General features: G+C 38.9%; 2 protein-coding genes across 3 annotated transcripts; one reads left to right on the top strand and one right to left on the bottom strand.

Annotated features, from left to right (window-relative positions):
* Window positions 1-16,736: 16,736 nt before the first annotated feature.
* Window positions 16,737-36,294, bottom strand: TGDS (TDP-glucose 4,6-dehydratase). Its single transcript, XM_081084558.1, has 12 exons — window positions 36,189-36,294; window positions 33,680-33,746; window positions 32,357-32,425; window positions 30,551-30,641; window positions 28,259-28,401; window positions 26,762-26,860; window positions 25,724-25,783; window positions 23,075-23,118; window positions 22,230-22,395; window positions 20,417-20,475; window positions 19,464-19,561; window positions 16,737-18,124 (listed from the first exon to the last, which is right to left on the bottom strand). The coding sequence occupies exons 1-12, from the start codon at window positions 36,272-36,274 to the stop codon at window positions 18,039-18,041; spliced, it is 1,068 nt and encodes a 355-aa protein (XP_080940684.1). The 5' UTR covers window positions 36,275-36,294; the 3' UTR covers window positions 16,737-18,038.
* A 3,005-nt stretch (window positions 36,295-39,299) lies between these two features.
* On the top strand, window positions 39,300-69,864 carry GPR180 (G protein-coupled receptor 180). Of its 2 annotated transcripts, XM_081115135.1 has the most exons (9): window positions 39,308-39,510; window positions 43,497-43,655; window positions 51,568-51,768; window positions 58,011-58,191; window positions 58,334-58,383; window positions 61,630-61,787; window positions 65,067-65,258; window positions 67,146-67,223; window positions 68,259-69,864. In XM_081115135.1, exons 1-9 carry the CDS (start codon window positions 39,366-39,368, stop codon window positions 68,415-68,417), a joined length of 1,323 nt encoding a protein of 440 aa, XP_080971261.1. In that variant the 5' UTR covers window positions 39,308-39,365; the 3' UTR covers window positions 68,418-69,864. The 2 variants fall into 2 exon arrangements, with proteins under 2 accessions (XP_080971262.1, XP_080971261.1); XM_081115136.1 differs by lacking the exon at window positions 51,568-51,768 and having other exon boundaries at window positions 39,300-39,510.
* Window positions 69,865-72,089: the final 2,225 nt, after the last annotated feature.

The following is a 72,089-nucleotide window of genomic DNA, read 5'->3' as shown; positions in this document are numbered from 1 at the left end:
TCAGGGTGGGGGTCCCCACTGGGGTGCCTGGCCAGTCTGGGTGAGGCGCTGAGGGCTGTTTTCAGGCTGGGACTGAAGCTCCCAACTTCTCCTTTTTTTCTTTTTTTTCTTTTTTTATTCTGGGCCAGCTTTAGCTCTGGCTCCAGCTCTGAGGCCTCTGCTGCTGCTGAAAGAAGGTATCTGGTTTGTTTCGGTTCTATAATCGAAACACTGTATAACTCTAGCTCTGAGATCCCGGGCTCGCTGAAAGCAGGTTTCTGGGTTTTTGTTTAGCTTCTATATTCGTTACAATGTTTCTTAAACTGCAGGCTCAGAGGCTGGCAAAGCAGGCATGGAACGTTGGTTTCCTCCATCACTGAAGCAAGCAAGCCTCATGTTAGTTTCAAGCTGCCTGGCTCCCAGCCGCCATCTTGGCTGGCAGTTAATTTGCATATCTCGCTGATTAGCCAATGGGAAGGGTAGCAGTTGTACGCCAATTACCATGTTTCTCTTTTATTAGATAGGATTGTTTTTTGGTTAAGATGCTATAAGCTCAAGTTCTAATCATCCCTTAGAGTTACTCATCACTGAATAGTACTCCCAAGTGCAAACATGCGGCACATAATAAACTTGTTGTTTTTCTCTTGTCAGTCTAATTTACAAGGCCCTAGCCAAAAATCTCAGAGAGTAGTGGGGAAAAGTTTTCTTCTGCCCTTACATACCAAAGTTGGCTAAACACAGACAAATCTATTCAATAGCAATTCTCTAGATTACCCAATTTGTCCAACTGCTTTTTTTAAATCACAAATCTAGATAAAATATTTTATCATAATTTGTCTCTTTAACTAACAGAAATTTCTCACGCCTTCATCTAAACCCATTTCTTGTGGCATTTTTCCTAAAAATTATATAATCTTGAGAAACAATAATTTGAAGACAGTAATCAAATTACCCTTAGCTTTCTTTTATCTTAGCAAGTTTACTTCATATCTTTTTTGTTATTTTGTAAATAATTCTCCTCTTCCTTAATCATGTTTTTGTTCTTTGTTAACCCTTTCCTCTTAAGTTGAGTTAATTAAAACTGAACAAAGTGCTCTAACATGGATTTCACTAACAACATATAAAAGAACTGCTACTTTATTTTTATGGCTAATGCTCCATTTTAGTACATCTCAGAATTATGCTGACTTTTTACAACAGCATAATTTATGCAGCATTTTTAAATTTATATTCATCTATGCCTCCTACCTCAAAGGTTTATTAACAGGTTTGATGGGGAAAGTACTCATTAAACTGCCTGGCACACAGACAACACTCCATACATGGTGACTCTGGTTAGTCTTGATACCTTATACTAGAGTCAATGAGGTATGGAGGGGAAAGGGTTGATCAAAGTGCACTGTAAAACATATTTAGCTAGTGAATAGTCAAATATTTGTGCACCCTGCTTTAAAACAACTCATTATATGCAAATTGGAATTTATGGAACTGGTATGTGACTCAGAGGTCTGTTATGAAAACTCCCTTGCCTTTGCCCCACTGCCCTCTTTGCTTCCCTGCGTGTCTGCTCGCCCTCTCCCAAACATTACATCCAGCAGCTGGACTACAAACAATCCTTCACGATTTTCAGTTAGATATGTGAACTACATTTAAACAAGGTAATCCACGTATGAAGGATGATTGAGCAGGATCCATATATTTCTGGAAATCTAAGGTAAATCCAAACAGGAGTTGTACTAGTATTTCTGACCAAGGCACAACATCAGATAAATCAAAGATATCAATAATACAAATAATATAACATGAAACTAAGCAACTATAAAGCACTATGCATTTAAAAGAGTAGAAGTATGATCCAAGACTAATAAAATGGGCATTAATGTGTGTACACATTGATTACACAAGAGGCCCCAATGAGTTATTAAATGCTCATCTAGTTTTATTGTATATAACAATTATAACAGCTTCACTATATCATAAACCTGGCCTAAAATGAAAATAGTATCCAGAATAATTAAGAAGTAAGCCTTCATTTAGAAACATGCTTGCCAATCACCTTAGAAATTTGTCAGATGAGCCAGATGTCCCAGGTTTCTTTCTAAAATCATGTGGGGTTAATGCATTGGCCCCACAGGGTAATCAGCCCTCAGATTGTCTGAAATGACTCTCATTTCCAGCATCTACACCATTCTCCTCCCATTTAAACACATGGATAGCTGATTGTTCCTGCTTAGTCTTTCCCTACTCAAGAAATCTCCCTCTGAAGGCCCAATCAAGACCTACTTCCCCTAAGTGCCCATCAGCAGATGAGTGTATTAAAAAACTGTGGTACATCTACACAATGGAATACTATGCCACTATTAAAAACAAGGAACTTTTACCATTTGCAACAGCATGGATGGAGCTGGAGAGCATTATGCTAAGCGAAATAAGCCAGTCGGAGAAAGATAAATATCACGTGATCTCACTCATATGTGGGATATAATGATCAACATAATTTGATGAACAAGAATAGTTCGATCTAGAGCAGCGGTTCTCAACCTGTGGGTCGCGACCCCTTTGGGGGTAGAACGACCCTTTCACAGGGGTCGCCTAAGACCATCAGAAAACACATATATAATTACATATTGTTTTTGTGATTAATCACTATGCTTTAATTACGTTCAATTTGTAAAATGAATTGGGGGTCACCACAATATGAGGAACTGTATTAAAGGGTCACAGCATTAGGAAGGTTGAGAACCACTGGTCTAGAGACAAATGGTAGGGGAGGGGGGGTTAGAGAGCAACTGAAGGACTTATATGCATACATATTAGCATAACCAATGGACACAGACACTGGGGCAGTGGGGGCTTGCCCGGGCTGGGAAGGGATGGGGGAGGAGGTCAATTGGGGGGAAAAGGAGACATCTGTAAAACTTTAGACAATAAAAAAAAGACCTACTTCCCCATAGAGCCTTTTCAGATTAACCAGCAAAAGCTTTTACTTTCCTCCAATTACCTCCACTTTTATGCACACATCTTAACCAAACATCCCAACACATACTGTATTCATGTATAGTGACATTTAGGAGGTGATAGATGTTATCTGACATATTTAGTCCTTGCAAACCTACAAGGTCTGTTACACGTTATGTACTTCATAAGGTAGGTATGAAGATCAAATAATACCTGACACATAGTGGGAGGTCAATTAGTTAATGTCCAATTGATGAATGAATTAACAACGTGAGAGCACATAGTATTTCATAAATATGAGTTTCCTTCTCCTCTCAGCAAAAGATACACAAGACCAAATGTATAAATCCAACAGGTGACTCTTTCATCTGTAGGCCAGCAACTCAGCACCCCACTAAACTGTATATCCCATTTTGTAGTGACGCCAATAGATTAAAATTTCTTCCTCCTGTAATTCAGATCTACATCCCTGAACCTTCAACCCCGGAGTCCTGGCTCAGCTAAAGGAGCCACACAACCTATATAATAAAATCCTAACTGACTGTTATGGCAGAATGACCAGAACGACTGGTGGCTATGATGCATACTGACCTCCAGCGGGCAGACGTTCAACACAGAATCTTCCCCCTGGTGGTCAGTGCGCTCCCACAGGGGGAGCGCCACTCAGCCAGAAGCCAGGCTCGAGGGATGCAGGGGCAGTTGCAGCGGCAGTTGCGGAGCAGCAAGCAGGCGGGTGGTAAGGAGCAAGGGGTCCCAGACTGCAAGAGGGTGCAGGTGGTGCTGAGGGATGTCCCCCCTCTCCCACCCCACCCCCCACTCACACCCGCCCCCAACCCCCAGTGCATGAATTTCGTGCACCTGGCCTCTATTATAGAATTAGATGCCTGGGGCCTCTTCCTAATTTAGCCTCATGGATAGCTAGGAAAGGGGATGCCCCTGCACATTCCACCCCCAACACACACTCTCACTGTGAAAGCAAAAATTCTTTAAGAAAAAATAATTTCGAGCGAATGTCAAAGTTTTATTTCAGACTTGCAGAACAAAAGACAGCAAACAGGAAAAGTGCGTTCACAAAAAGTCTTGGTAAAGGCTCTTTTAGGAATAGAAAGGAATAGCTAGATAAATGGATGTCAAACTCTAGTTTCTTCAGAGCCTCACTTGGAGGGTGTGTTAAAACAGTGTTGGGAACAAGAGTTTCTGATTGTTAGGTCTGAGGCGGGGCCCAAAATATGCATTTCTAACTAGTTCCCAGGTGAAAGTGAGATGCTGGACCAGCGACCACACTTTGAGAACCCCTGGTCTAGAGTCCAAATAAAAGTGTTTAGCTGCAAGGCTGATTCCTTTTACAGGGCCGTGAAGCTGCCTGCCTCTATCCATTGGGCCATGCGAGCTACCCTGCCTGCGCCTCTAACCAGAAATACCGAGCCGCCCCGCTTCCATTCACGGGCAAGGCCAGGTGCGAGCCATTTGACTCAGCAGTTGGGTTCTGCTTTTCAATTGGGATGCTTTGGGGGATGAACTTTGGGATGAAGGTGTCTCGTCCTCCGAGACAGAACCACTGCTTTCTCGCCGGACTCCCTGCACTGCGCCCGAGACAAGGACGGCGCCTGAGCAGCCGAGCCCTCTGCCCGCCTCCCCCGGCTCCCACCGCGCACGCGCAGCAGCGCAACCCACAGCAGCCGAGCCTTTGTCCCCGGCTCCCACCGCGCATGCGCAGCAGCGCCTCCCACAGCAGCCGAGCCTCTGTCCTCGGCTCCCACCGCGCATGCGCAGCAGCGCCTCCCGCTCGCCTCAGAGATGGCGGCCCCGAGTGGCTGCTGCTCTAGGAGTGACTGGGGACGGACGTTTTCACTCCTCCCTCAGCCTCCCAGTCCCAGTTTTTACCAGCGCTGGCATTAATGTGTCAGGTTACTCCTCGGAGAGGATCCTACGAATTTTGAGTCCCTTCGCCTAAAAAAGAAAAGCGAAGGTGGTCCTGCCGAAACCCGGGATCGAACCAGGGACCTTTAGATCTTCAGTCTAACGCTCTCCCAACTGAGCTATTTCGGCTCCTCTCACGCTTGTCTTGCAGCGAGATATTACTGAATTCTTCGCGTCTTCCCGCTGGGTCTCTTAGATAATTGCAGCGTTTCTCTTTTGTCTCATTAAATGGTTACATCAGAATTCTTTTGTCTTACTTTTTACAAGCCACGATTAGCTGCCCTGTATACGTAACGTACTTTCTTCAACGTGACCCGAATTTCTGACTTAATTTTCAGCGGGGATCGTGGACGGGCCCGCGTGCTGTTGCCGGCTCCGGCGGTCGGTGGGCCCCGGCGCCCGCCCCGGGAAGAGCGGGGTCGGGGGCGGCGGCGGCGGCCGCGCAGCGGGGAGGCCACCCCCTGGGGCTCCTCGGAGCTGGGCTGCTCCCCAGGACCCGGCAGGGCGGTCCCCCCAGCCAACCCCGGCCCTCCCCTCCAACCCGCCCCTGGGATCGGGGCGTGGACGAGGCCGCGGAGGCAGGATTGGGCCCGAGCCGCCCCTTCACCGCGCGCGCTGTGTGCGAGGGGCCAGGCTCTGCAGGCGCCCTGAAGCCTGGCGTGCTCTTTAGGGCGATTGTCCATTGGCGGTCCTCTTCCTCCGCCCGTACGTCATGTTTCGGAGACATCCTCTACGTGCCGGGCAGACATTCTGCAAGGCCTAGACATCCTATTTTCTCTTCTCCACTTAAACTGCAATTCGCTGGAGGCGGGGGTGATTATCGCAGCGCACTTTCAGCCCGCTGCTCAGAGCATTGCATTACAGCGGGCGTCACAGCCAGCACTGAGGGATGGATGCATGCCTGCATTCCCATGCGGGGGGGGGGGGGGGGGGGGGATATTGGGACTTGTTTGCAAACGCTAAGGTGCAGAGTCGCTTTCTGAGCTCCTTCCTTGTGTCAAATCCAAATAACAGAAGAGGTTGGGATTTAAAAGAAGGTATTGGCTAAGGCGGGGAAGGAGCCCGGAGAACTTGGGGACGGATAGGGATCTGTGAAGGCTTTGGTGGGCTTAGAGTGAAAGAAGGAGAAATTTGAAGCATCTGCCTTGTGCGGGTCATACATAAAGAAAGAGATAAAAAAAAGACTTTTACAGGCTTTCTTGTGCGACATGAATGTAGCTACCTTTCACATTCTCTTCAAAACACTGTAAGACAGACTTGAACCTGGGTGACTAGGCAAGTGCCGGGACGTTTGGAAGGGATTGGAGGTGTGTGTGGGGACGGGGGCGGGGTTGGGGCGGGGGAGGGGGAGGTCCAGGGTCTGAGGGGAAACGGAGGAAAAAGGATCGGAGAGGTAAGAAAAGGAAGAACACAACCAATAAACTTCATATTTTACAATTTAATGTGGTAGCATCCTTTGGCCAACGACAAGATAATAGAAACTAGGTTGTAATAGTGATCACTTGTCGAGTAAAGGTGGATTTCAGAATATAAGAGTTGTGATGTATGTCATGGATTAACCCGGTGGCCACACCACTGGTTTGCCCTGAACAGTCCTTGTTCCCCTCTGTTGTCTCTGAACCGTGGTATGTACTCTTGAGCTGGAAAATAACCATGTGACCACCCAGTTTACGAACTGTGAAAAAGAGACACAGCTTGTTCTACATAGTGAACTCTACTAGTGTCACCATTAGTGAAAAGGTTTTTTATCATCAGCACAGTCTCTGTTGCTGTTTTATAAAGGAGATTTTTCCCGGGCTGGGTGTCATAATTCCCAAATTGCGCAGCCAGGTGCCATGGGATACTGCAGCGCTGCATTTTAGTAGGTACATTTTTGAGGGAAACGCGGTGATATTGGACATCTGTGGGACACTGCACAACCTACTAGGTAGCTCATAGTTTCAGCCATAGATAACGCTACATTTCTTTCAGGGACATTATCTCTTCGAGAAGCTAGGTTTTCAGCCGTTGTGATAAAAAAGCAATTGCCCGTGAAAATAAATGTGTGAAGGAACTAAGAGTGGCGGTGTCTAGTCTGCTTCCACGGCTGGAGAAATTGTGCACGACCTACAGGGTGCACACATCCCATTGGTAAATCATGATGAGTGTTTATAAATAAAAGAAAAATAGAATTTTTCTTTCCATTTATGTGTATAATTTTTTCCAAACAGTTACAAACTTGTTGGACATAAATGCTTGAGTTGTTTGAGCCTGAGAACTGTTTGTGCCCTGGCCAATGTGGCTCAGTAGGTTGGAGGTTGCGGGTTCGATCCCCGGTCAAGGCATATACCGATGGATGTGGATGTATCTCCCTTCCCCTCTTTCTAAAATCAATAAGCATGCCATGGAGTAAGGATTTTAAAATTTTTTAAATAAATATTAAATGAACTGTTTGGTATTTCTTTTGGCCTGAGGCATTGGAAAAGATTATTAGACACTAAGCATTAGGAACAGAGAAAGTTTGAAAACCTCTAGCTTAGTGCCTTGGTGTTGATAGTAAGAATGAAAATTATTACTGAGCTTAGGAGAAAATCTGGTTTTGCTCAGCAAGACTGCAGAGGCAAGAAGAGCCATCAGAACCTCCACAGAGACCATGTGCCAAGAGCTCCAGGAAAGTGAAAACCTGCACATACGTCACAGTAAGAGACAGATGAGAAAGAAGTTGGCATTCGAATGAGAAGGACGTTGAAGAAGAAGACTCCATGTTGAAAAGCAGTTTGACATAGGCCGCAAATTAGCCCATGGATTTCAGCCAACTCCAGTCTAATTACCTAGGATGACTATGAAAACTAATTATGAGAAGACCTGAGACTAAAACCACTACAGAGCACATGTTGTATATAGTTATAGCATCTAATACATTTTTGAGTTGCTGTCAACTGTAATTTGTCCTTAACTTTGCCTCCAGGACCCCACAGCACAAAAATAGCACTTACTTTTATTTGCCTCTGATTTTAATCAGTATTTCTCAAGTGTTTTAAAAAATTATGGGAATATATAAAAAGCATAGGAGCCACTTTGAAGGGAATCCCAGTGGTCAAATTTAGGACAATCTGAGCAACAAAATAAATAAGGCAAGTAATAGATTATTTACCTATTGAATAAGACAAATATCTATGAGCACAATACCACTGAGAATTCTGGCTTATGGGTGAATGACTTGCACCTACTGATAAATATGAAGGGTGTGGTGACATTGGAAGTCATCATTTTCCAAGCATTATAGTAAAGATTGGTTCAGTCAAGAATCATCAATGGATGCAAAGTCTGAGGGGAAAGTTATATGATGAGCAGGATCATTGCATGGTCTCACAGTGTTTCTCCACATGTTGCTTAATAGTTGCATGGGGAAATAGAACCTATACAGTGGAGAAACTGGACAATGCCTTGATCTGGTCATCAAGATCAACAACAGCAATGAAGGACATTCAGGTATCATGTGCCACCTCATGTGACTACCTGGAAAGGACACAACTTTGTCACTTATGTAACAGTCCAGCCAGGGATGCATAACCTGAATTTAAGCTGGAGGCAGCACAAACAATCCAAAATAAGGTCATTTTGGTAAATGACTGGCTTGTATTACTAACACTGTTAAATTCATAAAAGCAAAGAGCTGAGAAAAGCAAAGAAGTGTTTCATATCGAAAGAGGCTAAAAAGACATAATCACTGAATGCAATATGTGATCCTGGACTGGTTCCCATTGCGGGGAGGGGTACCTGCCTTAAAGAATATGACTGGGGCAATTGGAGAAATTGGAATATGAGCTGTAGATTACATAAAAGTTTCATGTCAGTGTTAAATTTCCTAAAACTGGAAACCATCGTTCGGTAAGAAAATATTCTTGTTTTTAGGAAATACATACTGAAGTGTTCAGGAACAGAGAGATATCATATCTGCCATTTACTCTTAAGTGGTTCAGAAAAAGAAAATAGTATGCTTATAAATACACACACAGAAAAAGAAAAGAAGGGAATATGAAAAAGTAAAGGGAGGGAAATCTTACAAGTTGCTAAATCTGGATAAAAGAAAGATGGAACTTCTTTGTACCATTTTGTAATTTTTATAAAAATTGGAAAGTCAGAATTTTTAAAAAAACTTAACTTCTGGAGCCAGACAATTTCAGTTTAAATCAAAGTAATGCTAGAGACAGAGAAGAACTTAGGGCTTATTTAGTCTGACCCACAACTTGCACATACCAGGAAACTGAGGCCCAGAGATGCTATAAACAACTTGATTACGGTTATTGTCTCGCTTGAGATTGGCTTGGGCTGCCATAGCAAACCACCACAAACATTTGGGGGAGAGAAAGACAGTGATTAAGGAACAGAAATTTGTTTTCTCACAGTTTGGAGTCTGGGAAGTCCAAGATCGAGGTGCCTGCCAATTAGGTTCCTTGTGAGAGATCTTTTCCTGACTTGCAAGTGGCTATCTTCTCACTGTGTGCTCACAGGGACCTTTCCCTGATGCATGTGCATGGAGAGAGAGATTCCAACCCTATCCTTATGAGCTCCTTAATCTTAATTACCCGCTAAAGGCCCTGTCTCCAAATACAATCACTTTGGGGGTTAGGGCTTTGACATATGAATTTGGGGGAGGAGGTGTCACAATTCCATCCATAGTAGTTTCACAATTAGTTTAGTGCAGAACTGACTGCTGACCTATAGAACATATTCTTTAGTTTGCACCAAATGCTCCTAATATGTTTTTTTTTTTTTAAAGAAAGACCTTATTTCAATTAAAAATTGGCTTGAGAGTCTAAATCCTCAACTGGAATCTGGTATTGAGGGCTCAGCTTTTATATGGGCATGTCTACACATTTGAAATTCTCTGTGTACAAAAAATAATACCTTTGCTTGATGGCTATAAAGTGATTTCTTCAAAGTTATATATTAATGTTGTAACTTCGGGGGAGAAGTATAAAAAAGTTAATAGATTGCAAAATCATCAGTGTACTGAATTGATCCAAAAGAAGTTCATTTATTTAAAGCCATTAAACCACAAGTCAATAAAGACCTTATTGTTTTTTGTTTTTGTTGAATCACATACGTCGATATAAAGCCTCTAGGTATACCTACCAGGCCAGAAACAATTAAGTAAATTATACTCAAGAACAACCTACCGAGTTTTTCATATGTCCTAATCCCATCCTCCCACATCCATCAAGCAAATGCCTAACTAATCATGTGGACCCTGCACAATGGCCTAAAGGCCCAAAAACTTGGATTCCAGAGCTTGAGTTTCAGCGGCTTGCACACTCTTTAAATACTTGTCAACTTAATTGCTTGTCTCTCTTTTTTAATGAAGTGGGCCAGCCTCCCAACTGCATCCCTGCCCAACTCCCTACCCTACCCCTGTCTAGCAATGAAAGGATAAGGCCTGATTATTCACCCAAAGAAATAAGACAAAATAAATGTAATGCAGGAGCTTCCTAAACCCTTGATAATTTTTTTAAATGCCAGAAACAAAAAATAATTAGTCTCTTTTTTTCCCCCAGTGAAGATGCGCAAGGTAGTGTTAAATGACCAGAGGCTCAGAAAAGGAGGCCAGGACAGAGAGGCAGGCGCCTGTGCTATTTGGCCCTGCGTCCCCTCCAACCTCCCGGGAACCTCATATTCTTGACTGTCACTGCTTTCATCCACTTCTCTAGTCCTGTTCTCTTATACCCTTACCACACCTCCATGTCTCACCATTGGCCAATTCCTGATCCACGTCACACTTACCCAGGAGTCTTCACAGCAGTCAGCTCTTCTCTACCATTCTTCCCTGTCTTCCTAGCACACACCGGGCAGAGATTTTTTGGAGGACGTTAGTAAATGGGTGGGAAGGGGTGAGAGAAAAGCGTAGAGCTTTGCTGCTTCCTGTGGTCAGGAAATGACCACCAGCTTTCTTATGTATGAGAATGGCATTATAATTATGTAGGAGAATACTATGGATTTTAGGCTATCTATGCTAAAGTGTTTGGTGTTGAAGTGTCATGGTGGCTACAGTTTACACTTTAAAATGTCTCAAACATAAACACACACACTCACACTCATATAAATACAATTAATGCAGCAAAATGTTAACAACTGTTCAATCTAGGTGGAGAAACGTATCTTTTAATTTTTTATAATGACATTTGAGAAAAGATAAATATGAGCCTTATGTTACAGATCCAAGGAATTTCTGAACTGTAATGCTATTTTTCACTACATAGTGAAAAATTTTGTTTCTTATTGATGGGTTTTTAGGTGTCAGAATGTGAGAAGGAATATATTTTGTGAGAATAGAGAGGTTCTTCACCAAATCTACAATCAGTCCAAATAGCCCATTTGTCCATCTGTTGCTGAAGTTTGTCCTGTATGTACCAGGACCATATTTTTGGAATCACCAAATCAGGACATGAGGGCTGACAAAGGATTTTTTCCCTTCTGTTCTTACTCACATGAAAGCCTTACAAAGGTATAACATCAAAATATGCATAAGTATGATTTTTTGCTTAATATATCATGAAGCACCTTTACTGAAAAATAACACAATTAAATGAAATGATACTGTTTCAAGGTATGGGACACAATTTCCATACCTTGTAGTCAACTCCAATGTGACTTACAGAAAAATCTTTCTTTAACTTTACAAGGTCAACTTAATCTATCATGACATATGTTTGGGATAAAAATGTCTTCCTTTGTCTTTTATTCTTAACTTTTCATTTCCTTCTTGAATCAAGCTTTCAGTTTTGACCTTCATAATTACTAAGGAAAATCAGATTGCAGTAATTAGAATATTGCAGAAACACCATATAAAGCTTTGGCTTGATTAGTCCATTAACTTAAGCAACCACACTTTTAACTCCTAAGAATTTTAAACTGATTTAATGTTAGCTGTGTGGTACACTATTTTTTTTAATGATAGCTGAAATATTTGCAGAGTAAGTCAGAGGTAGCATACTTCTTTAGAATGTTATGAGGGCAAAAGGAAAGCCTGCAGAGTAGATGAATCTTAGGGAAATGAATGTTTTCTAAATATTAACACATGGAATTTGCACTTGAAATGTAACATCCAAATAAGCTATAATGTACATTTTACTATGGAGGCTTTTTCTGAGCAAAGAAAAATTGCCTTGTATTTTTACCTAAGTTTATTCGATTAAAAAATGTGAAGGGCAGAACAGCAGAACCATTCATCAAAGTTTTTAAATTTGCTAGAAATAGAAAGATGTTTCTCAAGGGCTTATTTGGCCTAGTTTATGTAATATTTCCCATCTCTGTAATTTTTATGCAGCATTTTAACCTGAAAATGTGCTCTCCCTCCTCTCTTACCCGTTTCGCTGTTTCTCACCACTATCTTCATTAAGTGTTCCAAGTCAAGTCAGTATTAAGGGATTAAGCAAAGAACAGAACTGCTATTAGAAAAGACTTTTTATTGCAAGATTTTCCAGCAGTTTAAAGCCAAGAGAGGGAAACTGTGAATTAAAATTGCTTTTTTGCTTCTCAAAACTGACCTAATTAAGTCATAATGATAAAAGGGGGCTTCCTACTTTCTGGGCTTTTTTTTTTATTGAATTACATTGGTTAATAAAATTCTATAGATTTCAGGTGTACAATTCTATAATACATGATCTGTATATTGTATTGTGTTCACCACCCCATTTCTCATTCCATCACCATTAAACCCCCTTCCCCCACTTTACTCTCTCCTGCCTTCTCCCCACCCCCCATCTCCTTTCCCAATGTAGGATAGAAAGATTACATTGGTAAAACAGGGTATTTTCCACCCTTAGGTAAAGCTTGTCTAAGAGTGTGTCAATTAAAGCATGGTGAGTTTAGCTATAAACACAATATTAGAAACACTGACTATTAAAGCTAAGCAAAGATCAAAGAACAATTATTCCAAGAAGTTTCCACAAAGAAGCACCAAAGTGAGGATTAAAGATCAGTCCTTCTAAACAATAAAACATAAGTGAAATCAGTAGCAAGCATAAGACTTGTGAAACTGGTTTACCTCTTTCTTAAAAGTGTGAGGTTCAAGGAAGAAAGTATGTTTTATGTGGTCAGTGGTGTGTGAAGAAGTGTGGGGTTCTGCCTGGGGTGGGGTGGAAAAGCAGATGTGTTTGTGTGGAAAGAAGGGCAGAGAGAAACTGAGAGACAAAAAGACAGTGACAAATAATCTGCTCCTTTAAAACCCCACAAGCGAATAGAGATGCTGAGTGTCTGGGTCCTGGGGTACAGAGATGATGACACTCCCAGGAGCAACAAGTCTAGTGGGGCACACAAACCTATAAACAGATGAATCTCCGAGTAAAATCTGATGGTAATATAGAGGGCAGAATGTCAACAGCTGCAGGTGAGGCCAACTTTGGTGAGTAGGTGACATTTGGGTTGGGTTTTGAAGATTGACCAGGAGTTATTCAGACAAAGAAGAGGAAGGTGCCTTTCTGAACGGACAGATATCTGTGCAGAGGAACAGGGCCTTCAGAGGGCATGGAAGAGCCCAGCACCCTGAGGAGGCCAGGGTGTCCATGTGTGAAGGCAGCTGAGGATGGAGCTGGAAGGAAGCGGCGAGCCTGGGTATGGTAACTCTTTAGAATAGAGTTTGAAGCATTCGGCAAAAGGGAACCAAAAGTATTTTCTATGTCAGGGAGTGGTTTGACTTATAGAAATACAAGTCTGGGTGGGCTAGAAAAGGTCAATGGGGGAAAAGGGGGGCATATGTAATACTTTCCACAATAAAAGATTAAAAATTAAAAAATAAATACAGGTCTGGGGAAGTATAAAGGAAAGGTCTGAGTGGAGAGGGTCTGGGGGCAGGAAAACCAGCTGGAGGGTGTCACAGTTAAGTACTAAGGCAGTGGCAGTGACACCAGAATTCAGAGACGGTTAAGGAGGAATTGCAGGATTTATAATTAAACATGGGCAGGGAAAGAAAGAAGAGTCAAGGATGGCCTCAAAGCTACTGGCTTTGGAAAGGGTGAAAAGCTGCTCTGAGTGTAGAATACAGGAACAAAATGTAGGTGCTAGGAAAATGAAAGGTGAGCATCATGGTCGTCAGGAGGATGAGGATTGAGGATATCCAGAGAAAGCACGTGAGTGAGGAGGTTGAGAAAGGAATGCTGGGAACATCATCGCATGGGGCAATGATTCTTAACAAGGGAGGCGGCACCGAGGAAAGGAAAGAAGGTCCCCTGAACTGGCTCTCGGGCTGGCTCTGCTTGGCTGCTTTTTAAGCTGGGGACAAGGTGGGTTTTGGTGACAGGGCATACTTTTTAGGAAAGGCAGGCTTGCGGAATTTTCCTTTTCCATCTGCATTGCCTGGTAACTATGTTTGCACCTTTACTGTGGAGATAAGGTGGCAGATGGTTCATTACTGCCACCCTAGAAAGGTGTTCCTGTCAAACCTTGATCCATGGCTTTAACACTGGCAGTTAGAAGGAGATAAAATCAGCTATCTCTGTGTTTCTGAGTAGAGAGTGGAGGGGTGGTGACACTGAGGTCAGCCTATCTGGCATTCCTTCTGGCCATGTGGTCTTAACTTGGCTTTCTGGTCACCTGGTGTTTTCTATTTTTGCCTCAAATTACTATGCTATCTCATAACCACTGCTTTTTATTACCTAGATGCTCTCCTCTCCTACACTCCAATAAATGGACTCTAGAAATTTTGCCTGTGTTGCCAAAAGGAACAGATGTTTTTGTCTTTACCTTAACTAAACTTCAGCCGGCCACCTACTTGTTACTGAATGTCTATCCCTTTGGCTTCTATGGTATTATTTCCTCCTGTTATCTGCTGCTCCTCTATTTTTTTTAAAACCATTCCTTCTTAATCTCTCTGCCTTCTCTGCCTAAAACTTATACGTTGGTGTTTCTCATGGTTTGTTTGTGAATCATGACACCCAGCATCAACATGTGTGACCTCCTTGGGAAGATTTTAATCCATTCTCAGGGTTTTCATAGCCATTTAATACCTAAATACAGTTGTTCGTATGGGAAAAGACTTGCAAGTTTATGATTATAATAGCTTTAACTCAAAAGAATGTCACAACTGTGAACCTACTTTGGCCCACACGGTTTGGATCTGTAGATCTCGAGACCTGCCCACCAATTTGAGCTTCAGAGTAATGTCTGATTATTTATTAGATGTCTCCCACAGATCTCTAAAGATCTGCTAAATGTAATTGACCATACTCCACTCTTAACAGTGCAACACTTAAAAATCTTAAAGTACCACACAAGTGAACTTTCACCTCCCACATATAATCAGTCAAGTTTCTAAACCTAAAGTGTTTTCACATCTGTTCTCCATACTACCCCATTCTTACAGTGCTGGGCGTTAGGCCTTATCATTGCTAGTCTGATTTACTGCAGTGGCTTCATAATTTGAATCTCTGTAGGAGCTCAATATTGCTTTCCGTAAACTCATCTTCCATGCCGCTACCAGAATAAGCTATTAAAAATGTAATTCTGCCTGACCAGTGTGGCTCAGTGGTTGAGCATCGACCTGTGAACCAGGAGGTCACGGTTCGATTCCCAGTCAAGGCACATGCCTGGGTTGTGAGCTTGATCCCCAGTGGGGGACATGCAAGAGGCAGCCAATCAATGATTCTCTCTCATCATTGATGTTTCTATCCCTCTTTCCCTGTTCCTTCCTCTCTCTGAAATCAGTATGTTTTTAAAAAAGAAATGTAATTCTATCAATAAGAATGGCAATAGATCTCATAACATGTAAAAACACTCATGATATATTCTAAGTTAAAACAAGGCAGACTCTAAAACAGTATGTCCATTATAATTCCATATTTGGTTTTTAGAAATATATATATATATATATATGTATATATATATATATATATAATTTTTTTTTTCAATAAATGAAATGAAGACCATCCATCTAAACAATTAACAGGGGTTATCTTCCAGTGGTAGATCATGGGTGATTTTCTTTTTTTACTTATTTAGTTTTCCAAGCTTTCTGCACTGAACAGATATTCTTTTTGAAATCAGGAAATCGATAAATCCCACAAATCTAACAATTTCAATTTCTACCGTAAAATGTTGAGTTAGCTCCCTGCTGGCAGAATAAAGCCCAAGGATGTTTTCGCGGCAGACAAGGCCCTCCATGAGCTGGCCACCACATTCCTCTCTCGCCTAATTTCCCCACAGAGCAATGGCTCTCAAAATACAGGGTGCATCACAATCAGTAGGCCCTACCCACAGAGTTTCTGATTCCAATCAAGTCTGAGATGGGGCCCAGGAATTTGCTATTCTAACAACTGATTCCAATGCAGTTGGTTTGGGAACACATATTTTTAAATTATTGTGATAAAATATACATAACAAAAATTATATCTTAACTATTTTTAAGTGTATAATTCAATAGCATTAACAATTTACAACGTTGTACAATTACCATCATTATCACTTTCAGAACTTTTTCATCTTCCCAAATAAACTCTGCACCCATTAAACAATAACTCCCTCTTCCCCTCTCCACCCAGCCCCCAGCCCCTGGTTAACCTCTACTCTACCTTCTATGTCTGTGAATTTGCCTACTCTATATACCTCATATAAGTGGAATCATTTGTCAGCATCTGCTGGTGTCAGTGTTCCAGACTTTGGGTTAATAGGTGTACAGCAGTATCTCATTGTTATGTTAATTTGCATTTCCCTTGTGACATGAAATGGAGCATTAATTTTTTTAACACTTCGTTGCATTAAAAACAAACAAACTGATTTTTCATGCTATGTTCCTAATGTCTGTCAAGGTCATCTTCTGAGATGAGACGAACAATAAAGTGAGTCTATTAAAATTGAAAACAAAATTATACACAAAAATGTATGTAAGAACAAATGACAGAACAAATGATACAGCAAGTGTTTTTATTTTGTCATCTACCCTCAATGACCGACTCCACCACAATTGCTCAGTTGGTCCCATTTCTGCCTGTAACTTCCTAGCCTCCCTGAACTTTCATCTCAACCTCCCTTACACCTGGCTCCCGATCTCCATTTTCCACAGGCTACCTCCAAGAAGCATTTCTTCCCCACACAACCAAGACCTGTGGAGCATCATTTCAGTTCCTCTCACTCACTAGTCCTTCTGCCCGACCTGATTCATACTATTCCCAATTCTTGCTCAACCTAACTATTTTTACATATCTCAGAATTTTGAAGTTACAAGTGTTCAACTTCAGTTTGTGTTTGATTTCTGTTTGGCAAATCCTCTTACTAATGTTGGATGTGCTTACTCTTTCCCCAATCTCCACATTCTCAAGGTCCTCACTCCATTTCTCTCCCCCTCCCTCACCACCTCTGGGCGAATGACCTTGCTTTCTACTTCACAGAGAAAACAACCTCAATCATGCACTGAAGCCAGAAAGCTGGGCTTACTCTTGGACTCTTTTCTCTTTCTCAACACAATGTCCAATCAGTTACATTTTCAAATAATCTTAAAGGAATTAAAAATACATAATTAAGTATTTAAAAATTCTTCTACAGGAAAATAAAAACATTCATTAGTTAAAAAAAAACATGTTCTATATTAAATACATTAAAATATAGATCATTTTATAAATTAAATCATTTTAAACATGATAAAATTTCTGATACAAGGTTACTTATACATAGTTCAATGACCAACTTTGAAAATATAAAAACTATGTCCTTCTTTTAAAAAAGATTTAACTTCATGTTACAAAATTATCAAAAGTTAAAAAGTGCTTCCATTTTGTTCCATTTTTAAAGCAATCATACCTTAAAAAAAAGATGAGTTAGGGCCTAAGTCTCATCCTGCTTGCCTAAAAATGAAAACTTCAGAGAATTTCTAGGCAGGACAAGGCTGGGAGGCTGGCTGAGTTCAGTGCCAGCAAAGCTGTCACTGCCCCTGTTCTCAGAACCAGGCAATGCCTCCTTCTGCCCACTCCTATGAAGGAGCCCTTCTATGCCTACTGGTTCCTAATTCAGAAAAGTTTCCTGGAAGAATTTCGATACTTAAATCCTATGCCAATCCTGAAACTCTTCTAAAGATTGAGGAATTTGGCATTTGGATTGTATACAAAAAGTCATGAAATAAAAAAGAAAAAGAAAAAAGACACTTCATTTGGTCACTTGATTTCTTATCTTGTCGAGGTAGGATAATTTTCTTCTTTTTCCAAAAACTGTCCTGACTACACAAACGGTGGCTGTGCTGGGAAGGGTTCTAATGCCTTGCCCGCATTCTTCCAGTTGTCGAAATTTTCTTTGTACCACTCAACTGATAGGGGAAAAAGAAAGACAAAAATCAAAATGAAAAAACTAAACATCAGTTAACCCAAATCTACTGAGTTCTGCTAAGTAAGAAAAGTCTTGCCCAATAGCTTATGAGGACTGCCTAGTGACAATTTGATTTTGAACTGATATTAATCAGAAGATATTTCATCAACGAATATTCAGATTTAAGAATCAACTATTTTTTTCTTTTTAACTTCAAAAGTGCTTCAATGTTTACTTTGCTGGTGTAAGAGTTTAAGACATTCTGATTTTAAGAAATTCAGGGGAGATGAGATAAATCATTTGCATTAGTTTTAGAGTTACAGAAAATAGGTGTAGTATTTTATTCATAGAAATGTAGTAATAATGCATTACAGGCATAGTGAAATGATATGAGTTTCCTTCTATTACTATGCAAAATTATTTTATGTTGCTATACTATCAGTAAAGTTTTTTAATTTAAATTAAAAAGATAAATTAGCTTTGAATTTGCTTTTTAAAATTTAATACAAGTATTTTGTATTTTAAACTCTGAATCAAGAATTTATGTTTGGACATATATTTTCTCATTAGTACATTTCTAAATATATATACACACAGACTTTGTATATACCTATTTTAATAGATATTTCTATACATATTCAACTTGCTTCCTATTTGTTTCAATATAAAAAGACTCAAGACACTTGCCCTTTGACTCACTGGATAGAGCATCGGCCTGAAGACCTAAGGGTCCCAGGTTCGATTCCAGTCAAGAGCAAATGCCCAGGTAGTGGGCTCGTTCCCCAGTAGGGGGCATGCAGGAGGCAGCCGATCAATGATCTCATCACTGATATTTCTATCTCTCTCTCTCCCTCTCCCTTCCTCTCTGAAATCAATAAAAACATATTTATTAAAAAAAAACCTTAAGACACTTGAAGACTGTAAGTATCTATATTTCATCAAATCTAAAATGACACTTATCTTAAGATAGACCATTATTTTACATACCACTAAGAAAGAAAAATGTTGCAATGATAATTTTAAGATGCTAATGACTGTAAAAACACATAACTTTTAAGGACGTGAAAAACGTAAAAAATTGTGTACCTGAGAAACAATGAAATTAAGTAGCCGATAAATACTAAAAAGATATAGGAAGACTGATCAGAAGTTAGTCTATGAAATTCAAGATGCTTAGGAAATATAGTACTATTGCTAGAAATATATTAAATGTAACAATTTGAAAAGTAAAAATGATTCATTGCAATATTCTACTGAATTTGTAGTGTTCTAAAAAGAAACCACTTTTTCTTTAAATTTTTCTCAACCTTCATCCTTCAAATGACCAATTCATAACATACTTGTTTTCTTTATTCCTTCTTTCCAAGGCACTTTAGGTCTCCATCCTAAGCCATGTATTTTTTCTGATTTCATTGGATATCTCATGTCATTGATGGGTCTTGGAAAACAAAACAGATTTAAAATGACACTGTGGAAATATATTTACAAATCTGAATACTAAGAGAAATAATGGGTATCCATGCATCTTCACCATAATTCACATTTTTTTTTCTTAAAAATTTTCTCCGTAATGACATGACCATAGAGAATTTATAAAATAAAGTGTATATATTTTTAAAATCATCTATAATCCCAGATGCCTAACACTCACTGTGGCTTATCTTCTCATTTCAGCACAATCTAAGTATGAATGCGGTGGGTCATACCTAAATGTTTGATGAATAAATAAATGCATATAAACTTATTAGGACTCTTGTGTTTCATATCCTGGGCTGGGTACTTTATATTATAACTGAACCTTAAAATACTTTTTAAAAAGCAAGATAAGTCCTAGCTTGTTTGGCTCAGTGGGTAGAGCATCGGTCTGTGGATTGAAGGGTACTGGGTTCGATTCTGGTCAAGGGCACATGCTCAGGTTGCGGGTTTGATCCCCAGTAGGGGGTGTGCAGGAGGCAGCCAGTCAATGATTCTCTCTCATTATTGATGTTTCTATCTCCCTCTCCCTTCCTTTCTGAAATCAATAAAAATATTTTTTTTAAAAAGCAAGGTAATATTTTCTCTATTTCACACTTAAGGAAACCTCAGTCTTGGAAAAGGTCAGTAACTTTCTTTAAATCACACAGTTAGTAATAATGCTACACTTTATACTTATGACATTTATAATTAGAAAAAAAATATTTTAGTAGAAAACTCAAAATGGACAAACTAGTGTCTGGTTAAGTCCACATATTTTATAATTTTATGAGTACCTAAGATGCCAAGTCTTTCCCCAACGTTTTAACTTGTTACTCACCTATCATTAACATAATCAACCCAGTTTTCCATTTCAGACTCTGAATTGGTCTCTTTGATCTGTCAAAACGGAAAGGGCTTTTAAGTCAAATTATAAAATGAGACCAGAGAATAAGAATGGTTTTCAACAGAGGATTCAAAAGACAAGGAAAACAACTTCCTGAAAGCGGGAGAGACAACTAAGATGAACAGCATTTTAGTAACTTTCTGTACTTTATAACCCAATCTCTACCTGCAGCTCAGAAAGAATACATATTGTATACTATTGCAGAAAATAAAGTTTTTTGGCTTTTGGTTATTACTCATTGTAATATTGTCTTTATAAGAAATATATGTTTGGTAGTCAACCCTGTTCCTGTCACGGAACTCCTGAAATACTTGGAATTTCCTAAATAATAAGAGATAAAGGTGTCTTTTGCTATTTATAATAAGCCCTTTTCATTGCATCAGAGTTGATGTTAGTAACTGATCTTGGGGAAGCGCCTAAGGATGGGGGCTGGCTGCCAGGAGGACCAACCAGGTGATTAGAGGGATGGAACTCAGCCCCCTCTCCCCACACACCTGGGAGAGGAAGGGGAAGAAGTGCTTGAGGTTGAATTAATCACCAATGTGTTAATCAATCATGCCCACTTAATGAAACCTCCATTAAAACACACACACACACACACACACACACACACACACACACACACAAAGACAGGGTTTGGAGTTTCTAGCCTGCCAACACATGGAGGTGCTAGGAGAGGGGCATGCCCAGAGAGAGCATGGATACTCCAGGCCCCTTCCCTCACACCTTGCCCTATGTGTCTCCTCCACTGGCTGTTCCTGAGCTACAGCCTGTGTAAAAGACCAGTGACCTAGAAAGTAAACTGCTTCCTGAGTTCTGTGAGCCACTCTAGCAAATTACCTCCAACTTATAGCTGGCTGGTCAGAAGCACAGGTGATAGCCAAGTCTTACAAATGGCATCTGAACTGAGGACAGTCTTGTGGGACTGATTCGTTAACCTGTGGGATCTGATACTTTCTCCAGATAGAAACCATCAGAGTTAAATTGTAGAACACCCAGACGGTAAATGACGATTGTTCGGTGTGGGAAACCCACACGTTAGGAGTACAGAGCGTTCTGAGAATAGTGCAGAGGAAAACAACAGCTTTTCAATACACTCAGTCCTCCTTTCCACTGAATTCTGAGATTCATCACTGATGTTCACAAATACATACAGACACTCATAACCATAATTATTTACGTATCATTGCTCCTTTATTCTAAGACTTAAAGCTTTTGATTTCTAAAATTGAGGTATATCTTTTATTGGGTAGGTAGATTTAATATATTAGGATTTTTTCCCCCTGAAAAACTGTTACTAAATGAGTGATATAATTTCAAATGACACATCTTAGTGTATAGATAGTAAACATCAGTGATTGTCAACCTTTTACATCTCATGGTACATAAACTAATGACTAAAATCTGTGGCACACCAAAAGTATATTTCTTGCTGATCTGACAAAAAAATAGATATTATTTTTATTCATTCACACCAGATGGCCATTGTTGTGTTAGCTGTTGTCTTTTTTTTTTACAATCTCATTCTCTGAAAAGAGGTCAGTGTCCCTGACTAAATAGGTATTATTACATGTTTTAAAAATTCTTGCAGCACTCTGGTCAAAAATTGCTGGTATGTATAACTATAAATTTTATGTATAATTTATTAACTTTCAATTGAATAAACTGTAAATGGTTGATTTTGACTAAATTAGTCATTGCTATCACTAAATTTTGAAAACACTACCCTTTCACAACATATACGTACCAGTTGTATTAGTTCTTTGGCAAGCTGGAGAACTGACATTTCAAAATTGGTTCCAATGTTATAAATTTCACCTGGCTTCCCCTTTTTTAAGACAGTGAGAAATGCTTCTACTACATCAGTAGCATAAAGAAAATTTCTCTTTTGGAGCCCTGATCCATGAATGCAGCTAAAAAGATTAAATAAAAGGAAATCATAAAATGTAAAAAAGTAAGCTCTTCCAAACCAAAGGCAACAATTGAGCACAACTCCAGAAAAGCCAATTCCCAATGTGATCTAGAAATCTTTTACTGAAAACACAAAATTTCACAACTTTTCTAAATTTTATCCATAGTTCTTAAATGATCTTCAAACCTCCTGAGGGTACTCAGTAGAAAAGTGGCAAATATATGTGACCCTCTGAGAAATATTTATTCATCAATTGTATACCATAAATTTATTTTGAAGAAATATCTACAGTTTTATGAATTAAATAAATCCTTTCAAAAAGTAAAGTTATATACAGATAGATGTCAAATTTTATGCGATAACTGAAAAGTTCCAGGATAAATCATTTAAGAACTGAATTTTTTCCCTCTGTCACCACTTATTCCCCTTTCCTCCATTCTACCTCCCCGCAACCTCTTTCCCTTTAGTAATAACCATATTGTTGTGTGTCTATGAGTTGTTTTTTTGTTTTTGTATTATGCTTAGTCCCTTCACTTAAGAACTGAAATGATTTTAGTAAATAAATTATAAAGATGAATTACAAATTATACTTATTTTTTAAAGAACTATTGACTAAATGTAGAAGAAATTCCACAACATTTCAGAAAAGCTTATGGGTACAAAGGTAAATAGTAACATACCATTTCCTGTTGTGTTGTAGTAAAGAAATAAATTTTGGAATAACCTAAAAGAATATTTAAATATCACTTTAGACTTTGGAAATTTACTCATTAATATGAATCTAAGCTCATCATATTATTGTTAAAAAATATACATATAGCCCAGCTGATGTGGCTCAGTGGTTGAGCATCATTGACCCATGCACCAAGAGGTCGTTGGTTGGGGCACAGGCCCAGTTGTGGGCTCATTCCCCAGTATGGGGCATGCAGGAGGCAGCCGATCTATGTTTCTCTCTCATCGATGTTTCAATCTCTCTCCCTCTCCCTTCCTCTCTCTCTAAAATCAATAAAAACTTTTTTTTTTAAAAAAAGAAATACACATATAGATGCATTCCAATTATTATCAGAGTTCAAGAAAAACCTATTACAATTTCAATAAGTAAAAGAACTCTAAGACAGCTTCGTATTTCACAAAAATAAGTTATCTCCTAGAAAAATATGAAAATAAGATAATATAAATAGTGGAAAATTTCAGAAAATCTTCATAAACAATTTGCTTTTTCATCACAAAACTCACTATTGTGTTGACTGTATAAGAGCAATTGCTTTATATATAACACCTTCTCAATAAGTGCTTGTGAAATTAATAAAGAAAGTACATTTCAGCCAAAACCGGTTTGGCTCAGTGGATAGAGCGTCAGCCTACGGACTGAAGGGTCCCAGGTTCGATTCCGGTCAAGGGCATGTACCTGGGTTGCAGGCACTTCCCCAGTAGGGAGTGTGCAGGAGGCAGCTGATAGATGTTTCTCTCTCATCAATGTTTCTAGCTCTCTATCCTTCTCCCTTCCTCTCTGTAAAAAATCAATAAAATATATTTAATAAAAAAAATTAAAATAAAAAATAAAAATAAAAAAAGTACATTCCAGTGCCTTGGATTCAAAGTAAACTTATGTTAAACAAGGTGAGATAAACTACTAATTTTATAATAAACCTGTTAAAGATACTCCAAAACTTAAGCAAAGTAGATATTAACACCAGCAGATCATGATAAGGCCCTTTCCTTTGGACAAACAGATTAATGCAACCAGCTGGGAAGTGAAAAACTCGCTCTAAATTTAGGATGAGAGGGAGCATAGTTACTTAAAATTGGGCTTAATGGTACAGAACCAATCACACAGGCATTAACTATATTTGACTACATTTCTTTTTTAAACATCAACTTGTTGTTCCATTTATTTATGCATTCATTGGTTGACTCTTGTATGTGCCCTGTCAGGGGATTGAACCTGCAACCCCTGACGTATCAGGATGATGCTCTAACCAACTGAGCTACTCAACTACGGCTGACTACATTTCCTTTTATATATTTTTTTTCTTTATTGATTTCAGAGAGAAAGGAAGAGGGAGAGAGCGATAGAAACATCAATGATGAGAGAGAATCGGCTACCTCCTGCACGTGCCCACTGGGGATCAAACCCACAACCCAGATATGTGCCCTGACTGGGAATTAAACCTTGATCTCCTGGTTCATAGGTCAACGCTCAGCCACTGAGCCACACCAGCAGGGTCTGACTACATTTCTTTATTCACTACTTGTACTACTTTCTGGAAGACATTCAGGCCTGCAACAATAAAGAGGAGTTGGAGGACAGTTAACCAGATGACTGCAAGATAAATTTATTTTTCCCCCCTTTATTTTTTATCCAGTCTCTTAGCTCCCTCCAGCCCTTACCTCCGTTCACTCCAAATGTTACTCTGAGGACAGGGACCAAAACTTGGTTGTCCTATCCCCCTGCCATCCTCAGGGGCCACACCCTGCACTCTCTAGAAGTGCTATAGACAGAATTGAATCAAAGGACAAAGACACTAATGTGACCTATTTGGGGTTTTCATACAGTAGCAGGAAACAAACAATGTTCTCCAAAGGCCTCAAGTGCACAGTCTCTCTGGGAGACACTTTAAGCGCAGAGAGGTTACCTAAAACCTGAATAAAACAGATTTGCCAAAGCTCTACCACACGCAAAGCACTCCCTCTTGCCTTCACTGGGCAAATATTAGTGCACAGCACCATCTGTCTCTTTAAATCTCCCTGACTTTGGAGTCCTGCTTTCCAAAATGCACTCTGAGGTCAGCATTTTTAGTTCAGGATTCTTGGCACCAGCATGGCTGATTTCTATGGTGTCTCTGCCCACTGGAGATGCTTTCCTCCATACTAACATCCCATCGCTGTGGAGCCTCAGATCAATTTCTGTACAAGCTTCCCCCATCACTCTCTAACTAGTTTTTACATTCATGTATAGCCTGACGTACTGGTCTTACTGCAAACCAGGAGTCTAAACTGCAGCGTGATAGCAGAGCTTGGGAATCCTGCAAAGTGCAAGGCCTTTTCACGTGTATCATCTCACTGGATTCCTCAAATTCCTTTCTAATATTATCCTTACTCCTCAATCGAAAGATGATGCTCAAAGGGCCCAAGGTCATGCCAGCTGATGAATGTAAGGTCAAGACTTAAGCTCAAGTCTTCCAACTCTAAACCAGAGATCTGCATGTGGCCTATATAGCATCTATAAATTACGTATCATTACAACATAAATGTTGAACGAATAACTGAAGAGAGATTACTGTAAGTTACAATCACTAAAACATTCTGAATTTAGAAATAAAATGTACCTTTTCTGGATATTGATGTGGTCCATAAACATTACTGCTTCTTGTGATGACAACTGGAAACTTAGAGTATTTGAGAGTAAGATAATGGAAAGGTCCAAAATAATAATTATCTAAAGTTAAGCAGCTTTAAAATATGGCACTTTTGGCTAAATAATTCCACACACCTTAAAGACAGAGCAAAGGGATTTTTTTTTCTAATGTAAGACTCCTGAAAAGACGGGAAAGGATGGGATTCAGATAAAGGCAGAGGTTTCAAGAGGAATTTTTTCTTTATTGGGACAAGGGGAGGACAAGTACAGATGAAGGCAGGTTTGTAAGTCTGACAGAAGAAAATGAAGGAAATTTCCATCTGATTATTTCAGAGACCACCTATAGGTTTGCTTAGATGTTATACTTCAAATTGGCTTTCTCTGCTGTACCAACGCTTACAAATAAAAAACCTACCAGAAAAGGGAAAAGGACCAATGCTCCTGGAACGCAAAAGGCAAAAGAACCGTAAGTCATTCCTTGCCTTGCCTTTCTGGCCCAGACCCTAATTACTCCCACAGATCAGTGGGAAGCCAAATGTAGGGGGTTCGAGCTGATACTTCATACTGGGTAAGGCTCCCCGCTGACACCGTCAGAGCCACCGGGGAACTCTGCCTCCTATTCACGAGGAGCCACGAGAGGTGAATTGTGCAGAGAGGAGCACAGAGGCGGTAATCGAATCTGCCCTCCCCCTCTCTTCCTTCTCTCCCAGGATTCCTGGGAGCGGGAGCAGGGCTTTTCACTTTAGCTGTAATACTCTACCTATTACTGAAGTAAGGAAAAAAAACCATACAAATCACTCCTTTAAAAGATGAACTAAAAAGAAGTAGGTCCTACACTGTCCACACGCTATAGAAAATCAGATTTTTAAAATTTCTTAATATGTAACTTTTCTCACTACATATCTTCTACTCTAGAAATGAAATATTGCTAATGCTAACTTGATGTTTTAACATCTAAGTCCAAAGAAAAATGATTCAAGAGTTTTAAATTAAAATTTAAAGTTCTTACTTTATATTGTTCCCAGTAAGATTGTACAAAACACTCAGCCTCTGCCTTAGATGATGCATACGGATTTGTTGGTTGTTTGGGTGAAGATTCATCAAATTCCTAATTTTAAAAAGATGAATTTCTTTTAAAAAGTACTATGCATACTTTCTAAGTAGAGAAATCAGAAAACATATTACAAACTTGAAATGTTAATCACTACATTAAAAAGACATTAATGAACCCCAACTACGCGCCAAGCATTTCTCTGAGCACTTTAATGTAGTAACCTATTTAAAGTTCACAACCACCCAATGAGGCGAGAGGCAGAACAGCAAGTGCAAAGGCCCTGAGACAGAAGTGTGTTCAAGGGGACTACAAGGAGCTTTGTGAGACGGGAGAGAAATGGGAGATGAGGTTGGAGAGCTAGAGGGAGGCGAGAATATGTGGAACCTTGAAGGCCAGCATCAAAACATTAACTGACCTTGAGCAGAGTAGTAATGTCATGATCTTACATTTAAAAATTTATTCTGGCCCTAACTGGTTTGGCTCAGTGGAAAGAGCATCGGCCTGCGGACTCAAGGGTCCCAGGTTTGATTCCGGTCAAGGGTATGTACCTTGGGTGCTGGCACATCCCCAGTAGGGAGTGTGCAGGAGGCAGCTGATCGATGTCTCTCTCTCTCATCGATGTTTCTAACTCTACCCTTCTCCCTTCCTCTCTGTAAAAAATCAATAAAATATATATTTTTTTTAAAAAAGATGCCCTTAGCTGTCTGGCAGCAAGCAATCATTTAAATAAATAAATATTCTGGCTACTGTGTCACATCAGATGTAGGGTGACAAGGTACAAGGAGGAAGAAGTTCAGCTTATAAAAAATGCAAGGAGAAATGAAAATGGTTGCTTCTCAGAGGTGGGATTGTGGATTGAAAAGTGGTTAGGGTCTGCTTTTTCTCACTATAAGTTTTTCCAAACTACCTGATTTTTTTCACTCATATATGTTTTGGTGAAAACAAAATAAAACAGAATGAGGTCATTGTTGACTATAAAGAATATAGACTGGAAAATGGAGCCATTTTTTTTGCATTAAAAGTACGACATTTACATATGATTAAAAAAGGAGATCAGATTCCAGTTTCTACAATAATTTCACACTCAACTCCTTGACATCCCAGGGTGCTTTCCTGAGTGAACAGGCAGCATGCTGCAGCCTAATTTACACATGCTCTAGCTGATGCAAGTAACATTCATCATGCAAATAAGACAGGACAAAAAGATGAAATCTGCTGTTCTCTTGTAAAACATTGTCAGTCATATTACATTTACATCTCTTCCGTGAGTACTGTTGTTGCCATTGGAGTGGCATTATTTGATTTGACTAGAGGCACAATGGAATGACAACTAGAGAGTCCCACAGGTAATGTATAATCAGAGGCTGAAAAAAGCCCAGAGAAAGCCTTAATATTTAAGGTTTGTTGCAAGGTCCATGGTAAGTAGATGAAATATATATTTTCTAAGCTTACCTTATCAAGACTCCCTCCGTATACTTCATCTGTGCTGACGTAAATAAATTTCTCCACTCCGGCTTCATGAGCAGCACTTACCAAAACGTGAGTGCCATAAACATTAACATATGTAAACTCAAAGGCACGTACAAATGAAAGATCTAAAGAAAAGAGAGAAAGCAAGAACAAGTCCATCCAAGGGATAAAATAAATACCAAATGGTAGACTCAGGTTTAAGGAAAACTCTATTCACTTCTCTTCATTCACTACACATGCGATAGTTTTAAAAATAACATAAAACACATGGCTATTATGATTTCTTTAAGCCTAACTTACATCGTACGTGTACATTCTTAGAGCCTAGAAAACCATCAGTGCTAGATTTGCAGGAAACTTTTAGTTCCATAAGAAAAATAAATAAATAATACATCTAAATTTAAAATAATATTTAAATTTAAAATTTTTTTGAAATTTCATGTTGAAGCTAGAGGGCTGGGCTTTTCAGCTCAACATGTTATTGCTGAAAACAACAACTATTGGACAAATTATTTTATAATACATAAACTAGAGGCCCAGTGCACGAAATTCATGCACTTGGGGTGGGGGGTGGGGGGTCCCTCAGCCTGGATTGCAAGAGGGTGCAGACTAGGCCAAGGGACCCTAATGGCGCATGATCGGGGCCAGGGAGGGACATGGGAGGTTGGCCAGCCGGGGAGGGACCGCGGGAGTGTTCCAGGGTGTGTCTAGCCCATCTCGCTCAGTCCCGATAGGCCAGACCTCAGCAGCAAGCTAACCTACTGGTTGCAGCGTCTGCCCCCGGTGGTCAGTGCACATCATAGCGAACGGTTGAGCAGCCTTAGCCTATCATTAGCATATTACGCTTTGATTGGTTGAATGGCCAACCTGACGATCAGACACTTAGCATATGAGGCGTTTATTATATAGGATTCACTTTTTTTTTTTTTTTAAATATATTTTATTGATTTTTTACAGAGAGGAAGAGAGAGAGATAGAGAGTCAGAAACATCGATGAGAGAGAAACATCGACCAGCCGCCTCCCGCACATCCCCCACCGGGGATGTGCCCGCAACCCAGGTACATGCCCTTGACCGGAATCGAACCTGGGACCTTTCAGTCCGCAGGCCGACGCTCTATCCACCGAGCCAAACCGGTTTCGGCAGGATTCACTTTTAAAGAGTCAATTCTCTATAACCGGGGAATGAGGGGGGCTTTCCTAACTATGACTGACAATACAGAAACAAAAGAAAAGAAATTGATAAATTTGACTACATAAAAATTTTTGCATGGTTAAAAAAACAACAACGAAAAATCTACAAATTAAAAAGACAAATGACAAACTGGGAAAATATTTAAACTTATCAGAAATAAAGGGTTAATATATTCAATCTATAAAGAAGTTATAAAAAATAACAATCCTATGGTAAAATGGGGAAGAGACATAAATAGTTTGGACAATAAATACAAAGATCCTGAAGCTTAAGATGTTCAACCTGATTACACGAAAAATCCAAATTAAAAACTCATAGAGCCCTGGCCAGTGTGGCTTAGTTGATTGAGCACCATCCTGTGCACCGAAAGGTCGCCAGTTCAATTCCCGGTCAGGGCACAGACTCAGGTTTTGGGTTCAATCCCCATTCAGGGAGTGTGCTGGAGGCAGCTGATTGATGTTTCTATCTCATATCAATGTTTCTCTCTCTCTCTCTCTCTAAAAAATCAATGCAAATATTTTTTTAAAAATACAGTTTGAATGTCCATCTCCTCAAAAGTAATCACTATGCTGACTTTGGTTAAACTCATATTTTTAAGATAACATTCAAGGTTACATTTTAATCTACACTAAAAAAAAAGTGACCTAAAAAGCACCAATTACCTTGATGACAGAGTGACCCCTGGCTTGTTTTTCTAGTAGAGCATGGTATATGCTCGCTCAAGGACACATACTAAGTACCTACTTGTTCAGCCCCATTACTGGACTTTGATTTAGGCCAGTGATGGCAAACCTATGACACGCGTGTCAGAGGTGACATGCAAACTCATTTTTTTGGTTGATTTTTCTTTGTTAAATGGCATTTAAATATATAAAATAAATATCAAAAATATAAGTCTTTGTTTTACTATGGTTGCAAATATCAAAAAATTTCTATATGTGACACGGTGCCAGAATTAAGTTAAGGTTTTTCAAAATGCTGATACGCCGAGCTCAAAAGGTTCGCCATCACTGATTTAGGCTAATCAGCCACTGGAAAAGATAATTTGCCCCTCATAACTGTAACATAAAACAATGCTTACCTACATGTGTTTGTGCAGCAAAATGTAGTACTATATCTATTTTCTCTGTTTCAAAAAGCAGTTTCACAAAGTGAGAATCACATATGTCACCCTATATAAAAGCAAACGTGAAAAAACTAAGTTTCATTTAGCATTCTCATTTGTAAAAACCATTTTACTGTATGAACAACAACAAAATGATAAGAGAAGAATTCATTTTCCCCTCCCCAGTTTAATAGTGAACAGCTTAAAATTTAACTGAGAGGTCAAGTAAGTACAGTAATGAATAATGTATTTTTTTCAGCATCCTAGGATATAAAATATTCAATTCAAAAATATTTTTGCAAATAAATGTCTAAAATAATATTTTATTGAGCACCAACTACTACTGAGGACTGTACTAGGTTTTTTCCATAACATTCTTGCCAACCTAAGGTCACTATATTAACAGGACAAATTTTAAACATATTTTCAAAAGTTCGAGATAACCATTATTGAAATATATTTAAAGTAATTATTACAATTGGAATGACATTTTGAAAAATGTACTTAATCACAACTAAGTAAATGTAAGAGTACTTCTGATGTGTAGTTAGTTCTAAAAATATGTTTTCTCACCCTAGCTGGTTTGGCTCAGTGGATAGTGTGGGCCTGTGGCTGAAGGGTCCTGAGTTCGATTCAGGTCAAAGGCACATGCCCAGGTTGCAGGCTAGATCCCCAGTAGGGGACATGCAGGAGCCAGCCGATCAATGATTCTCTCTCATTATTGATGTTTCTATCTCTCTCTCCCTCTCCCTTCCTCTCTGAAATCAATCCTATATAATAAAAGGCTAATATGCAAATTGACTGAAGTGGAACAACTGGTCACTATGACATGCACTGACCACCAGGGGGCAGATGCTCAACGCAGGAGCTGTCCCCTGGTGGTCAGTGCACTCCCATAGGGGACCGCCACTCAGCCAGAGGCCGGGCTCATGGCTGGTGAGCACAGCGATGGTGGCCTCTCCAACATCCACAGCAGCACTAAGGATGTCCAACTGACAGCTTATGCCCAGCTGGACATCCCCAGAAGGCTCCTGGACTGCAAGAGGGCACAGGCCAGGCTGAGGGACCTCCCTACCTCCCCCGGAGTGCATGAATTTTGTGCACCAGGCTTCTAGTAAAAAGATTTTAAAAAATAATAAAATAAAATAAAAATATGTATTCTCAATAATTCTTTGGTGACTGAAGAAAACACTTTCATACAGAAGAACAGAATAATAAAATGTGGTTAAAAATAGAATTTCTAGAATCACTAAAAAAACCCCCACATAAACCATAGGATAACGAGTTGCATTTGACATTAAAATTTGCCTTTGCAAATTAATGACCTGGTTCTCTGGTTTATACTTTGGACTCTTTTGGGTGGCTTGTAAGAATCAGTCTCCAAGAGCCAATCAATCAACTTTCATGGGAGAAGACTATCCAATGGGCTGTATGGTGGGTTTTTTGGCTATTGGCTGGCCTGTGTAACACTCCAATCTTCTTAAATCCCAGCAAGGCCTTATTAAGAAAGATAGTGAGGACCTAAAAGTCACAAACCATGTAAGTTCAATCAGCTACTCATAGATGTGCCAAAGTACCAAAAATCACATGTAACTTTATATATCCTGTCAATCCAAAAGCAGTATTCTCTATAGCATGTGGTACTTCTGGAAACTAAAACGTCTTTAATTAGCATGTTTTCTATGCCCATATTACACAAGTGTGTGAAGAAGGAAGATATAATGTCTGAATAAGTAAAAAGGCAATCTATAATAATTATATAATTACAAGAAACTTTCATACCTGTATAAATTTGTAGTTTTGTTTGTTAGAAATGGTTTCAAGATTCTTCAAACTTGCACAGTAATCCAGCTTATAATAAGTAAAAGAAGGGTAGAGAAACAATACAAAAAGTGATAATAGCTTTTCCTATAAAATATCAATTTATTTTAAAGACTATAGATGTTCTGATTGTAATACAAGAACATATGTTCTTAAAGTGTTTTCTTTTTGTATTTTTAAAAGTTTCTAATATCTTAAAAGTAAAAAGCAAAAACGTAATTTTGTTATCGTTTCAAAACACACATACACACACACAATAAAATCACTTGTTATAAACCTCTCCTTTAAAAAATTTTCCTGCCCAGATTTGCCTCCAGCCTCTGGTGGCTAGAAAAGTTTACTATTCCTTACTGAAAAGGAGTTAGTGATTGAGAACAATTACACCTGTGTTACACATATTATAAGCTCATTACACTTTTTCCGAGTTAACTGCTGGTAAATTGGTATAGAGAAGGGGGAAAAAAATTACTATGAAAGCAAGGCAGGTAAAAATTTCTAGGACTTATGGATTATTCTTTGACTATGTATTTTTCCTATTACATTTTGTGAAATGAAGGTAACTAACTGCATCTTGTGTTTAAAGTAAAAAATTCAGTAATCATGGTATTTCCTCTGCCCAGCAGGTGTGGCTCAGTGGTTGAGTGTTGACCTATGTAACGGGTGATCAGGGCTCGGTTCCCGGGTGGAGCAACCTGCCCCGGCTGGGGGCTTAATACCCAGTGTGGGGCAGGCAGGATGCTGCCGATCAGTGATTCTCTTCCATCATTGATGTTCCTCTCTCTCTCTCCCTCTCCCTTCCTCTCTGAAATGAATTTTTTTAAAAATCAGTGATTACCAATCATGGTTTCAGATTCTCTAGGGAGAGTCTGACTATTATTAAAAAATTCTCAAAATTAAATTAATTACATTTTAATTTAAAAACTAAATATACAGTTTTCCATGAGGTGACAGTTATAAAATCAAATTATAAAATCAAATAATCATAATATTCCAATTCAGAAAAAGGTTAATAATCACAAAATTACACTGAATATTGAGTTTAGGGTGAAGATTTTTGAGGGGTAAAAATACTGCTCTTAAAACCTTAACTTTATAGGCTATCATAATAAATGAAAAAGTTTCAAAGGACTTTATTACTAAGATTAAATATAGCATGAACACATAACTATAGGCCCCTAAGTTACTAAAGTGATAAAAAAATGAAATTATTAGCATGACAAAATTCTAATATTTGAAAAAATATAAATAAGTTTCAGTGCATGAACTCATTTTTATAAAACTCACCTTGTCTAGATTTATGATCATATAGTTTGGATAATCTTCCACTAAAGAGACAATCACATGTGATGCACTATAAGAAAAAAGTATATGTTGTTAGTAGAAAATTTCACCTTTTCCATAAATTCTTTAATGTTACTCTAAGGCTTAGAGTGGTCAACAAACTCATTAGTCAACAGAGCCAAATATCAACAGTACAACGACTGAAATTTCTTTTGAGAGCCAAATTTTTTAAACTTAAACTATATGGGTAGGTACATTGTTTTTAACTTAATTAGGGTACTCCTAAGGCTTAGGAAGAGCCACACTCAAGGGGCCAAAGAGCCGCATGTGGCTCGTGAGCTGCAGTTTGCCGACCACTGCTCTAAGCTACCAAGTATTAGGCAACAAATGAAAGATACCTTTACATTTTTACAAGAAATATAACTACACTGAATATACACACACTAACCTTGTCAACAGTATCAATATACAAAGCCTTATATTCCCTTTACGCTATGGAGAAGACAATTTACTGGTTCTGGGTATAGAAAAAATTAGTTTAAACAAATAATCTGTCCATGCATGCTTTGAGTATGGGAATAAAGCAGGATGATAAATGCAATGGTTGGTGGTCAGTGCAAATGGACTATAATGAGCCTTTTCAGAGACTGTAGGTATAATTATGTAAACATTAAGTTAATATGAGCATAGGAGTTGTCTATGCTCAATGTAATCCTACTGCAATTGCTATCTCTTAGTACGGAATTTGATGATGTAAACAACGGGGGGGGGGGGGCGGGGGGGGGGGCTCCTAGACTAAACCTAGGTTTGCAAGGTTAGCTGAAACCATCCGAGTTAGATATCCACAGTGGCTCCTGCGTTTCAGAGGACCCAGAAGTGGAACCAGAGGCATATCTCAGTGAGATGATCCACCAGATTTTATCATAGACACCAAACACGGGCAGGAACAAGGACAGCCCTCGACCAAATGTTGCATTCAGAGTTTGTACTTAACAGGCCTTTCATAGCATTTTCTAGAAATACCCTTCCTGGACCAGCACTCTCACACCGGTACCATCCTTTCATGTCCATGTTCCTGTTCTCATTAAGTGAGCCTTGCCTGCTGGTACCCTTCTCCAAGTCACTTTCAGCTCAGAAGAGAAGATTTAATGTGCTAATGGGCTTGGGAGAAAGAGTCCCATGTCCCTCTTCTTCCATGAGGCATTGGGAATGTTTCTTGTTTGCACTTATGCACTCATCCATTCAACAATTACTGAAGACCTTTATAAAATGAGCATTCTTCCGGGTGCTAAGAGAGCAGCAGTTTCTGCCCTCATTCCGTTTACATTCTGAAGTGGGGATGCAAGCAATAAACGACACATAACAATATGCACAATGCGTAATACCATTTCCGGGAGTGGTAAGTGTGTTAGTAGGGAGGGGCTACTTTATTTAGATAGGGTGGTCAGGTAAGGCCTGAGGAGGTGGCGTCTGAGGAAACATCTGAACTGAGTGACGCCAACAGCCTAAGCAAAGGGGAAGCAAGGGCAGAGGCCTCAAGAAAGGAGGAAGGAGCCTCCTGTGTTCCAGGGAAGGCAAGAGGCAAGCGTGGCCGGCACAGAAAAGCTAGGGGCAGACTGGCAGGAGATCAGAGTGGAGAAGTAATGCTTGGGCATGTGAGAGTCTTCTAGATAGGGGAGAGAGTCTGGCTTTTATTCTAAATCTGATAGGAATCATCAGAGTAAACGTTGTGCACGCTTACTTAATAAACACTGACTTGTGAGAAACAGACTTGGAAGCACTGTGACCAATCAGGAGGCTACAGCAGTCGTCCAGGCAAAAGAAGAAAGTACCATGGGCTGGGTGCAAGGGGAAGGGGGTGAGAAGAGGCCTTGTGAATATACAGTGGGGCCTTGACTTACGAGTGTCCCGACTAACGAGTTTTTTTAGGCCGATTTTTTGCATTGAGTTGATAGAGTAATTTGAGTTAACAAGCTCGGTCTCGGAACGAATTAAACTCGTAAGTCAAGGCCCCACTGTATTTGGAAGTAGCGAGAGAGGACTTGCTTGTGGGTGCGAGGGAAAGAGGCAGCAAACGTTTAGTACCAACAGAGAATTTTAAGTCAGTTGACTAAATCAATGTCCTATCACATTACAAAAATTTATTGTTTGGCGACAAGACCTGTGTATTGGAGGGGAGGGGGTCGGGAGGGTTGAAGCAACTGGCGAGCAGCTTTCTGCAATTACGGGCGCACTCAGAAGAGCGGCAGGTGCACCTCGGGCCAGGTAGGAGGGCGGGTACGCCGCCCCTCTGCCTGGGGAGGAAGGCGTTTTAAAGAAGTCGCAGTTTCAAAGGAACCAGGTCCTCGCAGGCCAGGAGTGGGGAGAAGGCAGGCAGATACCGTCATGCACTAAGACTGTCCCCGTCTCAGACACCCAAAGCGGGTCCCAAGCTGCCCAGAGCACGAAGAGCCGCAGGAAAAGGCTGGGATTTCTGGGGAGCCACGACTCGGCCAGCGACGCCGTTACCTACATGAAACCAGCGCCCCCGGTCACCAGCACCCGCTTCGCAAAGCTGCTGGGAGGACCCAGGGGATCCACCCAACAGGCAGCCGACATCTCCGGGGTCAGCAGCGCCTGGCACCGTAAAGTGCCAGGTGTCCAGACCATAGGGAAGTTCCACCGCGACCTTTTACGACGCGCCTCGTTCCCGCCCCTTCCCCCCGACACCCCGCCCCCCAAAGTTACAGGGGCGGCTTCGGGAACGTAGCGGATTCCCCGCCCATTGGAGGGCTGGGCGGAGCCCTCGGGTGCGCAAGCGCGCTTGCTAGCATCTAAGGAGGGATGTCTGGGAAAGGGGGGTCTTGGAGTTTTCCGGGGGAGTGTCACCAGCATGAATCGGGCTTTATTTAGATACCCAGGTGGTCGGAGTTATGCATGATTCCCTTCTTTTCATTCTTGTGCAACAGCGATCTCCACAGATTACGCAGCAGTTGAGTTGTGAACTCCGGGCAGTTATCTGACCAAGTATAGAGATGAGAGGTTGGAATAGCAGAATGACCTCTTGCTATTGGTTTTAATATTATTACAGACAGCGCAAGCGGCTTGCAATCAGGGTAAAGATGTCCCCTCTCTTTGGTGGGCAAACTGCGGTTCGCGAGCCACATGCGGATCTTTAGCCCCTTGAGTGTGGCTCTTCGTAAGCCTTAGGAGTACCCTAAGTTAATAACAACGTACCTACCTGTATAGTTTAAGTTTAAAAAAATTTGGCTCTCAAAGGAAATTTCAATCGTTGTGCTGTGGATATTTGGCTCTGTTGATTAATGAGTTTGCCGACCACTGCGAGTCCTACTCTAAGATCTTCTCCTGCTCTGCCCTAGCCTGTATCCTTGTTTTTCCTTGGAATCGCCTGGCATGCTTCTTCCTTAGACCTGGGTGCTGTTTCCCCAGATGTCTGCCTAGCATTGACCAGCCCAGACGAACCACTTTACTCTTTATTTTTCTCCGTAGCAGTTATCAACATTTATGTTGAACTGATCATTGTTCCTGCCCCATGAGGGCGGGGTTTTGTTTCTGATAGAATCCCAAAGGCCTGGGACCAAGCCTTGGCACAGAACAAACTCAGTAAATATTGTTAAATAGGCGAATAAAAATCTTACGGGTTTTTGGGTTTTTTAACAATGTACTGGCAGAGCCTAAAAAGAATGGGAATACCTGGTATACGAGTATGTAGAGGTGTCATTTGTTACTACAACATTTTGGTGGGCAAATTCAAATGTGTACATATCCTATCATCCCCAAATTCTATGATGTATAATATAGGTAATTGCAGGAAAACACAAGTATGTTCATTGCTATATTGCTCTTAATAATGAAAAATTAGACACAATGTAAATGTCTACTAATACTATTGCACTTTTTAAATCCAATGGGCGGATATACAGTCTTTTAAAATAATGTACCAACATGGAATGAGGACCAAATTCATGGTGGATACTTATGGTCTTATATGACCAGACTCCCCACCCTTTATCATTGCCCCAATTTGACTCCCTCCTTGCAGGCCCCAGAAAGGGCATCTGACTCACCCTAGGTCTAATGGAAGCCTCTTCCTGGGATCGGGAGTTGAGTAAGGTTCTTGGATAGTCTGGTTAAACTCTGACGACCTACAAATTTTGGGCTTGCTTTTGGCCATATTCATTCAAGTGAACTGAGGAAATCTAGAAGCCTGTCTTCAGTGAGAGGGAAAAACAAAGTTGATAACAAAGAGAAGAAAGACAAGAGACAGAAAAAAAGGTCTCACAGCATTCAAGATCCATATTCTGGTTTTATTTTCAGGACCAGTTTGATTCATCTTCTTGATTTGCTAATACCACATATATTTACAAATGCATGTCTGAAAGGATCCACCTTAAACTATTAACAAGGGTTATCTTTGGGTATTAGGTATAGGCAAGGAAAAGAGAAAATGAGGACTTACATTTTTTTTGTCAAATGAAAATAATGTATATACATTTCTTCATGAAATAATCTTACTATAAACATTTATAATACCGTATGGGAAGTGCCTGGGCAGGGAAGTAGGGGATTCCTGTTCCAGGGGCATCTAACACAGAGTTGACGGTTTGAGAAAGGCTTCAAAAAGAGCCTTGGGGAGGAAGAGTAAAATAGAAAAAGGAAGGTGATGTGGAAATTGAATAGTAGAATAAGACAAGTAATCCAGCCAGAGGGATCAGCAAATGCTCTAGGCCCAGAAGGGAGAACTAGGAGTGCTCAGCGAACTGACCACGGCTTGGTAAGGATGGAGATAAGAGACCAGAGATGGAAATTTGAGAGACTCAAAAACCATATTCTAAAGAGCGGGTTGTGTACCAAGAGCAATTGAGAACTTTTGAAGGAAAGCAATGCAGTCACATTGCATTTCCCAAAACTTTCTGTGGCTCTAGAAGTGGGCTATGTGTAGCCAACTGCAGAAAATTAAGCCTGGTGCAGCAGGTCAGTTGCCATAGGCTAAGTAAAAATATATTATGAAGGCCTGGAGAGGATAGGGCTGCTGCTTCCTACCATCACCACCCGGAAGACACACTAATAAACATCTGTTGAATTGAGTTGACTGGGTGCAGGCATGTAAGGGGTGGAGGGTCGCTGTAATTCCCAACTGTCTGGCCTGCTGGGTGATGATGTAATTCAGGAAAACAGAAAACTTTGGAGGAAAAAAAAAGTCGATTGGACTATAAAGTTAAGTATCTTTGAGATATTAAAGTGGAAACGTCCAATAGGCTACACTGGCACCCAGGGCTTTGTGGGCGTGTCCCTCTCTTCACCAGAAACGGTGCTGCCTGGGTTTGGGGTCCCGCAGGCCCCTGCAAAACCTCCGGTCCGACCCGCAATCCCACGCATGCGCAGTGGACAACCGGGGCAATAATTTTTCCGTAACCTGAAGCAACATCCTCCTAACTCTCCATAAAAAAAGGCGGGAACTAGCCAACAGGCTGGGAAGTGATGGGGCGCACTCATATGCACGTCCCGCCCACTTCAGCCTCCTATTGGTGGATGTCCCTGGCTTGTGGCGCAGGCGCCCTCCTCATTGGTTGTCAGTCTCCTGGAGGCGCCTGTCCGCCTCTTTCCTCCCCCTTCCCCAGCTGCCGACGTGGGACTGGGTGCCGCCGGTGGTTAGCAGCCGCGGGTGGGTGCCGGGCGGCGGGCCGGCATGGGGGTGCTGCGGCTGCTGGCAGTGGCCCTCGCCTGCTGCTGGTGGCCGCCGGGCAGCCAGGGTAAGACGCTGCGGGGCAGCTTCAGCAGCGCCGCGGCCCGAGACTCTCAGGGCCAGAGCATCGGCCACTTCGAGTTCCATGGTAGGTGCGGGGGCGGGGAGCGGGATGAAGGCAGCGGACATCCCGCGGGCCGCGCCCCCGGCTGGCGCGGGGATCCTGGCCCCAAGTGGCCAGGCCGGGAACTTCACGCAGCTCACCTGGACTCGCAGCGTCGCCCACCACCCTCCTCTTTCCGCAGCTCAGCGGCATCGGGGGAGGCGTTTACTGCGACCCCTGCTATTACTGCTCCCTACACCCCGTTAGCACCCTCTCCCCGCTTAGGGGTTGTATTCTGCACTTAAAGATCGTTCCTCCGACCCTCCCATACAAACGTAGTACAGATGACTCGCCTGCTGCATTTATCAAGATCCTTCCCTCAAAGAAGCATCAGTTGCTCACTTCTGGCTCAACCTGGTTATGTATACACTAAGGCAGCAGTTCTCAGCCTGGGGATCGCGACCCCTTTGGGGGTCCAACGACCCTTTCACAGGGGTCGCCTAAGACCATGGGAAAACACATATATAATTACATATTGTTTTTGTGATTAATCACTATGTTTTAATTATGTTCAGTTTGTAACAATGAAAATACATCCTGCATATCAGATATTTACATGACGATTCATAACAGTAGCAAAATTCCAGTCATGAAGTAGCAACGGAAATACTTTTATGGTTGGGAGTCACCGCAACATGAGGAACTGTATTAAAGGGTCGCGGCATTAGGAAGGTTGAGAACCACTGCACTAAGGCACTGTCATTGCGTGTGAGTTTAAGCCCCAGAATGTAGATTTCTTGGGTTTGTTATTAAGATCAGTTCGATAAAAAGTACTTATGACAAAGAGGTTTTGGAAACCAGATAAAACACCTGGTAATCTAGTTGTCACTATTGCTAGAACAGTTTAGTTACTCTGCTACTAAAGGAGGAGATTAACTATGAATCACTAGGCCTAGAATTACGTTGACAGAAGTGCATGAAAGTGTGTCCTGGGAGCTTCATAATTTGTGTCCTCTCTGGCTCTTCTGAAATCAGAACTGCATTCGATTCTTATCTTCTGGTCTCCTTCAAAAATCAGTAAGTCAACAATGAATGAATTTACAGTTTATCCTCATTTTTACTGAATTCACTTGTACCCTCAAGATTTTTCTTGGTACACACTTGGTGCTCTTAATTTGACTACTACTATATTTTTTTTATTTTTTTTTATTTTTTATTTTTTTAAATTTATTGCTTAAAGTATTACAAAGGGTATTACATATGTGTCCATTTTATCCCCCCGCCCTAGACAGTCCCCTAGCCTCCCCTATCCCCCAATGTCTTATGTCCACTGGTTATGCTTATATGCGTGCATACAAGTCCTTTAGTTGATCTCTTACCCCCCTACCTCCTGCCCCCCAACCCTCCCCGGCCTTCCCGCTGCAGTTTGACAATCTGTTTGAGGCAGCTCTGCCTCTGTATCTATTATTGTTCAAAAGTTTATAATGGTCTCTATTATCCATGAATGAGTGAGATCATGTGGTATTTCTCCTTCATTGACTGGCTTATTTCACTTTGACTACTACTTTATATTTTAAACAAATATTTTAAACAATTATTTGCCTTGATGGGGCTGGGATCCTTGATTTACATAGTCTTTGGAGTTAAACATAAGATTATCCTAGAGAAGATTCTTAAGAGAAGAAAATAGAAATGAGGAGCTATTTTGTGTGGGAGAGCAATTTAAAGTATTAGAAAGTTACAGAATTGGTGGTTCAAGGGAGGGAAGTGTTTTGTTTTTTTAACCCAAAGTTTTCAAAATAGCTGAAAAAAGGAGATGCAATCCAGTTTTCCAAAATCCAATGTGGAATAGATCTTGGGTGAATAAAATAGAAACTCTAGAAACAGAGTTTCATTTCATTTATTTATTTTTGTTGTTAATCCTCACCTGAGGATATTTTTCCATTAATTTTTAGGGAAAGTGTAAGAGAGAGGGAAAAACAGAAACTTCGACGTGAGAGAAGCACATTGGTTGGTTGCCTCCTGCATGAGCCCTGACCAGGGCCCCTCCAGGGGAGGAGCCTCCTTGACGGGAATCTAACCCGGGACCCTTTCCTCCACAGGCTGACGCTCTATCCACTGAGCCAAACCTGCTAAGGCCAGAATTTTATTTTTTAGATAACATTTTACGTTTCTTAATCAACTTTGAGTTTGACAATGAAAGCAATATCACTACAGTAAATGGCACAATGTCTAGAAGCAAGACTTAGACAGTCGTCACGATGATTATCTGGTAAACAGGAGAAACATATGTAGTAAGTCCAGATTTCTCAAGAAAGCTTGCGGAATAGAGTGATCCAAGTATTTTAACACTCTCCCCCTCTCCCCACAGCCCCCTCTGTGTGTGTGTGTGTGTGTGTGTGTGTAATTGCAATTTTTATTTAATGCAAGTTTAATAAAATAATACCACAACTATACTGAAATAATGAACTCTGATTCAGAATGCAATTTAAGGTGTTAATAGGACCTTAAAGTCATTCTTAACTTATTATAATTTTTTAAAATATATTTTGTATTGATTTCAGAGAGGAAGAGAGAGAGGGAGAGAGAGAGATAGAAACATCAATGATGAGAGAGAATCATGCACCTTGCACCTCCCCCCACTTGCACGCCTCTTGCACGCCCCCCACTGGGGATTGAGCTCACAACCCCGGCATGTGCCCTTGACCAGAATCGAACCTGGGCCCCTTCAGTTTGCAGGCCGATGCTCCATCCACTGAGCCAAACCGGCCAGAGCTTTTTATAATTTATAATGTAATCAATTTATATAGGAGACTTACACATTCTTTGATACATACTTATACATTTAAATTTACTTAACATGTTTAATCAAAATGATAATTATAACAAAAGTAAAAACAATAAGATAATTTTAAAATGAAAAATCAGCCCTAACCGGCCTGACTCAGTGGATAGAGCGCCGGCCTGTGGACTGAAGGGTCCCAGGCTCGATTCCGGTCAAGGACATGTACGTTGGTTGCGGGCACATCCCCAGTAGGAGGTGTGCAGGAAGCAGCTGATCGATGTTTCTCTCTCATCGATGTTTCTAACTCTCTATCCTTCTCCCTTCCTCTCTGTAAAAAACCAATAAAATATATTTTAAAAAAAATGAAAAATCAGTCTCCTGCTTTACTTCTCACCCAGAGTCCATTTCCGTAGGAGCATCTATTTTTCTGACATTTATTTTTGGGCCTTAAATGTAGCTGATGTGTGCAGCCAGGCTCATTCTATAGTAGTCTTACAACATATTCTGAAAGTTGTATTGTAAAAGTCACATGTCAGATTTTGTCAGGTATAAGATGTCTACCCCAAAACCTCATTTATTTAAACTTCCTTGCTATTAGCTATGCTTACTTTTTTACATTAAAAGTATAATTCAGTTGCCTGTCCAGCACAGCTCAGTGGTTGAGCATTGACCTATGAACCAGGAGGTCAGGGTTTGATTCCCCGTCAGGGCACATGCCCAGGTTGAGGGTTTGATTCCCAATAGGGGGCGTGGAGGAGGCAGCTGATCAGTGATTCTCTCTCATCATCGATGTTTCTATATCTCTACCTCTCCCTTACTCTCTGAAAAAAAAAAAAAAGTATAATTCAATATTAACAGCTGTGTTATATTGAAAAACAAAAGAAACTTAGTAAATTTCTATAGATAATTTATGAACATGTTAAAGACGTGGAGTGGTTGTAAAATGAGGCACAAATTCTATTACAGTGAAGATGAACATACAGCAAATGTTGTTTATTCAATGAAATGTCATCAGTTAGCTGAAGTATAAGGAAAGGCCACACATTGATTTGGGTAATTAATGTGCATAATCTCTTGACTTGCATCTGAATGGGATGTTCATTCTAATGTTATCTACCTAGTTAAGTGAGATTTAAGAACAATTGTGTTCTTTAAATTCCCACTTTGATAAGTAGAAGTGAATTGTCCTACTATCTTGCTTTTGTACAAGACCAAACTAGTTGATAATTTTTGTTTCAATGTCCAGGTGATCATGCTCTTCTGTGTGTCAGAGTCAACAACATAGCAGTAGCTGTTGGAAAAGAAGCTAAACTCCACCTATTCCAAGCCCAGGAATGGCTAAAGCTGCAGGAAAACAGTAATGGTTATAGTTGTAGTGAAAAATTATCCAAAGCTCAGTTGACAAGTGAGTATATCCTTTTTTATTTGATTATTGGGTATGTTTTTTTCCCTCCTTAATGTTAAATGTAGTGTTTGCATACCAGGGTGTTTCATGACACAGCACACATTACAAGATAGCAGGACAATTCACTTCTACTTATCAGAGTATGAATTTAAAGAACACACTGTGGTGATACGTTGGTATGTTTTAAACTGAAGTTTAAGGAAACTGACCTTGTCCTTGATTAAAAGATAGAATGCCTTTTTCCCCCTTTATCATGCAAAATTTTTGAAAATATATCCAAATAACTTACAAGGACAAACTTTTTCCTTCATTCAGATTTCTTACAGGTCACATTATTCATACTAACATGGCAGATATATTTTGACCCAGTAGCAGCACAGAGTGAATTTGTTGAGTACTTATTATATGCCAGCACTGAGCTAAGCACTAAACAGGTCTTATCTCAGTTAATTGTCTAAGTTAGCCCAAGCATTGTTGTTTTGCAACATGTTATTGGAACATAGGACCTCGTCATGTGGTGACACAGTATGCCATTTTAGGATGTACTAGTACCACATCATTTGTAAACCTTTAGGTTTGCCTCTAGAGAGGTACTGCTTTTATTCTAGTTATCTGTATCCTTGAGCTCTTCCATTCTCATCAACACTGTCTCATGCATTAGGGTGTTAGCCATCCAGAGTGAGTACAGACTTTTTAATATAGAAATGACAAGCATGTGCCATTCTACCCATTTCATTAGGAATATGAAGCATCCATGAGAAAAAATGGAAATTATCTCTCCTCCCTTTTCTCCTCTATGTTTTCTCTATCCTGTTTTCCATATTGATGGATCTCTGAATCTTCTGTTAGTCTAGTCAAGTAAAACACTGCCATTTCTAAACACCCGGTCTTCCTAGCCTTAGCAGCTCTCTGATTCCCTCAGAAGGCAGCCAGCCAGAATAGGGATAAGAGTAGAAGTCTCCAGTCCTTGCCACCCATTGTGGGGGGTCTTTTATTTAGATTTGTGAGATGACTTTGACAGTATGCTGAAGAAGTCTGCATGACTTAAGGAGAGACAGTTATATTAAGTTAGATACCTCAACCCTGAATTTCAGAACTTACCTGAGAAATTCGTGCAAATGCTCATTATCAATTATCTTTTTTTTCTTTATACACCAGTTTGCTCACCTGAATGTTCCACATATGTATAAATAGTCCTTGCCCATCCAAACCTAGTCCTCTATCAGTGTTCCCAGTTGTAGGAACTGGCACTACCATCCATCTCGGACACAAGCTGGAAACCAAGGAGTTTTCCAACACTCCCCTCTCGGAATATCTCTTGAATTCATCTAATTTTCTTCATCTCCACCTCTACCATCTTATTCCAGGTTGCCATAATCTCCTGCCTATACTGTTGCAGTAGCCTCCTACCTGGTCACTGCAGCCATGCTGATCCTTCTCTGTCTGGCCATTGCTTACCGGCCCCTCCCCACCAGCTTCATTTCACAGTAATGCCCCCTCCTGCCTCATTTTATTTGTAGCGCTTGTTTAATTTTTGTGTTATTCTGGACTTTTATACAGGCTTTCCTCTTCTTGTTATTCCCTACCTTCTTTGGCTTCTCCCTCCTCTAAGTTAACACTTGAGTTTTTATAGCCTCTTGTTTTCCCTTCAGCACTTATTATAGTTACCACTTTTCATTTTATTTATTTGTTATAAAAGCAATCAGTAAGAGTACCAGTGCTCTTTGGGTCTACTCATTCGTTCATTTATTGATTCACTCACTGAGCACTTCTATTGTTTCATGTAGTATGCTAGGCACTAGTGATAAATCATGGACCAAAATACTGACACTCTGAGTCCATAAGGCTAGTGGGTGACAGGAAAGAATCACATCACTGTGAGTGTGATACTGCAACTCTGATAAGTATGATGGATGTTAGTTATGTGGTATTATGAGAATGAGAATTCAGGATTCTCTAGTGCTGGGTTAATAAGCATTTACTAAATATTTGTAGGGTGAGTTATCATAGACCTTAGTGCTTAAGGGTTTTTTTTGGTTGGTAGGTGTTTTACTTTGTATTGGATACCTCAAAGTCTTTTTCTTTCTCCAATAAAAACTTACCAGGTGGTTTAAAGCTTTGAGCTGTAGGAAGGATTTGTTTCTTTATATCACATGGCCCATACTATATACACTTGCAAAAGCATAATTTTTGTATCAGTCATAATATGCCTTCAGTCACAGAACTTAGGTATACAGGAAGACAGTATGGTACAATGGAAAGACTGCTAAACTGAAAATCACTGCTAGTGACTTGCACTTTACTTTGAGCCACACTTTATTTATCTATAAACAAGGAATCTGGACTAGTTTTTTCTAAGGTTTCTGAAACTCCTAAAATGCTGTGATTCTCATTATAATTCTTTAGGATGGAGTTGCATATACATAGAGCTGTAACTTATAAAACCTCTTGCTGTTGTTTCTTTTTTATTTTCCGGTTCAATTCCCCACTCTCTTGAGTACAAGAGTATTCTTTGGAATTATTGGACCAGAAGATCTCAAGAAACAGGAATTTTTGAGGAAGAAGATTGTTTTGTTAAATTTTGGGTCCTGAAGTAAATTAAGTACTAGTTAGACATTAATCACTTTCTACTTATTTCATCAGTTCTTTTTCCAACAACAAAAGCCAAGTCTTAAGAAAATGTATGTTCTCTAACTTATATATTAGTTGTTATTGTTTAGGAGCTTTGGTGCACTGAAACAAAAAGTATGTCCTTAAATTCATGTCAGTGTAATAGTACCACATTTTAAAATAATTTATCATAGAAATAATTCTTATTTTGTGGCCATTAGTGATATTTTACCTACTTAGTAATGAGTTCATTAACTATTCCTAACGCCTGTGTAAAACTTTACTGCTGCTATGAACAATGAAAAGACTAGCAGATTTGAAAAATCCCCTATTGTCAAATGTGGCTTGTCAATTGAGTATACATTTGCCCAAATGAATGTTTGAGAAATTAGTTTTCAGTCTTCCTTTGTTCTCTTTTAGTAATGTCATAAAACATCAGCTTTAAAAATCATAAAATATTTTGTAGGTCTTAAAGCAAGCCAACAAGGCATTTAAAAGCACTGAAAATAAATTTATGTAAAAAAATTTAGCAAGGAGATTAAGAATAACTTACTGTCAGATTAGAAGAGCTAAATATAATTTTGCAGATAAAACATGTTCATATGTCTTTGTACATCATGTGCATATATTTTCTTTTGTACATTTGTCATGTTTATAATTCCTTTAAAAGTTTTAGTATATTATGCGGTGTATTTTTGTTAACAGTATTCATTTCCTTTTATAATATTTGTGCACTCAGCGGTGTGGGGGAGGGGGTTGCACCCTCTCGCAGTCTGGGAGCCCTTGGGGGATATCTGACTGACGGCTTAGGCCCGCTCTCCGGGCCTAAGCCATCAGTCGGACATCCTTAGCACTGCCACTGAGGCAGGAGAGGCTCCCACCACTGACGCTGCAAGCCATGAGCCCAGCTTCTGGCTGAGCGGTGCTCCCCCTGTGGGAGCACACTGACCACCAGGGAGCAGCTCCTGCATTGAGCGTCTGTCCCCTGGTGGTCAGTGCACGTCATAGCGACCAGTTGTTCCGCCGTTCAGTTGATTTGCGTATTAGCATTTTATTATATAGGATAATTAGCCATAAAACATTATTCTCTGAAATTCAAGTTTTGTTAATAGTTGAGGTACTGATTACATCAGCATAGAACATGTGTGCTGTGCTGTAGTCTTTTGTCTCAAAAACAATGAATATACAGTTTTGTTAAGAGGCTTATTTCCCAGGCTTGCTGAAAAAGGCAACAAGACCAAAAGTTAAGGCTGTAACACTTTCTGAAGCACACTCTTGTTTTAATATGATGTAAGTCTGCGTAATTTAAAATGAAACATTAAAAAGTGTATTGGTGAAGATATAATGGCTAATTTTTATATTGTTTTATCTAAGAGGAAAAGTGCAAGTGATAGCTAGAACAGCAACATTGCAGAGCTTTTATATAATCAGGTCCAAATTCTGTAATTGCAAGCTGTACATATCAAAAACCTTATTTCTGAGCCATGTATGTTTGTACGTATTTCTTTAAATGTATTTTTGTTGATTTCAGAGAGAAAGGAAGAGGGAGAGAGAGATAGAAACATCAATGATGAGAGAGAATCATTGATCAGCTGCCTCCTGGATGCCCCACACTGGGGATGTGCCCTGACCAGAATTGAACTGTGACCTCTTTGTTCATAGATCAGTGCTCAACCACTGAGCCACATGGGCTGGCGAGCCATGTATTCATTATACTGTATATTGAATTCTTACTAAAGGTCTTCAAATATTTAACAGAAATTAGAGTCTTTGTTACATTTTCCAGCAGCTATACAGTTAAAAAACAACAACAGTATAAATGTCAGCTAAATTTAGATAGCCAGAAAAACAATGCTGTAGTATTGTTGATAAAATCATCTTGTCCATTTAAACTGCTATTAATGAAATTCCTAATTATAAAGTCCAAGTCCTCAAAATTTGAATCCTGACTAGATGCATCAGTGTTTCACTTATAAAGACAACTTTATATAAATAACATTTTTCCAATTTTTTATTAGGAATATTTTCAATCATACAGAAAAGTTTAAAGTGAGTACAACCACGACTTGTACATCCTTTGCTTAGATTCAGTAATTGTTAATACTTTGTTACATTTGCTTTGTGTTTGTATGTGTGTGATTTTTGTTTGTAATCAAGCCACATGAAAATAAACTGTGGGTGTCATGAGCAGTTCAACCCACCATAGTTCAGCCTACATTGTATAAGAGTAAGGACATTCTTCTTAACCGCAATACTGTACTACAGCTAAGATTTCTTAAAGTGAATTATTCCATACTGTCCTCTAAAATATTTTTCAAATACAAATTTCAACAGTTATCTCAAGACATGCCTTTTATTTATTAAAAAGTTTTTTCCTTCAGTTGAGAAATAGTTTGAGACTAGTTGGCATGCTGTGCAGGAAGTCTAGAGTTGGGGGAATCAGGCCTATGATAATTCTAAATTTTAAGAATACTTGACGTCATACAGAATGAGACTCTTTACATAGGATTTTCATATATTATCTCATTTACTCCCCTTTGGGCTAGCTAGGGCAGGTATCTTAACTGTACTACCGAAAAACAAATTTAGAGAGGTTAAGTAATTTATTTGCTGAGTCATATGTTGTTAAGTAGTAGGGCTAAGACTTGCTCTTTTAACTCTTCTACTCTTCTTATTATATACTAGAGGCCCGGTGCACAAAAATTTGCACTCGGGAGTAGGGGGTCCCTCAGCCCAGCCTGTGCCCTCTCGCAGTCTGGGACCCCTCGGGGGTGACCACTTGCTGGCTTAGGCCTGCTCCCTGGGAGATTGGGCCTAAGATGGCAATCAGACATCCCTCTGGCATCCCGGCAGCCCTTGGGGGATGTCCACTTGCCAGCGGGGAGCAGACCTAAGCTGCAGTCAGACATCCTTAGTGCTGCTGAGGAGGCAGGAGAGGCTCCCACCACCACCGCTGTACTGGCAGCCATCAGCCTGGCTTGTGACTGAGCAGAGATTCCCCCCTATGAGAGCGCACTGACCACCAGAGGGCAGCTCCTGCATTGAGCATCTGCCCCCTGGTGGTCAGTGTGTGTCATAGTAACCAGTCATTCCCAGTCTTTCTGCTGTTAGGGTCAGTTTGCATATTACCCTTTTACTATATAGAATAGAGGCCTGGTGCATGGGTGGGGGCCGGCTGGTTTGCCCTGAAGGGTGTCCCGGATCAGGGTGGGGGTCCCGCTTGGGTGCCTGGCCAGTCTGGGTGATGAGCTGAGGGCTGTTTTCCGGCTGGCGGGTGACTGAAGCTCCCAGCCTCTTTTTTTTTTTTATTCTGGGATTTATTTACCTTCTATAGCTGTCACTGGAGCTGAGAGCTGGCTCCAGCTCTGAGGCCGTTGCCTGGTGAAAGCAGGTATCTGGGTTTGTTTAGCTTCTATAATTGAAACTCTGTTACCATCACTGGCGCTCTAAGCTCTGAGCCTGCTGCCGGCTGAAAGCAGGTACCTGGGGTTTGCTTAGCTTCTATAATTGCAACATTGTTGCATCTGGAGCTCAGAGCTGGGCTGCGGCAGGCGGGGAACCTTGGCTTCCTCCATCACTGGAACAAGCAAGCCTCATGTTCGCTTCAGCTGCGTGGCTGCCAGCCGCCATCTTGGCTGGTAGTTAATTTGCATATCTTGCCGATTAGCCAATGGGAAGGGTAGCGAAGTTATGGTTAATTACCATGTCTCTCTATTATTAGATAGGATAGTGTGTGAGACACTACTCTCCTTTAACTTTGTGATAGTGTTAGTAAGTGCGTCTTAGGTCAGCATCATAGATTTGAATTGAGGGATCTTAAACATCATTTAGTGTTTCTCAAAGAGGGTACTATTGGCATTTTGGGAGGAACAGGTCTTTTTTTGTCAGACTTTGGATTGCATGAGGCTTAGCATGGCCCCCTTCAAGTATCTTCTCAACTATTGTGACAATAAAACTGTCCCTACACATTTTCAGATTCCCCAGAAGGGAAAAGGATTACCCTGTATTGAGAACCACTTGTTAGTGTAACCATCCTGTTTTAAAGAAAGGAAAAAGAGAATAAATCTTTATTCAGCAACAATCATGTGACAGATACCATGCCAAGTGACATATAATTTGGTCCTTACATCAGCTCTTTGCTCTAAGTATTATCTTCGTTTTACAGCTGAAGTAAGTGAGTCATTGCTATGTTATTTGCCAAAGGTCACATGGAAGGTAAGTATTGGAGCCAGGATCAAGTACAGCTTTGTGTGATGCCAACATTCATGAGTCCCCTCTCTCCTGCCACTATATAGACCTGACCAGTGTAATAACTCAGAATCACTGCTAGTGACTGATAAGTTCTTTTTCTTTTTTTTCTTTTTTTTTTGCTTTTAGTGCCTTTTTTAAGAATTGACCTTTTTTTTGCTTTTAGTGCCTTTTTTAATCAATTAGAAAAAGATTTTGGAAAATCTTTTGAAGGTATTTGTCAGTCATAGTTATTAGATATGATTTTTTGAATGTTTTTTGAATGTTCCCTTTGAAATTTAACTCAAAATGTCATTGTGGTGGTTATACAGCATTTTGAATGTATTTAATGCCACAGAATTGAACACTTAAAAATCGTTCAAATGGTAATTTGTTTTTTGTATATTTTACCACAATGCAATATACAGATCATGTATCATAGAAACCTATGTAATCTTATTAACCAATGTTAAGATTATGTGCACTTGAAACCCATGTAATCTTATTAACCAATGTCACCCCAATAAATTTAATTAAAAAATGTTAATGTCACTAACCTACTTGAAAAATTTGAAACATTTAAAATGAAAAATCAGAGTTTCAGCAAAACCATTCTACTCATTTGTGGTGTTTCATAGTACTATCATAGTGATTCCTTTGGTTAAGATACATTATTTTTCTCTGCTTCATGATATACAGACCATATGCCAATACTACAACAACGTTTGAATTTCTAAGGCTATAAGAATTAAACGAAGTGTGGCTCAGTGGTTGAGCTTCAGCCTATGAACTGGGAGATTGTGGTTCAATTCAAGGTCAGGGCGCATGCCTAGGTTGGGGGCTTGATCCCCAGTAGGAGGCATGCAGGAGGCAGCCGGTCAATGATTCTATCTCATCGATGTTTCTATCTCTTTCTCCTCCCTTCCTCTTTGACATCAAATCAATAAAAATACAAAACAAAAAAACTTAAAAAAAAAAAGAATTAAGAGAATTCTAACTTCAAACTGATTGTATGACTAAAACAAATACATGTGAGAGTTTTGCTTTGAAAGTGCTATCTTCTTTCTCTTTAAAGTGACCATGAATCAGACTGAACATAATCTGACAGTATCCCAGATTCCATATCCACAAACATGGCACGTATTTTATGCAGACAAGTATACGTGCACAGATGACAATGAGAATTCTCAGGTGGAAGATATACCATTTGAAATGATGTTACTAAATCCAGATGCTGAAGGGAATCCACTTGATCATTTTAGTGCTGGAGAATCTGGTAAGAATATACATTTAAATATACTAAATACAGAAAAAGATCTACCAATATGCGCAAATTTTTTTTTATGTTTTTAGATATTAAAAATTAAAAACTTATGTGTCTAATAGTAGAGAAATGATTAGATGAATCTCCTTATAGCATTTTAATAGCTATGCTATTAAGTTAAAAAGTCAAAACACTAAATTTTATACTGTATGATTTGAAGTATGTTAGGAAATGCAGAAAAGAAGTGCAGAATATTAACAGATTATTACCATGTTAAGTGGTAGAAATTTACAATTTCATTTTATCCTATATATTCTAAATCTTTAAAAAATGATAACCTAGCATTATTTTTATAAACAGAAAAATATTAATAAGTTAAGTAACTGAAATTGGAAACTCCATGAGAGATTAGAACTATGCTACTTTGTATGACTATCCTTTTAATAGGTTGAGCAGATTTAAGGATTGTATTTATTGGAGCTTTCAACTATTTTAAGAATGATCAAAGTTTATAATGCTTTCCAAAATTAGGTGTACTCCCATTAAATTTTTCATCAAAATTTTAGGTTGATTATATGGTACTACTGAAATGAGATCCTTAGCCCAAACAGAAATGAATGATTTCTTGTGATTCATGATAGACATGCCAGAAAGTATCCTAATAGATTTGTAAATTAACATGTCAGAATGAAAACTAAGACCTGTAGGCCATCTGTCAAAGAAAATAAGATTCATGAGTTCATTAGCCATTTGGAAGAGCCAGTCTGCTTAGAGAAAAATTTAATCCCATTGCATCTCATTGGCCATCAAGGTGGATGGGTGGAGGTAGGACAGGAGCTGAGGCTACATTATACAAAACTACTGATTGTTTAGTTCAAAATATAAATTGCCACAGAAAAGCAACTCAAGGAGCATGTGTTAAGGACAACAGGTTACAAGTAAATGTATGAAGAGATCAACTTTTCTTAAAATATCTTTTGGTCTGAAAAATATATATCTATATAGTGACAAAATGAAATGCTAAATGTTTTGAAATAGTAAATTCTGAAAGTTTTTTATGTAAAGGAAATTTCATAAGGATAAGCTACTCAAGTTGTTTTGAATGCAAATTAACCTAAAGATTATTTTTACTTAATGGTAGTTTGGGTCATTGTATAGTGTTATTGGAAGTTAAGTCAGTCCTAATGGTAGTTTGGATCATTGTGTTGACAGTAGAAATAAGAAAAAGCCTTTGTAGGGATCCACCCATGGGAGGTTGAGGTGGTGTTGTAAGATTTATTGGGATTGCCCTGACTGGTTTGGCTCAGTGGATAAAGCGTCGGCCTGCGGACTGAAAGGTCCCAGGTTCGATTCCGGTCAAGGGCATGTACCTTGGTTGCGGGCACATCCCCAGGAGGGGGTGTGCAGGAGGCAGCTGATCGATGTTTCTCTCTCATCGATGTTTCCAACTCTATCCCTCTCCCTTCTTCTCTGTAAAAAAACAATAAAATATATTTAAAAAAATTTATTGGGGTTGAAATGGAAAGCATTCCCCAGGTTCCTGGGGTGTCATCTCCATCCGACCCACTGTGGAAAATGACCAGCCTTGTCTCCATCAGGCCCAGAACAAAGGCCAGTATCCAAAAATTTTGCCATGCTGCACCTTACTCCAGTTTAGCTTCTGACCTTATCCAGCTAGCTTAGTCTGTTCCTGCCTGCACTTGGGCTGCTGCTGTGGCAGGCTGATGCTTGGAGTTCCACAGCTTCTGGCTGCTGGCTGCTAGGGCCGCATGACTGCTATGGAGAGAGAACATGCGAGAGAAATCATGGGGCAAGAGTGAGAGAGAGAGAGAGAGAGAGAGAGAGAGAGAGAGGGAGAGAGAGAAAGAGAGAGAGAGAGAGAGAATTTGTTAGATGTTAGACTGAAAAAGGGAGGAATGGAGGAACCTCTCTCCCTGTGCCATCTTGGCTTCTACTGTACATGTGCCCAGTAGAGGAATTTCTTCTTCTGTTTTATCTCTCCCTCAGTAATCTGACTAAAAGATCCTTCCTGCCTGTTAGGTCCTGAGGATAGAGGAAGCAAGGTCTACTGGAGAGTGTGTGAAGCTGTAACTCCCTGATGAAGCAGGTTTATGGTCTGATTCAGCTCTCTAGTTTTTTAGACTTGATGTCTGATTCCCTTTGCTTCCTTCCTTTATTAATATCTAGCTACCTACACTAACAATTGTAGATTACTATTAGAAGTTAAGTCAGTGCTACCATTTCTCTTATCTTTCTGAAAGATGTTGGCATTTATTTTTCACTAGAGGCCCGGTGCACAAATTCGTGCACCAGTGGGGTCCCTCAGCCTAGCCTGTGGGATCAGGCCGAAACCAACTCTCCAACATCCCCCAAGGGGTCCTGGATTAAGGGGTCCTGGATTTCAAGACGGCGCAGGCCAGGCCAAGGGTCCCCATCAGGGCTGGGGAGGGACGCGGGAGGTTGGCCAGCCGGGGAGGGACCATGGGAGTGCTCTAGGGTGTGACCGGCAGTCGGACATCCCCCCATCCCCTGAGGAGTCCTGGATTGGAGAGGGTGCAGGCCAGGCTGAGGGACACCCCCCCACCATGCACAAATTTTGTGCACCGGGCCTCTAGTCTATATATATAAAAGCCCAGTGACTGGAACGGCAGAACGACTGGTGGCTACAACATGCACTGCGGCAGCCAACCAGCCTGATCCAGGGCCAGATCGGCCCACCCCCAGCCGGCCCAGCCAGCCAACTTCCCGTAGCCCCTTTCCCCGGCTGGCCCAGCCCGATGGGCCCCCATCAGGCAGGTCAGCCGGACCCCACCCATGCACGAATTCATGCACCGGGCCTCTAGTTAAGATATATCTTGAAACACTTGAGGGCAGGATGGATCCTGTGTCTCTGAGAGAGCAAGCATCATGGGTAGGCTAGAGTGTCCCAGGTGCTGCTTGTGACCCAGTGACTCTCTTCCCTTCTCTTACCCTCTTGTCTCCCATCTCCTATCATTTTAGTTGCAGCTGAAGTTTTTGTGTTGTTCTTTTTTAATATGTTTTTATTGATTCCAGAGAGGCTGGGAGAGGGGGAGACGGGGAGAGGGAGAGGGATAGAGAGAAACATCAATGATGGGAAAGAATCATTGATCGACTCTCTCCTACATGCCCCCTATTGGGAATCGAGCCTGCCACCTGGGCATGTGCCCTGACTGGGAATCAAACTGTGACTTCCTGGTTCATGGGTTAATGTTCAACCACTGCGCCACACCAGCTGGGCTAGAGCTAAAGTTTTTAAAGCTGTCCTGTTAAGTTTTCTTACTACTGAATGTTGCCAATGCTTCTTCCTATTAAGCTTACCTTAAAGCAGCAGTTCTCAACCTGTGGGTCGCGACCCCTTTGGTGGTCGAACGACCCTTTCACAAGGGTCACCCGACCATCCTGCATATCAGATATTTACATTATGATTCATAACAGTAGCAACATTACAGTTATGAAGTGGCAACAAAAATAATTTTATGGTTGGGTCACAACATGAGGAACTGTATTTAAAGGGCCAGAAGGTTGAGAACCACTGCCTTAAAGTCTATACATTTCCTAATAATATAAGAGTTTGTCACTTGTTGCATGCTCATTTAAGAGCATTTTTCTTCTTTTGTGTGTAGGTAAAATTTAATACTTAGTACCCATCTGTTTTAAAATTAGATTTTAGTTTCAAAGTGAACATAGATTGCTTTCTTGTGAAGGATGGTGGCAGAACAAAAGTAAAATTGATAGCTGAAGAGAAAAAAAGATTTTTTTTCTGAAGGGGATTTATTTAAAAGAACACTGAGGGCAGAATTCATGTTTTATCTTTTTTTAAAAAATATATTTTATTGATTTTTTACAGAGAGGAAGGGAGAGAGGTAGAGAGTTAGAAACATCGATGGGAGAGAAACATCGATCAGCCGCCTCCTGCACACCTCCCACTGGGGATGTGCCCGCAACCCAGGTACATGCCCTTGACCAGAATCGAACCTGGGACCCCTCAGTCCACAGGCCGACGCTCTATCCACTGAGCCAAACCGGTTTCAGCCATGTTTATCTTTAAAGTGTTTTGTGGACAGGGTCATGGTAAAAATAATTTATGCAAAATTCAATGAACTAAGTGTAGGACAAATGACCTAGTTCAAGGTATTGAATATATTACCTCAATGAAATAATTTGTTGATTATAATGTTAGCTTTTTCCAAAGATACACTTAATCTTGAATAATCCTAAAACACTTTTTTGCTGGTGACATGTCTTATTTTCAAAATTTCCTCCTTCTATATTATTCTGATTACTCAGTAAATCGTCTGAGGATTTTCTTTTCATGCTAGCTTTGTAACCTAATGAAGTCTAAATAAAACTTTACCTTGTAATGGATATTCTGAACAGAATTATAAATAAGTAAAACTTTAAATAGAATGCCATGTTTAATTCTTTATACTAAGAATGAAAGATAAAAACTAGGATTTAAAACACAAGCTAGCAAAAAGAATTTTACTGAGTTATAATATAATCAGCATATTTTCCATCTTGTTCCATAACTATTACAATCCCAGGTTTATTGTCCCTTTATTTCTAAAGCTGAATACTTTTTCTATGTAGGGAATTTTATCAAATATGCCTTTTCTGTTATTTGATTTTCTCTTCCTGAAGACTAAATGTAAACAGGCCTTTTCACCTGGACTAGAGTGGACTATCGCCATTTGTATACATAGAGCAGGAGAGACACCCAGTGGCTGAAATACTTCTTATCTCTCTTTTTTCTCCTAACCCTGCCAAAAACATGATTGAGATTGAACTGTTTATTGACTATTTTTCCTATTAGTATCTGGATTGCTTTTCTAAAATTATTTTTCATATAATGGAAATATTCCCTTTTCTGCCTTTTGACTGGAGTTTCCCACAAATGAGAATTGGAGTAGGTCCAGTATTCACAATTGGAACGGAAGTGATTGCAATTTAGACTGTTCATCCACAGGTTCAATAGAGACAGCTCTATCCCTATCCACTGTCACTAGTGTTATTTACATAGGATATAAAAGCCCTAATATTGAAGACTAACTTTAGATGTAACCAAGTAAATGTAATTCATTAAACTCAAAACTAGCCTTCTGGTTTATTATAAAAATTTTCTGAAATTTCTGAAAAATTAAGACAGTCAAAATATTCCAGGTAATGCAAGAAAGGGGTGGGAAGGATTTATCATGAAGATGCAGGAAGTCTGAACTGAAAAGCTGCTAGTAGGAGAGAGCGAGAGGCCGCTTAATGACTGGCACCATTTTTAATATGAAATCTGCACATTTACTTTGTTTTTACCAGCCAGCTCCCTTTGATCATTCAACATTTCAATGTACTCAAAATTTTTATTTTATCATGATCTGGGTTGACTCCTTTAGCCTATCCCAATATCAGCCCTTTTTAGCTTCAATTTCTGTCGCCTAATCCTTTCCATGTTTTGTGGTTTGATTTCCCAAGAGAATATGATTAGCCTAATTTATTTTTGAGAACCAAGTTATGCTGTTTTTTGGCCAATGGCTAGTCTTTGGACTGGTGGCCATTTCGTCAGGTGTTATAGTTTAAGTTAACTGTGAAGGACAGGTATTTTGAAGCTTTGTCCAAATGGAAATTTAAGGTAATACATTCCAGAGCTGTGGCTCTCGCACTTAGCTGCAATCAGAATCACCTGAAGGGTTTATTAAAACACAGATTGCTGGGCCCTGCACCCAGAGTTTCTGATTCAGTAGATCTGGAATGAGGCTCAGGAATTTTCATTTCTAACAAGTTCCCTAGTGATGCTGCTGATACCGGCTCTTGGATCCCACTTTGAGACCTGTTGTCAGGGTATATTTTACTATTGTTGATTAACTAAATCTGTTTCTAAGAATCTTACAAAAGAAATCCACTTTGAGGTTAAAAAGTATATCTAACAATGCTGAAATCATTGTTTTAATTTACTGTTTTTGAACAAAACTTTGATCTTATGGGTAGTCTTTGGGCTTATGCCTTGACCACTATCCTTTTTAATAGATTAACTAGTTTAATCTGTCTTCCTGTAGTTAGAACTGTCCAAAAGTATAAAATTTTTAAATATCAATGATCTCCTTTTTTCCCCCTCTTACAAAAGTGAATGCTATGATTTCAGTTAAAAAACAAGTTCTAGAAATGTATTGATAGGAAATTTGAAAGCAACCCAATACAATAACTGGCTTGTTTTACTGAAGCAAACTCCTTTCTTCTCTTCACAGGGTTACATGAGTTCTTTTTCCTCCTAGTCCTAGTGTACTTTGTGATTGCTTGCATTTATGCTCAATCATTGTGGCAGGCTATTAATAAAGGAGGACCCATGCACATGATTTTAAAGGTTCTGACAACTGCATTGCTGTTACAAGCTGGTTCAGCTTTAGCTAATTACATTCATTTCTCCAGGTAACTTACAACCACTAAAACTGTGTTCATCATTACGTCTAATTAATCCTAATTAGTCCACCAAAATTATGCTTGATTTGATTATAAACATTTTTTTTCACACTTGTAATTTATACTGATACTCTCCTCTTCAATTCCTCAGTTACTCCAAAGATGGAATAGGGTTACCTTTTATGGGAAGTTTGGCAGAAGGTGAGTATCTTTTTGAGCCTTTTATTTATTTTTTAATGTAAACTTGCTACCTACTTCTTGTTTGTTTTTCTTTTTTGTAAATGATTTCTGTCCTAATACAATTTTTCTATTCAAGGTTGGTTTGAATTTAACATGACTGAACACAGGGCTACAGCTTTAGTTCCCATATACCCTATTTAGTTTCTTCTTAATAATAGGCAATGTGTGTAGTTGTTCATTGGTTTTAGAACATATTCATATGTGTTCTTCCATTTTATCCCCAATAAAAACTCAGTAAGGTATAGGTTTGCTTATTCCTGTTTTGCAGATAAAGAATCAGGGCTCAGTGGCATGAAGCATGTTTCCAAATGTCAGTCAGCTGTTGAGTGGCAGAGCCAAGACTCAGACGCAAGTTTTCTGACCCAGAACTGAAGTTTTTTTCCTATTTTAACCTTTTTTTTAACTTTTTTTCCTCTTTTCTGACCCACAGCCATAGAGTATAACTGAGCTGACCTTGCAGCTTTGCCTTTGATGGGCTTCTATGTGTTTTGCCTCTTTAGGCCTCAATTTCCTCATCTAAAATGCATAAGCTAAATTATTTAAGCTCTGTCCAGCTTTAAAATATTCTGTTTCTAGTAAACATTCAGAGTCACCTAAGAGAAAAGAGTGTGAGAAACTTTGGGGGTAAAAAGGGCTCTAGATAATGTTAAAAAAGGAGAAGCAACTCTTATTCATGCCCAAGAGAGGAGCAGTACACATTCTCTTCACAAGGAAAATGAAAGGTTCTAGAAGATTTTTAGAATCTTAAAATAGACAGCAAGTGTCTACACTGTGTATCTTCACTGTGGGTTAAAAAGCAAGTCTTTTTTTAAAAAAAATATTTTTATTGATTCAGAGGGGAAGGGAGAGGGGGAGAGAAATAGAATCATCAATGATGAGAGAGAATCATTGATCAGCTGCCTCCTGCAGGCCCCACACTGGGGATCGAGCCCACAACCCAGGCATGTGCCCTGACTGAGAATTGAACCTTGACCTCCTGGTTCATAAATTGACGCTTAGCCCTAGCCAGTTTGGCTCAGTGGATAGAGCATTGGTTGCGGACTGAAGGGTCCCGAGTTCAATTACTGCCAAGGGCACATGCCCAGGTTGAGGGCTTGATCCCCAATTGGGGGCATGCAGGAAGCAGCCAATCAATGATTCTCTCTCATCATTGATGTTTCTATCTCTCCCTCTCCCTCTCTCTCTCTGAAATCAGTGAAAATATATTAAAAAAATAAATAAATAAATCGATGCTTAACTGCTGAGCCATGTTGGCTGGGCAAAGCAAAAGTCTTTTTTTTTTTAAAATAAAACTGCATTAAATCAATATTATTCATTTTGGTAGTTTTGACAACAGGTTTGGTTAGTTAAATGGTTAAAATTTTAAGAATTTTAAGATTTTTAATCAAATCCCACAGAATGGACTTTTTGTATAATCTGTGTATTTTACCTACAATTAATTATTTTTTAACAACAAATAAACATTTTTACCTATCCTCAAAGTTACAGTATTATATCAATACTAGAGGCCCGATGCATGAAATTCGTGCAAGAGTAGGCCTTCCTTCCCCTGACTGCCGGCACCAGCTTTCCTCTGGCACCCGGGACCAGGGGTACCCTCACAACCCTGGCTTCGTCTGGAAGGCCATCCGGAAAGACATCCGGTCTAATTAGCATATTACCCTTTTATTATTATAGATGTGTATATCACTTCTCGGCCTTTTGGCTAAGATCAAGTGTATAGATGTGTATAACGTAGTATGTAAAGAAATGAACCAGAAAAGTCAGGTGTTTTTTTTCCCCCCAGGTATTTGTTTTTGCAGATTAGCACCTTATGTAGGAATATTTCTTTGGCTATGACTTCTTTAAGTAACTGAATATGTACTTGTGAAATGCTTAATAAAAATAATTAGCATTATAGTAATTTAAAATTTATGAAAGAAAACTGATCTGAAAGGCTATATTTTATCTCACTCAAATGTAGTGACAGTTTATTATCAGAATTCATTATTACAAATATATAAGCATAAATGTAGAGTATCTAGTTTTAATTTGAATGGCAGAGCAGGGGGGAAATGTGTCAAAATATATATGAAAAAATATATAATAGGTTTTTGGCAGGTTTTTGGCTTGTAACTTTTAAATATAAGTATAGACTATAACTAGTTTTATCTGTTTCTCCAAGAATTTCTTTATTTAAAAGAAGTTAAAAGTTGTAGACCTCAAAGTTACGGATGGCAATTTGAAAAAAGTTTTCTTTTGTTAAATTGTGATCACATGTTCATTCTAAAATCCAGATTAAAGTACACTATGAAAAGTGATAATCTCTTTGAAATCCAGTAAATACTCTCTTCTAAAATTAATAGGCCTTTAATTATTTATAGGTTATTTTTTTCTTGTGGCGCTGAACAGGGTGCATGCAGGTGATTTTGTTGCATCCTCTTTGAAGTAGCAGGCTTTCCCTGCAGTGTACGTGATGGCCACCTGGTGGCACATGACACTAATGCGTGGAGTATTTTATTTGTCTCAGGACTCTGACACTGAAGCCAACATAATTACATGTTACTGCAGCTATGTGTTTTATTGTCATGCTATTTCTTATGAATAGTTTTAGAAAATACTCTTCAAATTATAGTTCAGCCTTCAAAAAAAATTAGCAACTGAAAAATGAAGGCACCAGTATTCTTTACATGGCAGAAATTATATTTAAAATTTGTTTCTTTTAATAAGCAGTGAGCTGTAAACAGGATTATGTACTTAAAGAAGCTAAGAAAAATGGGAAACAGAGATTTAAAGTTTTTTTTAATATATTTTTATTGATTTCAGAGAGGAAGGGAGAGGGAAAGAGAGACAGAAACATCAGTGATGAGCGAGAATCATTGATTTGCTGCCTCCTGAACGCCCCCAACTGGGGATTGAACCCACAACCCAGGCATGTGCCCTTGACCAGAATCATAAATGTGTTATTGGCATGCATGTCCATGTACTAAAACAGGAGCATTGACCTTGCTTTAACTATTCTCATAAATGTTTACAAATTTAATGGCAAAATTTTACTTTTTTAAGAATTGTTACATATGAATATATCTTATTATTGAATTTCATCAGTTCTCTTTGAAAATGCCCATCTTTTTGTAGTTTAAAAGTTAATTCTATTCTCAACTCAAGAGGGACCACATTCTTTGTATTATGAAAACTTGGTTATCTTTGGTTTTCATTTCCCATTAGTTTTTGACATCACTTCCCAAATTCACATGTTATTCCTACTTCTGAGTCTATGCATGGGCTGGACAATAGTCAGAATGAAGAAGTCTCAGAGCAGACCTCTGCAGTGGGATTCCACTCCCGCGTCCACTGGCATTGCTGTGTTCATTGTCATAACACAGGTGAGTATTGGCACTCAGTGTTTCTGCTTTTCAATATTCAGAAATGCAAATCTAGATATATCTCATATCAGAATTGAAACTTGGGACCCATAAGTAATTTGTGTCCTTTTATTTTTTATTTTTAAAATATATTTTATTGATTTTTTACAGAGAGGAAGGGAGAGGGAGAGGAATACAGAGTTAGAAACATCGATGAGAGAGAAACATCGACTCAGCTGCCTCTTGCATACACACCCCCTATTGGGAATGTGCCCACAACCCAGGTACATGCCCTTGACCAGAATCGAACCTGGGACCCTTCAGTCCGCAGGCCGACACTCTATCCGCTGGGCCAAACCGATTAGGGCATTTGTGTCCTTTTAAAGTGTGAATTTAAAGAGTCATAGATCAAATAACCTGTTAATCTTAGTACTGAATTTAATTGTAATTTACCTGAATTTGTGCTTCCTATCCCTTATTCAAGTACAATATATTTAATACTAGGTTACATTCTTATTTCCTACTTAATAGTTTTCTTTTCATATTTTCTAGCACATAGTAAGTACTCAACATTGAAGGAGTGAATCAGTGAATTTGAGATTCATTCACTGGCAAGGATCTGTAGGTTCAGTTTTTCTACTTTATGCATGACATAATTTAAGTGAATATCTGAGATCAATGAAAAAGCAAAATGTAGTATGAAAAAAAGAATGGAATCTTGTTTTTAAAAACAATTACAAAAACAAATTTCAGGTTCTAGAAAGGTCCTCTGTGCCTTTTTTCTCTCTATAGCGATAGTACAGAGGTTATTCTACAGTCTCCATATGCCTGTGTGCAATGGCTTTATAAAAGTTAAGAGGAAAGGTACAAACATAAAAATTTGTACTGAGTTTGTAACCATCATTGGCTATAGATAAAAATGAAATATACCCTGGACTCTGTCAATGACATTATAATCTAAATTTTAATGTATTGAATAGTTGCAAAATTCATTAAGGAATGATAAGGTCTGTGCTTCATTCTTCCCTGTACTTCTAGTATTTAATAAGTACAGTAGGTTCAGAATGAAGTAGGTGTCTTGAATTTACATGATTGAATTTAGAAAGAGACTATATCACAGATATGGTATTTAGAAAGAGATAATGCCAGGAAGGGAAGGTTAATGAGAAAGAAGGTGGGGGTGGGTGGGTGGGAAGAGATTAGCCAAAGAACTTGTATGCATATATGCATAATCCATGAACACAGACAATAGTGTGGTGCAGGGCGGGGGCAGGGAGGGGGACTAGAAGGGGTCCAATGGGGGAAAAATGGAGACATATATAACACTTTCAACAATAAAGATGAAAAACTGAATTAGAAGTAAGTAAAACAAGGACAAGACTCTACCAACTTAATGTGTTTGACTCAGGATTCGTGGAATGTAGTGTTAATATCAGGTTAAATTCTCATGTCTCAATAACTTTTAAAAATTTACATTTTTATGTCATTGTAATTTAATTTGATTATCCTGGACAAATACAAATTAAGAATTAAGATTATGACACTACCCTAGACTGTATGTGAGCATTTGTGAATACATTAGACCTAACCCTGGTACTCAACAACTCAGACAAGGGGAATGATGCAACCAGAGACTATATGAATACTTATGTATATTCCATAGGTCATGTATTCACATACATATATGAAAATATGGGAGTTCGAATTGTAAAAATGTGAGTCATGGGAATTGGTAGGGTTTTTTTCTGCTTTATTGCAGTATAATTGACAAGTAGAAATTATATATATTTAAGATGTACATGTGATGTTTTGGTATACATATACATTGTGAGATGATTATAAACATATTCATTACCTCACATACATAGCAGGAAATGGTAATTCTATAATAGCACTTTTTTGTTGTAAAAGTTAAGTTTGAAATGGAGGATGGGAGGATAAGGGGTGAGTGGGTTGTAATATATGGTGACAGACGATTTGACTTTGGGTGGTTGGCACACAGTGCAGTATACAGATCTTGTAACAGAAATCCACACCTGAAACCTGTTTGATCCTATTAACCAATGTCCCCCAATAAATTTAATGGGGGGAAAAAAGAAATGTGAGTTAAGAAATCAGATGGGTGTAATTGGGTAAGTGGAGGAGTAACATTTTCAATAATACAGAGCAAATATTTAGTCCAAGAAGGAAATTCATGTGTGCCAGATAACAAAGGAGATCACCTATCAAGAATGATAGCAAGATTTGAGAATGAGAAAAAGAAGTGGTTGCTGGTTAATAAGGTCTAAGAATTGGAATTAATACTTGAGGTTTTTTAAAAATATATTTTATTGATTTTTAACAGAGAGGAAGGGAGAGGGATAGAGAGTTAGAAACATCGATCAGCTGCCTCCTGAACACCCCCTACTGGGGATGTGCCCGCAGCCAAGGTACATGCCCTTGACCGGAATCAAACCTGGGACCCTTCAGTCCGCAGGCCTATGCTCTATCCACTGAGCCAAACCAGTTAGGGCAATACTTGAATTTTGATATGAATTCTTTGGAAGCCACAGAAGACACAATTCTGAGATCTGGGTTGGAAGTGAAGGAAGCACAGAGGCTTACTGATTATTATAGTAATTTATTTAAATGACTGCTGTTTGGTAAAGAAGGAAAGAATATGAACAGATTTCTACTGACTAGCAATAAACAGAACAGCTTAATGAGGAACTTGCTGAGCTTTTTACTTTTATAATAACAGTATGGGAGAAAATGAAGTAAGGAAAAGTAACTGTGCTCTTGGTGTTTATAATGAATATTAAAAATATATTCTCCTTTACCCAGGAAGGTTACCATGGAAAAAGAGTAAAATCTGAATCAGCAATTCTAACCTATTTCTGGATTACAAAAAATACTGAGATATTTGGAAGTTATCCTGAGATAGTAGGCTTGAATGCAGGACAATTTGATTTCGAATACGGTGTTGAAGAAAAAGATGGATTTGTAACAAAGTTTATATTTATTCTCTTAATTATTTCAACTTATTTTTATTCTTATAGGTATCTTATTGGAGTCATGATAGCAATAGAATTTTTTATCTTTTGTTTGTGGTCTCATTTGGTAATCGTTTTCTCTAGCTTAGGGTATCAACAAGGAAAAGACTGCATGTGCTTTATTAACTGACAACTTTATAGTCTGATAAGTCTTAGAACCTCTTAGGAATGTTGGTATGTTTAAATGGATGTTTAAAATAGTTTAAAAGTGTTAATTGTAAGTAGATACGATTTTTTTTTCTCAAAATGTATTTTTTATTTTTTGCAGAGTATTTTGCTACTTTGGGAACAGTTTGAAGAGACCAGTCCTCACAGCTATTATTCACACCACAACTTAGCAGGGATCCTGCTAATCATTTTAAGAATTTGCCTGGCATTGTCATTAGGTTGTGGACTCTACCAGATCATCACAGTGGAGAGGAGCACCCTGAAAAGAGAGTTCTACATCACTTTCGCCAAAGTACGGGTTTGGTTAGAAAGTGGCTTCTGATTATCAGCTTTGTTCTGCTTTCTTTAGGAAGTATATAGGCAACTACATGCCAACACTTCTTAAACTTTTATTATGTGCCAGGCACTACTGTAAGCCCTTCATGTGCTTATTTAATCTTCACAACCTATGACATGTCGACAATACTATCCTCATTTTATAGAACCCATAGAACAGTGGTTTCCATGTAATTTTTGGCAGGTCAATTTTTGTCTCGTTCATGATTTCTTTACCAATGGGGAATTGACATTTTTCTGTAGTATCAGAATTGTAAAAAAATTTTAAATTAGAATACAGTTTACATTTCTCAAAAAACAGTTACTAGTTGACTATTACTAGATACTGTTACTCAGAATTATGCAGGAGCTAACAAATTGTGAGGAGCTATCCATTGGCATAAGCAGATGGGTCAGGAAGCTGAGTCCATATTATGTTTTAGCCATTTCACTACCTCCATGTGAGATGTTCACTTTATTCCCCCACTGTCCTTCATATGCTAGTGAGATCTAAAAGCAAATTTGATTTTTTTTTTCTATACCCATCTAATAAAGGGAAAGATGAGGAGAGAGGTTGGGCAGTGACACTGCAAGCCTTCCTCCATAGAAGGTTATGGTTTCCTGTCAGATTGAGAGAATCCATATTCCTTCATCGTGACAACTTTAATAGAGCTCTGATGAGCTGTTCCTCAGCCCACCTTGCTCCACAGAAATCTCTGAGGAGTCAGAGGCCGCGGTGGAAGAGGGGCCAGACTCCTTTACTCCTGGTGCACAGTTTAAAGCAGCTGCAGCCTAGAAACCCAAACAGGCAAGGAAAGGCCATTTTGCTTCCGAATTTTTACAGGAAAGCAGTGCTTATTGTTTGAAAGGTGGTTATATATTTAAGGTGTTTAAAAACTAATTTCTTCTTTGTCTTATGTTTAAAACAATATTGAACTCTTTCATTGAACCTAAACATTTATTTTTATATATTATAATTTAACTTTTTGAATGGGTTCAAACATTCAAAAGTACTTAAAGAGTAGCAAAACATGTTTCTTACCTGTCTTCCATCCACTCAATTATCACCTCCTCATATAATCACTGCTGTTTTAATACATCCTCCCAGAGAATTTTTAATATATAATTCTATGTTTTTCCCTTCTTTTTTTATAAGAGGTAGCATAGTAAACACGTTTTCTATATCTTTTTTTCCCTTATTTTCAATATACTAAGCATCTCAACAACTATTTATTAACTTATTATTTTATTTCAAATTTAATTTTGGAAAAGAGAATATGTTGCCAAGGTTTTGGGAAAAATAGAAAAGAGAGTTTTGAAAGGTATATTGTTAAAAAGCTTCCCATTCTTACTTGCCCAGTTGCACTCTCTGTTGTACTAATACCCTCAAACAGGTGACCACCATCAGTCACTTTTTTGTGTATTCTTTCACAATTTGTGTGTGTGTGTGTGTGTGTGTGTGTAATTAGTGATTCCCTCTCATCATTGATGTTTCTGTCTCTCTCCTCCCTTACTCTCTGAAATCAATAGAAATATATATTTTTTAAATATGAATATACAGTCTTATTTTTTTTACAGAAATATTATACATTTGTACATTGGTTTTCTCAATTACTAATTTGTTACTTAATATATTCATAGTGTATCAAAATGTCCAAATGTAGATTTAAGATTTTAAATACTCTAGAAAATTTGATGAGAAAGTAGCAACAGCAAATTTATTTCTACCTTTTTATTGCAAATTCTCTAAAGTCCAGTTGATATCAATCAAAACCTCTTAAATATGCCTACTGTGTTTTATCTGGTACATTCTGAAAATAAAGACATAGCTGCACTTACTTGACTTACTTTTCATTTGTTTCAGGGCTGTGTCTTGTGGTTTTTATGCCACCCAGTTCTTGCATGCATATCTTTCATGTTTAACGACTACCAAAGAGATAAGGTAAGTAGTATATATGAGCAAAATAGTTTTTGGTAATTCTTATTGGGCCTATTTATCCTTTCAGAAGCTTCTTGAGCTCTTCAAAATAAAACTTTGAAACAAAATACTGAACTGGTGAGGGTATAATTTAGAAGTTTAAAATATAAAAGACAAATTTTTAAATTTAGTTTATAAGCAAAATGATGGAAAATAGTTTTGTCATGCATATTATAACCTATTTCATAGTGCCATTAATAAATTAGAGAGTTCATAACACATCTTTGTTAAGAAAAATGTTTGCTGTGTAATAGTAAAAATCAAGATAGATTAATAAAAATCAGTCTAGTTGCTTTCACAGACTGTGAACTGGAGTGCCATTTTCAGGTGCACCACATTTTGATTGTGTTGATACCTACCTTGTTAGGTGAACAGCTCCATCATTTCAAAGTGGAGTTCTGCCAAGAGCCCTTCACAAGCAGTGCAGTATATGCTTGAACTCACAAATGTCTCTTGAGCCTAAGGTATTTACAAAGAGTAAGTAGATAGGAAGGAAGTCTACAAAAATAGAGAAGCAACTTGAGGATTTTTGAAAGGACTCGGGGCATGTTTTATTCCCATTACTAGATTAGCCGGGAGCCAGGTTTTTCTCATTACTTTCTGTAGTGCATGCACCGTAAGGAGAGAATGGCATAGCATATTACTCTTTTCTGTCTTATTTTGCTGTCTATAGAATGTTAAAGGAATTTAACCTTTGAACAATTATAGTTCTGAACATTAGTCATATTTTCCTATTGAAAATGAATTTGATAAAATGTACCCATGGAGAGATGAAGGATAGTGTGTGTACATATGCAGGGTGGGGCAACGCTCTGAGTACACAAAGCACAGGGTTTATTCTTATACTATTTATTAATAATTGTGTTATTTTCCATATGAAAATTATAAACCTACTTTTGCAATATCTTATATGTATATATAAAGTACATATAGGTTTGTGATTAATTGAATTCTCTGTTTTTGCATGCAGTAAAAGCATTCTCTTTCTGTTCTTTTCAGGTTATTACAATAGGTGTTATCCTTTGCCAGTCTGTTTCCATGGTTATTCTTTACAGACTCTTTCTGTCCCATAGTCTGTACTGGGAAGTTTCTTCACTCTCCTCAGTAACACTACCACTGACCATATCCTCTGGACACAAAAGTCGGCCTCACTTCTGATATTTGATTTTCTTTAAGGAAAAGTGAATTGATTAAACAGAGTGCAATAAGGATCCAAATACACTGACTTTTTTTTCATACTTTGGTATGAAAAATTGAACATAGAGAGCAGAGCATGTTATTTATACAACTGCATTTAAGCAGTACCAAAACTGAAAAAGGAAATAAATGAAATGTTTTGAAAAATACTTAAACTTTGAAGAGTATTGTTATAAGGTGATTTATGTGATTTCCATGTGGAAATAACGATGGAAAAGAATTATATGATATTTTGATAAGAGATTCACCACTTATAATGCCTCATTTTATGTCAATAGTTAACTCAGGTTTGATAGTCTTATAAAAAGTAATCAGTTAAATGATTACTTGCTTATACATATCTGAACTAAGTCCAGTTATGAAATCAGTTTAGTACACTGATTAAAAACTACTTCCTTTTAATGCTTTAAAGAAAATGCATTTCATATTGGAGTTTAAAGGAATTGAAAGTAAAATTCAGAAAATAAATATAAATTATATTCATAGTTAAATGATTAAGCTTTTGTTCATTTGTGGGTGGGGGTTTTCTCCATTTTCTTCAATCATTTTGCTCTAATTCCAGTTTTAGTTTGATTAGCAAAGAGTTTTGGACAGTTTATGAAAAATAAAATTAGATATATTACATGTGTTTTAAGGACAAAGGGTTTTAAAACCTGAGTATTTAGGTAAAGGGACAAGCAGTTTTACATGTTAAAAAAGAAAGAAGGAAAAAATACTATGTGATATGGTACTAATTTAATCCTGATATAATTCATTTCTCTTACATTGAATCCCCAATCATAATTAAGGCATATACACAGATTAAATTAACAGAAGCATTTCACATAAATGTTGGTTTCAGTCATCAACTACCTATGAATTCCTGCCCAAGGATACTTAATCAGGATTAAATTTTCTATGAATAATTGAAAAACAAAATACTCACTGGATTTGTTATAATCCATATTGGCAATGGAATCTAAGTAGTTGCCATCTTGAATCCTTAGTAATAAAGCAATATTTTTTTGTGTCTGTGATGCCCCTGTATTGAATATGATAGCTAAAAAATACTCTATCAAGTGCCTGTTTAAAGAATTGCTAAATGGTTGTTAAAACCTGCTATTATATAAAATGAGTATTCCCATTAATGGTCACTGATTGGAAATTATTCCGTTTCTGTTTGTCACGCTGTTCAGGTCTGTTCATTTTTACCTCTGGCTTATTGTTAAAGATTATTTTAATCTACTTCCAAAGGCATTACATGTTTATGCAAGAACTGGTGCACTTGCCATAGCCGGGTGGCTCAGTTGGTTGGAGTGTTGTTCAATATGGCCAAAAAAGTTTTGGGTTTGATCCCCAGTTGATGTTTCTCTCTCTCTTTCTTAAAAAAAACCACAAAAACAAAAAACAATAAACGTATCCTCTGGTGAGGATTAAAAAAAAAATGGTGCACTGATCTGGTAATTAAACTTTTTAGTTAAATAGTTAAAATAATGTAGTGCAACTTAAAAATATCCATGGCTTGCTCTAGCTGGTTTGCCTCAGTAGATAGAGCATCAGATTATGTACTGAAGGGTCCCGGATTCAATTCCAGTCAAGGGCATGTACCTCGGTTGTAGGCTCAATCCTTGGCCCTGGTCAGGGTGCATGCAAGAGGCAACCAATTAATGTGTCTCTCTCACATCGATGTTTCTCTCTCTGTTTCTTCTACTCCCTTTCACTCTCTAAAAAAGTCAATGGAAAAATATCCTCCCATGGGGATTAACAACAACAACAACAAAATCCATGACTTTGTTTTTCCCTTACACCTAGTCTCATTGGAAATGAATAGTATTGTTTCATTTTAAAGGCAACATAACATGCGTTTGTGACTGGCAAAAGGCAAAGTGGCAAAGTTCAGTCTGCTCATGAAGTCATCTCTAATAGTTCTTTCTAAATTATTTAATAATGAGATCTACAGGTTGAGACTGGAAAGTCTGGGGGATATTTTAGGTTTACATGATCTGCTGAGTGGTCATGACCATTTCTTTTACCACATCTCACTAATAACACCATTATTGTCTGTTGTGTTCAACTGAAGTGCAAGTTAATTAAGCTGGGAAAAAATAGTGAAGCCTTTTCGTAAAGTTTGTGAACTTACAACAATGGCAAGAGAATAATCTTTATGTTACCTTACACAAAGAACATAGACACTGTAATCAGTACTAATATATATATTACTGTGCTCATGTTTATGAAACTTCAAGGGTATTTTTACTTTATTTTTTTAATTTATGGTTGAATTTGCTGATAATTTATTTTGTTATTAAGAGCTATTTTTAAAGAAAGTAAAATAATTGTTAATTAATGTATAAAAGAGTTGTTAGCCCTAACCGGTTTGGCTCAGTGGATAGAGCACCGGCCTGTGGACTGAAGGGTCCCAGGTTCGATTCCAGTTAAGGGCATGTACCTTGGTTGTGGGCACATCCCCAGTGAGGGGTGTGCAGGAGGCAGCTGATCGATGTTTCTCTCTCATTGATGTTTCTAACTCTCTATCCCTCTCCCTTCCTCTCTGTAAAAAATGAATAAAAAAATATTTTTAAAAAAGAGTTGTTAATAAAGTTTAGTAATCAGAGCCAAAATTTATTATTTCTTAAGTCATGGCATAGCATTCCCCTTTTTCTGAATGTTTACATGGAGATATGTCACTAAAGATTACAGAAAGATGAGTGTATAATGCAAACTATTTAAAGTTCAAAACTTTTCTATTTTCTTTCTCTGTTAATAACAATTTCTAAAAAATTATTTTTATTTTATTTTTTAAAGATGAATGGTCTGTCCAGAGCCCTTTCTTAAAAAAAAAAAAGAAAAGAAAGAAACATTTTGGGGTTTTTTTCTTTAGAAAGGTATAAAAGATGTTTATTTGTATTGATATGTATAATAATGTTAATTCCTACTTAATTAAGTGGGCACCTCAGCACACTTCAATATTTGAACCTTGGCTTTCAGCAAGAAAGCATTGCTAGCAGGGAGAGATAATCCAGGCAGAAGAGCTTGCTTTAGGGAAGTTTTTCATGCTCTCAAGTAAAGTAAGACAAGTCTGATGAAAATAGAAGATATGCAAGTCTAAGGCCAACTTAAACATAATGAGAGTAGGATTTACAATTAGCATGAACATTGCGCCCTTCAATATGTTTCCCTTAGGAGGTTGTGCGTATTCTCTGGAAAGTCTTTGAAAACCCGAAATTATTATTTTTTTAAATCTTTATTGTTGAAAGTATTACGTAGGTCTTCCTTTTTCCTCCATTAACTTCTTCCAGCCCTCTCCATTCCCCCATCCCAGACCCTCACCACCCCATTGTCTGTGTCCACAGGTTATGCATATATGCATACAAGTTCATTGGTTCATTTCTTCCCACCCACTCTCCCCTACCTTCCCTCTGAGGTTCAACAGTCTGTTCATGCTTCTAAGTCTCTGGAAAACCCAAAATGATTTGTGAAACATTCTCTGGATAACTTAGTGGTAACGAATCTTTTAGGGTTTTTTTTGTTTGGGGGAATTGCGATAGTCAATTTGAGACCAAATGGTAATACTATTTTTGTTTCAACCTGAGTTCATGAATTGAGACTATGTGAATGAGACTGGTGAGTTAAGAAAACTAGTGTAGATCTTTG

This window comes from Myotis nattereri (genome assembly GCF_964212035.1).
Source record: "Myotis nattereri genome assembly, chromosome: 2".
Lineage (NCBI taxonomy): Eukaryota > Metazoa > Chordata > Mammalia > Chiroptera > Vespertilionidae > Myotis > Myotis nattereri.
This window is presented reverse-complemented; position numbering and strand designations above follow the sequence as displayed.

Coding starts and splice junctions, on each gene's coding strand:
- TGDS (XM_081084558.1), bottom strand. CDS start 36,274: ATGTCGGCTGCCTGTTGGGTGGATCCCCTGGGTCCTCCCAGCAGCTTT. Junction 28,402..30,550: donor TGCTGCACAAACACATGTAG/GTAAGCATTGTT, acceptor TCTTTTCTTTAG/ATCTTTCATTTGTACGTGCC. Junction 19,562..20,416: donor GTTGATTATGTTAATGATAG/GTGAGTAACAAG, acceptor TTGTTTTCCAAG/ACCCATCAATGACATGAGAT.
- GPR180 (XM_081115135.1), top strand. CDS start 39,366: ATGGGGGTGCTGCGGCTGCTGGCAGTGGCCCTCGCCTGCTGCTGGTGG. Junction 39,511..43,496: donor CGGCCACTTCGAGTTCCATG/GTAGGTGCGGGG, acceptor TTCAATGTCCAG/GTGATCATGCTCTTCTGTGT. Junction 51,769..58,010: donor TTTTAGTGCTGGAGAATCTG/GTAAGAATATAC, acceptor TTCTCTTCACAG/GGTTACATGAGTTCTTTTTC.